Genomic DNA, 72,089 nt, shown 5'->3' on the forward strand with positions numbered 1-72,089 from the left:
ATCTCCTTATTACACTCACCCCTACTTTAGTGGGAACAATGAGTCTGCGTCTTTGATGCACACAGGAATAAACGCAGATCATCCTCTGGCTGCAGCCTTGACCGGCACTTCCTTTGATCAGAGTCAATGCGGAAAACCCGCACTCACACAGGTAGGTGGAGGTGAAGGGAGTGAGCACTTTAACAGCCTTTTTGGCGAGGTGGGGGAACTCGGTCTCCACAGACAGGCAAAAGTGTGCAAATGTCACTTTACTCGTCTTTTTCTCGTTATTATTTTTTCTCACGCTGCGCCTCCCCTGAAGCTCTCTGGCGCCCCCCAGGGGAGGCGCGCCTCACACTTTGAAAACCGCTGATCTAGAGGACAGATATGTATGGATCAGGCAGGGAAAGGCCTTCAAATGTCTTTGTTTACAGGAAATTGACTCAAATTCAGCAAATTAACAATTACCAGGGTTTATTCCCTCAATTGTTTGTTCCGTAAAAAAAACACAGGTTTTCATCAGTTCAATCAGGTTTACCCTCACTTGTTTTACCGCTCCTAAAGATTGGGCCTAATTTAGTCATAAAGTCAGCTCTGGTTGGGCCTGTGAAATATCATGATCAACCAAGCACAAAAGGTTTGAACTTTGTGTGACCACTTGCTTGCATTAAATATTCAAGCGAAGGTAAAATTAGAAGTTACAAAACAAGGCAACATCTAAGCTATGTTTGTTCTAAGTAGGAACAGGCTGCAAACTTTACAATCTTTTTTTGTTCCTGGTCCGTGGGTGTCCAAAGGCATCCTTTAATCTTCAGTCAGTCAATTTTAGATTTCTGCTTTGTATGTCTCATCAATCTCTCAACTTTTCCTACTCATCCTCAACTCTTTTTTTCTCTGCTTCAGAGGGTGTTTTCACATCTTTGTTGCTTGTTTCTCTGTTGCAGACGGCACAGTGTTTGATCCACTGGGTGGCCTGCATGTATACTGCTCCAACTTTCTTGTGAAAGTCAAGCACACTCTGACATGAATAATTAAACATCTGGGGAGAGACCGGTTCTTCTCTTTTACAGAACCCGACATCCCGACAGTAAGCCTGTTTGTCTGAGCGCTAAAGCTTTACTGAATCTGTTTGTGAATGTGTTCTCTGATGTTCCTCCACTTGTTCCCTCTTGAGATCAGCCGAAGATTAATGACTGGTTACAAACAAAAAACTTTGAGGAAATTAAGATTTTCTAAGCCATTGCAGTAACCTTCAAAGTACCCATGCCCACTGGCAACTATCGCCTGACACTCTACAGTACCTCTCACTCATTCCTCCACCTTTCACCTTTTCTCATCCGATGGGATTGGGAAAAGGGCAAGAGGAGTCTGGCTGTGATATGAAATGTTCTGATTGCGGTTTGGACTCCTGCGTCCTTAAGGAAATTGAATTGACTGGCGGTTATATGTCTCAATACAGTGAGCCCAGTGACCTCCCCCACCTCACTCTTATCAGCCGAGCCCCAGACGCCGCCTAGCTGTGCCCGCTCACATCGGCCAATGTGGGCAGCTACAGTGGGGACACAGCAATTTGAAATGTATGCCCCTAAGGACAGAGATGCTGTATTAGAAATCCAACATATCTCCGTGTCGGGAAACGCATGCTCTGGAGACTCTAGAAGAGCTATTGCCCATTTTGTTCCCCTCTTCTCCACACTAGTGTTCACTCAATTATACGTACCCACTACTTCTTTGCCATTGAAATTCCTCTCCCTTCCAGCTCTCCTCTTATCCTTTCACAAACATGACTGCCGACCCTCTCATCTGCTGCCTCTGCTGATATTCCACCCTCCTCTTTCTTTGTCATCCAGCACTTTTGTTTCACTTTCTCCTACTTGCCTAGAGCTCCGTTTATTCCATTTTTTAAGTCTGCTCTTCCTCATAATTTCCCCCATCGCTCTCCTATGCTGGATCATAAACACTGAGCACATAATTGCTCCCTGTGGCCCCTCGATTTTCAAGTAATTGCTATAATGATGCTTGCTGGTTTGCTAATGTCCCTCTACTTCCGTCTATGCCCAAGGTCATTTCTGATACATATAAAAGAAGGCAAGTTAAACCAACAATCAAATAGTTCCCACAATGCGCACAGGGAGAAACCACGAGTTCACCTGCTCTCCCCACATCATGTATTTGTTCATTTGACTGTTGGAAGTCAGTTGTTTTGATAGTGTTGATGATTGGTTTGATGATAGTCCATTTTGCTGCTGTGTCATGGAGACAACACATTATAACAGTAGTCTGTCGCTTTTATTTCGTTTTTGCAGTGTCTATACCTTACAGTACCAGTGGGACCTCCTGTCTTTTTGTGTGTGTGTGTGTGTGTGTGTGTGTGTGTGTGTGTGTGTGTGTGTGTGTGTGTGTGTGTGTGTGTGTGTGTGTGTGTGTGTGTGTGTGTGTGTGTGTGTGTGTGTGTGTGTGTGTGTGTGTGTGTGTGTGTGTGTGTGTGTGTGTGTGTCACCCTCAGCAGTTCTCAGTGGTTTGACAGCGTTGCTCCTCAGAGACTGCAGCATTTTGGCTGCTGTGTGACATCACTTGTTGCTGTCACTGCAACAACTTGATCATGCCATCTCAGGGTGTAGCTGTGCATGGAATGCTTGACGGATGAGTTTTGGGCTTGTGAGGGAGGTGGGGCAGCAGGATGATATGGGAACCTGGTCCCCCCGTGTCCCGGGGATGCTCAGGGTGATGGACGACCGTGTGAATGTCTGTGACTGCAGAGCGAGGTGGCCTGCCTCTGGGGTGGGGGGGGGGGGGGGGAGAGCCAGAGTGCGCTGTGCCCTCCATCTCCCTGCTGTGATGAATGTAAAATTGATAATGACTCATTAATATGCGTAGATAGAGGGAAAACCCATTGACTACCTCAGCAGATACTGCCACTTGTTTTGGGGAAATTAATTTAATACCTGGATCAGTAAAGCACCATGATCACAGCCCTAGCCCTAATTTGCATATTAATGTACCATGCGGCCTGAAATGTTTATGGATGGGTGGGGCAACTGTTTTTAATTACCTTTACTTTGTATTACTCTCAAGGTGACAGGGGTGGGTCCCTGTCGCGTCGCAGTGGAGGCTAGAAAAGGCTGCATTTCTCCGACGGGAACTTCTGCCTTTTTATTAAAAATACATTTTGTGTCTCTGCTCACCCAGGAGAGAAGTGGTGGGATTTTTTTTGCAAGTTGAAGAAAAATAATCACACCAAAACGAATGCACCCTCATGGCTTTTCTTTTTTTAGTGCTTTCACTTTGAGGCTTTTGTGGTTGCTCTAATAAATGTATACCTAAACGTGTATTAAATTCCCAGCCTCAATATGTTTTAAATTAATGCATGTATAAGGTATGGTGAACACCTTTTATGAATGTGTGTGGGCATGATGAAGATGTATGGGAAGTTTAAAACAGAATACATTACAGTTTATTCTATAGGCATGAATTATACAACAGCTTTAAGAAAGGAATGTGATCTCGCACTTGTCTCAACCTAGAGCAAGAATCTGCACATCTGTAGGCGGAGGGGGAGAGAGGGAGAGAGGAAATGAGAGAAGAACAATAGATGTGTGATAGAAAGATGGTTTATTTGATGCTACCTGAGCTACCATCAAAAGAACCTAAGGAGGGGTGCAAAAAGTTCTCATTGATTTATCACAAATGTTATAACAGTAGTACTACTACTTCTACATTGAAGATACAGTATGAAATACACAATTTAATCAAACTGTTGCCTAGGTTTCTATTCGGAGCGTTGCGCCAATGATATTACAAACTAGCAGATGAATATTGCATAAACTACCAAGCAGATGTAACATACCGTGTTGAATAAATTGAGGAACCACTGATATCCTTACTGAGGAAGATATACTCAAGACAAAATGTTATAACTCTGTACACCCACACATTAGATGACATTGTAATGTATAGACTGTAACTTAATCTTCAACCACAGGGAGCTAGTTTTGATTTATGATGTAAATTAAAACTAATCTTTAGCTTCATAAAGGCCCTTCTAGAGATGGAGAACTAGCATCCTCAGTAAACATTGACTTTGTGTTGCATTGGAGAGCTGTTTTCAGTGTTTATTGTATCGCTCCCTATCGGTAAACCATACATCAAATACATAAGAAAAGTGCACATGGTACATTTACTGCATTTTCTTTTTTATGATTTGTTACACCTATGGTATTCCCAGTAAGAATTACCGCCATATGAAATGAAAGGGTAACCCTAGATTATGTTTATCCATTAGATAGTAAACAACCACAATTACATTTTCAGTGTCTTTTTATATACATATCTTTGTATTTTCACAGTGTTTACAGCTGTGGTGTCCGGTCAAATTTGAGAACACCAAAGCAAGGGTGGAGGAACTAATGCGACAGGAGGGTCATATAGTTGATACATGATTATTTCATTATCTAGTCCTGTACCTGTGCATCCTTCAACCTCAAGTTTGAGGCTATGTGCCAGGGGGGTTGTAAAAGCAGCAAGTTTATAGCCCCCTGCAGGTAATTGCTTCCCTTCAAGAATAATTCAAAACCATGGCTTGGATCAATTTTAACTGTTGAGACCATGAGAGAGCTTCAAAAGCTTTGTCTATTAGTTTGGTCAACCTTATCTTTGCTCTCTTTGCCGAGGTCACATGTTCCCTTTGACCCTTATTGACGGCGGGCATGCTTCCAAATTGGGACAGAGCCAGAATCAATGACACATCCGCTGAAAATGCATTCATCGCATTCATAGTTAATCATTTCTGCATTTGTTTCAACAGTTCCTCAAACAATGTGTTGTTTCTACAACATTTTCACAGATTATGGTTGAGATCTTAACATCTTGAGACAAGAGAGTCCCTAGAAAAAAATAATTCAAATAAAGAAGGTCAGAGGGACCCCAAAGCAGTGGTCAAGTGATGAACAGGGAACAAATGAGCACTGTGCTGTGATTTCTGCATTGAATGAATAATTTTCAAAAGAACAAAAGAGAGAAAAACATGAATTGTGGTTTTATTTGTAGCTTCTGCCAGTTTTTGTTTTTCGATGCTATGGTTGTACAGATCATCCCCTGAAAATAATGCAGACAATGCTCTCCTGTAACATTTGAGTTCATGTATGTGGAATCCGATCGTTTGTGAAGTTATTCTCAAGGTCTGTAGACAGCTCCTTTTTGAATGTGTTGTTTTAGTCTACACCTAGTTGTAAATAAATCAATGATAGTCGTAAAGAATAATAAAGAAAAGCAGAACATCGATTATAAGTTAATAATACCAGTAATTATAATTATAATATAATTAAAACCTGTAGCGGTGTCCTTGTAGATCTTACTTACTGTGTTTAAGTATGCACTGTACCTGTTTTTGGTGAGTACTTTTTTATCTCTTTTGAAAACATTATTTCGTAGCAGAATAGAGAGAGGCAAGAGGAAAGAGGGAAGGGAACTTCTTCTGAGTGCACCCTCATCTCTTTTGATCTTCTGGGGGAGAGAACAGCATCTTGTCTCACTGACGTACAGTAGAGGATGCCTGTGATCTGACAGTCTTCTCACCTAACATGGATTTTACTTTGTCTGTCACTCTATCCTTCTCCATCACAGCCCCTTACTTCCCTTGCCTGAACTTTCTAATATAGAGTGGTGCATTTGAAGTCTCCTATATTCTATTGCAGCCCATGATCCGACCTGCATTTCATATTCTGGGAGTGTTCCCTGCCTGAAAACAGGAACTATTTTTATAAACACCTCCATCATGTTCTGCAAAGTTTAAATATATCTACCTGAAATCCATGATAAATACAAACAAACTGGAGCCATGATTGAAAATTGCAGATAAATCTGTTCTGAACAAAATGAAGGTGTGCTTTGTCCAGGATGACAAATACTGCCTAGCATAAAAGCCGATGTAAGATAAAAAGGAAAACATATCAAGTGATTATTTTTGTTTATTTATAATAGCTTTAGGTCTGTGCTGCAAAAAGTATTGATTTGTGCTTTTGGGAGTCACTCCAGTGTTCTAAAGGAAACCTCATGCACGCTGACAACCGAACGTGTCAAAGTCTACAGACATGTGCATCAATTTTAGATGCCTCACCCCACTCCTGCCATTACAGTGATTGATGGCCAGAATAAAGAAATAGTGGATGACATGTATTTGGGAGCTATACAAGACATTAAACAGACATTTTAGTGTTATCCTATGGTTTACAAGAAACACATGAGTGTCTCTTTTGTCTCGAGATGCTCTGAAAGTTCCAGGTTGACAAGACAATGATTGTATTACTCTTTTATTGAGTCTGTGCTCATTTCATCTTTTATCTGCTGGTATCAATCTGTCAAAGTCAAACACAGAAATGTACTCAATAAGGTGGTTAATGTCTGTAGCAAAATAACTGGCACGGCTAAGAAAACTCTGCAGGATCTTTACAACAAGTGGTATAAACGTTATCAGAATAAAATAAAAATGTATTTTGTCTGATTGTTCCATCTGTTACATACTTGTTTACTGTGTATGTTTGTTTTTTTTAATTGTTTTTATTGGTCTTTGGTGTTTTATGTATGCATCCCACTGCTGCAAAACCAATTGCCTCGCCGGGGACAAATTGTTATTGATTGACTGACGCTGTGCTTAAATAGTCCAACAGCTTGTAAACAGAGTCAGTTCATCCAAAGAAACTATGAAAAGAGCTGCTGTGGATCTTGCAGTGGGAGAATTGATACACTGGAAGTTATACACACGGTACGTATCTCTGAGGAGTTAGTATGTATGGGACATTAAGGCTCTCAGCCCAGCATTAGGCCTGGGTCACACCAACCTTAAAAACAATGAGCTAGCTTACCCTTTTTCACCTGGAATGTTTCTCATTTCTCGAATTCCCCTCCTCGACTCCTATCCTCGAGTCCTATCCCAAACCACGCCCTACACCCTAATCCCTACACACTCCCCCTCCGTGACGGAGTGAACTCCGTGGAGTGACACTCGCAGCTCAACGAGGCTCCCTCCTGTCAGATGGAGGGAGTAAATACAGCGGCAAGCTTTGGGACAAACTCCCCTCTCTCCGGAAGAAACAGGAAATGCCGTAACTGTATGTAACAACGGTTTCAAATCAGCATCTCTTGGACAAAAAATGTAAATTAATAACTAAAATAAGACTCCAAACATCTTTAATTGTGTTACTTTTTTGTAAAGCTCTTTTAGTTTTAAACCTGATTTTTATAAGCATCTTAGTTTTTGCAACAGTCTGTAAATATACACAACTTTATAATAAACTGCACACATTTACCTTTTTCTAGACTAAACACAGGTATGATCCTAAGTTAAAAAAATATATGAGGTTATCATGAGGTTGTTAACATCGCAGTTTATCAGTGGATGTTTGCTGGAACTGTTTGTAAACAGCGTGTTTCCTGACGGACACACACAGCGTTGAGACCGGTCAGGTAGAGACCGGTCTCAAGTCAGCACCGATGCGGACTCGCTGTTTGAGGACTTGATAGCCCCCTCCCCCTCCACACCGCTCCACACTCGTTGGTTTGGAACAGCACTTAATGTGGCGGACCCTCCGCGCAAACGCGCAAACGGAGGGGTAGTGTGTAGGGGTATGGGGTGTTTCTCAATCGCGAGTAAAGCTGCTTCCGAGCCACTATTTCAAGCATATGACGTCATTGAGTGCCGCCGAAGTACTGTTCCAATCTCCAGTATACTTGGAAATCTAGCGAGCCCGGCGTACTCCGTTTGGACAAATATCGAGTGTGCACATGAGTAGACTTCGCGGCCTTAAAATCCCCACAATGCTTTGCGCACGGACCAATTTCCCCAAATCTGTGGCGGAAGATGTAAGGCGGGGCCTCTCATATGACGCACACCTGCACACTTGCTAGCGTGTTCCTCTCTTTGTTTTCCGAATGCCAGGAAGTATTCTTGACTCGCTTCTGAAGCAAGATGCTCGGCAGAGATGTGCTACCAAGCAAGCGTACTCGCGATTGAGAAACACCCAGGGTGTCCTTCAACATGGCGCGCTGAAATCCATTTCCGGGTCACTACCGGAGGATCGAGGATTCGAGGAGTCGAGGAGGGGAAATTAGAGAAATTAGAAACCTTCCTGGTCCTTTGCAAGTCAACACAATTAAAGCTGGTTTAAATGGCAATGTGAATTTCCAAATTAGTATTCATAAAGTTTCACAGGGCCCACAAAAGCCTGTGTCATTGTAGCTACAGTTGCCGAGGCTGATTGACACACGCTGTAGCTGTGATTATCATTTTAACCATGGGATAACATCACTTTGCAGTTGCTGTAGTTATTTCTGTAGCCAGTCTTTGTTCCTATGATGACTGTATGGCCTAGATACATTAGTTTATACTGGATAGGACATGGGGTTGTTTGTGTGCAGTGAAAGTGGTGGATGAGCGTTGTATTGAAGCTTCTCTAGCTCTGAACATCAACCAAACATCTGTCATATCGGATTAAGTAACCTCAGGTTCAGCTCCATCTGGCTTTACGATGCTTTCTTGACTAATGTTATGTAATAGGGGAAGCTAAAGTAGTCACATTACAGCTACATTAGCCATAATATCCATAGTAGAAGATTGCACCACAAATGCAGCAATGACCACAGCCACAACCACCACAGCCAGGCAGAGCAGCCAACACACTAACTGCTCCTCAGGATCAGGTAGCATGTAAGATGTATTGCGATTTAGCGCAAACAATGTTCAAACAAAAAAATCCCACTCTGACCCTTTTGGGGCTGCTTGGGATTAAGGCCCTGTCCACACAGACACGAAATGGGTTGTATCTGCTACAGTTCTCTATCGTATGGACGGTTCGTTCACACGAGGCCGTAACGGAACCGGGGAAACGGAGCCCTCAAACGGTAATGGGTCCCAAGGTGGGTAGGTCTGCGGACGGAACACTCTGGGGGGCCAAACGGCTCCGTGTGTACGCCCTATACGCCATAGCCCCGCCTCTCCCCACCTCTCCTGCTCACCCCTGCGTCACCCGCGTCATTGTTGATGTGTTTCGCCAACAACAACAACAACAACAGTGTTCCGAGTGTTTCGAGCCAGGTCCCGGTATCTCGCAGGACAGTGCACCCTACAGGAGACTCCAGCAGACCCCCCCGCACGGTTCCCTCGTCCCTTGGAAGAGGCGGAGAGGTAGGTGTTTTTCATCTGCGGGTGGACTACCGGGGAGAACGTCCTGCTCGGGAGCCAGTTAGAGTTAGTGGCAGTGGGTGCGGTGCACCTGCCTTTTACAGCAGGAGCACACGCTCGCCTCAGGGAGGGAGAAAAAGAGAAACAGAGGCTGCCGAAACAGCCAGAGCCCTGCCTCTCCCCACCTCTGCTGCTCACTGCCACTGACCATGCTACAGATGTTAGTGCAAAATCTACAGCTCCTCTACCACAACCATCAGCAACAAGTGGACATGGAGAACTACATGAACTACATGTTGCTAAATCCACCGTGGAGAATAAACAGAAGGGCAACCATGGCAACCATGCTCGGGGGTTCTTCTCCGCTGCTTTTGGTGTATTTTGTGGCGGAAGTACAGCGCCACTTACAGGCCCGGCATATGTACTACAGCGTCTCCATCGGGTCGAGCAGTCTTGTGTGGACGGACACGTTTATTGAGCCGACGGAAGACTTTTTTGAGATCGAATTCGGTTCGTTCTCCGTTTCGTCTCCGTGTAGATGCAGCCTTACCCCTAGATTCCACCGGGTCCGTCTGCGTCGCGTTACGGCCGCGTTACGGCCGCGTTACGGCTGTGCTGCGGTGTTCGCAAAGATCGTGGCCACTCTAGTCAATGTGTGCTATTCCACCAGACGCACCGCGTTACGGCTCAGAAGCGTCCCAGAAGCGTCTCGGCGCTGGGCTCCGCTCAAAATAGGATTCAAATCTATTTTTCGCGCGACGCGAGGCGTTGCAGAGGCGCCGGGCAGGAAGTGGACCGGTCAGAGCATCCAGTCAATCCCCAAAATAAACTAATTTTGCAGACCCTATCCCTCCGTAGTCTTTCAAGTAGAAATGCCAGCGTTCTCCTCCGGTTTACAGGCACTGTGTAAATTATATATATAGAATAATTATGATGATGAATGCATTTTTTTACCACTAAAATACAGCAACACATCGTTGATTCATGTCGTTTATAACTGGAATATTACAATTATTACGCAGACGGACCCGGTGGAATCGAGGGGTTACTCTGCTGCCAGAATCAAATTCTCTGTTGGGGAATCAAATAGTTGACCTTGGGATACATCTCTACGATAAGCAGAACAGAACATTATTGCCCTTGTCTCACAAAATCTATTTCACATTGTATATTTTCCTCAAATTACACTCTAAAATGGTAGGGACAAGACTGATGTTATTACACATTCACATTCACCATACAACCCATACAGTACAAATCACAGACGATCAACTTCAGTTTTGCTGAGCCGAGCAGCTGCTACTCTTCACCTTTCTCAGATCAGTTAGCCCACTGTTGTCCTGAATTAGAGAGTGGATGTCCCACGTGTTTTCATCTGTTGTTGGTGCTTGTATGGAAAGGCAGGGAGCATTCAGAAAAAGAAATTCCTTTAAACGTAATTGCTAACTTTATGCAAAAGGTGCAATTAACGCACCATGAAATAGGACAAAGAACAAATCACCATGGTAGGTTTGGAGTTAGTGCGATTGATGCCAAGCTTGCTCTTTTTGTAAATGAATCCATTTACTTTGCAAAAAGGTGTGAGTCATTTGAGCATTAAGGGCTGAAAGGAATGTCAGTTCAAAAGGATTGCAAATGCTCACTCTTTTTTTGATTATACGTTGTCAGATTTTAATCACCAACTGACCTGTTGATTGACAAGATATTTATTACATTCTCGTCTTCTGTGATGATTTTCAGGCATTCAAATAAAACGTTTCCTCTCTTAAATGACTAATGTGAAAAATACATACCGTAGTACTTCATTGGTTTGACAGTGTGCTATAAGATTTCACTTAGAATTTAAGCTAATGCAAAACATCTATCATCCTCATTTCTATTAGTCTAGTTGTTCTCCCTTGAATAGTTTAAAACCTGTTAAAGGTTTTTTAGTCATCATTAAAATCGGTTCAGAGGAAGGGTGTGACAGGCCCAGAATTGTTTTATGATTGGTTGTTAGTGTTTTGTGAGCAGGACCATTGACTGCATCCAAATGATTTTTCCGGTCAAACCTTTCAATATCTTTTCCAATACAACTCCCCATCACAAACTGTATCTCATGAAAACATATTTAATGATCTACACCAATGAGCCTTGTTTTCTTATATCTAGTACTTACTTAATGAACAACTATATAATATGAAATACAGTAAAAACAACCCTTTCTCATTAACACATTGCAGTATTGTAACGATATACTGTACAGTATATATAAACCCGATTAGTAGACATGACAGGTGATCTTGCTTTTGTTTTTGGCTGTTTTTAGCCTTACGGGGTTACAATAAAAAATGTCATATTTTAAAATGTGCTGTGATGTATAATACATTTGGATTCACAATGCAATTTCTCATTAGAAATCTTTATTCTGTCAACTTCCAATGCATAGATTTCTGCACAGCTTATAACACCCTGCAGCATGGGAAGTTATTTTCAGTATATATTGACTCAATGCACTTATTTGACTCTTGTTGCCCATATCTGCTTGCGGCTGTACTGTGTCGCTTGTACATAAGTATCCTGACCCCTGCTCTTACCAGAGTGAAACGGTCATTTATTTCCTCCGGCAGCATCTTACTGTTATTACTGAAAGGGAAGAGAGATCTAGGATAGCCTGCAGATGAATGTTTGTGGTAATCCTTAACGGCCTCAGCGAGGTTTGCGATGTCAGGACTTCAGGGTTATAAAACTGAATCACCCATGGATGCAACTCAGAACGATTCTACATTACTGTCCTTCCCAGATAGTACGTAATGTTATTAGGCATGTGAGTGCTGAATCATTGAAAGCTCAAAACACAATTAAAGTGATAATTAATGGAGCATGGTTCTCGGAGGAGTCAAGTGGAGTAAAATTACTTCCTCTCTTATCCGGATTTCCATCTCCACAGCCCGACACCTTCGCATCCATTTTGAGCTCAGACGTGAATATAAAATGTGCGGTAGTTATGTTTAGTCATGAGAAAACTAAATGTCAAAGCACTGTTCAGAGTGTTTTTGTGTCACCTCAGGGGGAAGGGAGTTGAGAAAAAAGTTTGTTCATTGAGAATCTGGAAGAGAGGAGGTGATGCTCCAAGCGTTGCTTAGGGTGAGATTAATGAAGAAACTGAAAAAGGGGGGGTGCAGTATAGGAAATGGTGAATAATTCAACATATGAAACAAAAGGGGGACCAACTGTGAGCCTTGCTGTCTTTGTTGTAACTAAGATATGGAGTGAAGAGGCAGAACGTGAATTTACCCTGCATGTATGGAACAATGGATTCAAAGAGAAGCATCTTAGCTCCACAGATTTTAATTCCAAAAAAACAAACCTTTTGTCCAGAGACTGGCTGCATGATTAAAGTGGGAACTGCATTTGCTTCTTAATTTCCAAGTTTCTGTCTTTATATCTGTATATGGCCTTATTCAGATAATTTGTGTGTGAGGATGCATGCTTTAAGCCACTTTAGTACATCAAGCTGCCAGTGCCGCTCTATGTTCTTCTTTTTTATTTCTTCTCTTGAGTATCGAGATGTCTGTAGGTTATTAGTTGCTTATTATTCAGCTCAGCTTCAACTTTAAATTTAAAAGTGGTTCTTTTGTTTTCCCTAAGGACTTGTACAACTACTGTATGCTTGAAGGAAATGTTCCAGTGAAGTCACAGCTGACCCCTACACAAATGAAACATAAGGAAAAAAGGCTGAGGGGCTTTAAGGTGAGCAAGTTGCAATTTCTTCCAAGTTTGACCAAGCATGACAAACAGCTGTGCTCTAAACCTTTACTTCACCTTTTTATACTTTGCAATACAGACTTATCTTGTGTGCTACACCATGCTTTCTGCCAGGAACAACTATTCTCTGCTATTATGGGCAACTCAAAAGATGTCCGGACGTCTTGGCAACAATTGTAATCTCTGTGTGTGTGTGTGTGTGTGTGTGTGTGTGTGTGTGTGTGTGTGTGTGTGTGTGTGTGTGTGTGTGTGTGTGTGTGTGTGTGTGTGTGTGTGTGTGTGTGTGTGTGCGTGTGTGTGTGTGTGTGTGTGTGTGTGTGTGTGTGTGTGTGTGTGTGTGTGGGGGGACTCCAGATGCCAAACTAATTTGTGCATTATTATATTCTCCTTTGCATCAAAGACATTAAACCTCCTCTTCCATTGTTTTACATTTTACAAATTAATCTGTTTATAATGTGCGATGTGAATATTTGTCTTTCTGCGCCACTGAGAACTCTCATGTGATTTTGTCAACAGATTATTGGTTTTAGAGAAGGATGTTTTGACAGATCCGTTACAACTTTCATATTCCAAATGTTTCTGTCAAAGTGTTTTCCTAAATCACTTTGCTCATTTAGTTCAGTTTAGGGATTTCAATAACTGAAGTGTTCCGCTCAGTGAAAGTGTAAAGCTTGTAGCTTTAAACTAAAGGAGAATAACTAACACCAGTGTGATTTCTGTGAGAGTATGACCGTCCTGGCCAAAGTTACAGGGGGTTGCCAAATCCGGCATCAATAATGCCAGCTCTGCCAGATTTAGTAGCACTTCTTTAATTTTTCACCTGAGAAAATTGCTCTTACATCTTCACTTTTTCCTGTTCCATGGGGTTAAACATAAATCAAGTGTTACAGTAAACCAATAACTTATAATTGCTATCTTCCATTGGCAATCTTTAGTTGCGTCAGATTGAGTTTCAAGCAACACTGTTTATTTGTTCACTTAAGTGACAGTGCTGAGATTAAATATAATATATTAGTTATTAAATGGGATATTAACCAATTTGCCTTTTGGTCAATGTCTCGATATAACATTTACAGTTGCTACGCAAAATTTCAAGAATTTTGAATTTGAATTTTCATGTGTGAATCTAAGCTTTGAGGGAATTACACTGTGTGAATCAGCTTAGTGATTTTAAGCCCCCCGAATCACAACTTTCGCCATTTTCTATCCACTTTTTCCCTTACCCCCAGGATGATCTTGAGCAAAGAAGACATGCAAGTGTTGCTGCTCCACAGCAAGGGTTGTACACTGACAAGTTGGCCTTAACAGGAGATGATCCATCCTGACACAGATATGAGGATTTGAGAACTCAAATGAGGCCACCCATAATAATTTGATGCTGTTCGTCAGGCTCCTGATCTTTATTGCTGTTATCACTTACTGGCCCTTGGGTCTGAGTGTTAGTTGGCATACCAGGACACTCACTGGTGCTCACAAAGTACTGCAGGCAATGGTTAAACTTCTGTCCCGCAGCAAACACTTTCATTCATTGATTGTTGATTGTAGTCAACAATTATTTTGGGTTTTTATTTTCACACTTCCTGGCATTGTTTTTCTGTTTCTTTCCCAGAAACATAGGATTTTAAAAGTGAAATGAACTAAGTAAAAAAGGGGCAATCAGTTTTGTTCTGCTATAAGTTAAAATGGATATAAAAATACCTCCAGTTTGTGTCAATTGTGGAGTCCATTTAGTTGCAGGTCTTAAGTGAGTAAAATATGGAAGTGAATAGATCCTTTATCCTTTCATATTCCACACATGAATGCGTCTTTCTAGTCTGCTGACTTTATTTTTCAGTTTGTTTGATCATAGAGATTGCATTATCTGTGTGCACTCAATTTTCCTTCCCTGCTCTCTGTTAAGGGAAAAAGTCTATTGCCTGCAAAGTGCAGGTCCATTTTAATCAATCAAGCCTAACATTAAAAACCTCTTTGAAAACCCTCAGCTCGAGACTTTATTCAAAGACAAACACTTCTTTTAACAATAAGTAACCTTCCGCCCATAATAGTATATATATAGGCTTTGCTATATAAGTGGGCAGTGCGATCTCCTCTTATTTTTTCATCTAGGCAGGGTGAGAGCAGAGAGAGGATGCTGGGTATGATTTCATCTCAGGACAGCAAAAGAAACCACTATCATATGCTTATTTAAGTCTGCAGTTTACTAATCATTTGACGGTTTTATTGGCAACTGATTACATCTGTATTTACATTTTTTGAATCAATCATCTGCCAGTTTTCTGCCTCTACAGTTTACTTCATGCTGCACTCCTTCTAGCTGATACTGTAAGACGTTTTGTTGTGTTCTGTATTGTGCTCTAAATGTCAGCCACTCCTGTGTATTAACCCATCAGGGTTTTCTTCAGCACAGTACTTTATTGATAGAAAGGTCATCCAGAATAAATGGGATCACCATGGTTACGCAGAGCGAAAAAGGGGAACCTCCGATTTGAGGTGTGTCCACCGTTGGCTCTGCAAAGAATGGATGCACCCTTACAAGTCTTATAACTGTGAGGAAAAGAATATAAAAGCACAGTGGGTTGTTGTCTTTTTGGCCAAAGTGCCCTCTCTACAGCACAGTGGGGCTTCAGAATGTATTTTCAGTTTCAAATAATAACAGAGATGAAATGAAATGTTTGTAGTTTGAGTCCCACTGTACTGATTGCCCATCTGTTCAAACATTTCTCTGCAGAAAGCCCCTCAGGGGAGTGGAGCGACTAACACAATTATAACAGATTGGAGCATGACATGCAACAGTTACGTAAGCCTCATATCGCAACTCAAATGTAAATGCTCCAAGTTTCCTTTTACATTTCAACTCTACTTCCTGTGTGTGCTCACTGACCGTCCACAGTCACATTTACAATTGACATATAAGTTGTGGCTACAGCAGTTCAATTTAATATTGTTTATTTACATATATGGAAGTTGGAGAGAATTGGATAACACATTTTCAAGTATATGATTTGATGTAAGAGATTAGAGATAACATAATGATGCTGCCACTTCATTTTTTAATGATTCAGCTGTGGTAATAAAAGTCGCTTGGTTTAGTGAGAAACCAATAAAATGTTAAGTATTTAAGAAATCATGCTGAAAAACAGCTTGGATTTATTCCAAACACTATTTAATTGATATCAGCTATGTTTGACTGAAAAACAAGTTATAAATACTAAGATACCAAAGAAATAAGAGAAACATTTAGTCATAAAATAAAATAGAACACCTACAGTAGTACCCACTTTAGGAAAACACGCAAATCCAAATTTGGATCCACGTTTTAACAACCACAACATAAAGAGCTTCTTCTTTGTTGTTCACCCCTCCAAGATGCAGGGAAGGTCAACTTGGAATGAAAGTGATAATGAAATACAAAGTCATAAATGGTAAAGATTTATATTTATTTCTCATCACAAATAAAAAGAACCATGCTTACTCATCACAGAAATAAAAATAAGAGAAGCGATCAGTCTTTGAATCTTTACCGGCCTGCTGCCGGAGTGTTTTTTTAAGAATGTGAATAATAGCACTCTATGAAGATTGAAATTCTTTAAAAAAAATCCAAGCCTATGCCCATACACTGAAGCCACTAACCCCCACCACCCACAACCCATTACCCACCTCCACCCGGCTCATTTCCCCTCCCCAGAACAAAGATCACAGCATTGTTTGAAGCGGTCTTTCTCAGGGCTCTCAGTCCCCAGAAGTCTTAATAACCTGGAATAGTGTGACATTGTAGAGCACCTGGTGTCCGTTGTTCCAGGTGTACAGGACCCTCTCCCTGGGGTTGTAGTCCATCATGGAGATGTGGGAGTATTGATTGTGGAAGGGGATGTCTGTGTACTCGTAGCTTGACGTGTTGGTGTAGTAGGCAAAGTAGATCTTGGCACCAGCCAGGTGAGAGTTGGTGACGTAAAGTGTACCGCAGATCATGAAAGACTCTCCAGCACTGCGCTTGGGAAAGCCCGTGTCCCAGGTCTGCAGCACCTCCAGACTCATGGGCTCCAGGCGGCTGATGACAATGTTCCCAGCATTGGGGATGGTGGTGTATACAGCCCACAGGCCATTCTCATCCGCCATCAGGTCGATGTCAGATGAGCCGCCCCAGGAGTAAGGAAAGGTGTTGTTGTAGCCGGCTCCACTCAGGCTGCGCTGCACCAAAACACTCCGAGATCGGAAGTGGTACTTGATGATGATGTTGCTCTGGTACTTGTTGTAATATAGCGAGCCGTTGTAGACCACGTGACCAGTGCCGGCCCAGGGGTGAGGCAGTAAGTGCTGCACAAAGTTCTGGCCCTTCATGAAATCATTCATTGTGCGGTATTCCAGGACACGCCGCCCCTTGTAGTAACCATCCATGGACCACACCTGCGGAGAGAAGAACAATGAATCCCATTGGCATGAGGGGATAGAAACAAGTTCATTTTTATAAGTCTATCAATAAATAATAATCAGCAATTATTTTGATAATCAATTAATAGTTATTTATAATGCAAAAATGGCAAAATATGATGTTTTCAGTATCCAAAATATGGAGATTTCCTTTTTTTTCTCTATTTTTAGCTGAATATTTTTGGGTGTTGGACTGAAAAATACATTTAAACCTTTACATTTCACAAACTGGGGTGGACATTGCTAAGTATTTTCTAACATTGTATGGACCAAACTATTTATCGATTTACCTCGAAAATCATTGGCAGATTAATTGATCACAAAATAATCATAAAATGAAGCCCTTATAAACTAAAGGAGAAACTGAACATATTTAGAGGTTACAGGAGAATATTGTTATAGCCGGCAAACCTCTTTGCAAGAGCACTGTGAGCAATGTTTTATTATAGCCGATGGCGGAGCCCGGAGCAAAGTAAGCGTGCTGTGTGTATGTGGGGCGGAGCGTGAGTGTGTGCCTTCATGATCACACTGTACTCGAATGTGTTGTTATTGATCTCTCCCACGTTTGCAAGTGAAGACGTTGCCTGTGCTTTGCAATCTACCACTGCTTGTGCTCCCTGGCCTTTCCAGTCCACATTCACAGAAAATCAATCCATTTAGCAGCTCTAACTTTTTCCTCAAGCACTCTCAGCGGATCTCTCCACTGACATGGCCCCTCTCTGGCTGCATATCCCATCTCATTCCCTCAATGCTTCCGCCGGGACACAGTTCAGCTTTTAATTGATTCAATTAAACTGCACTTGGCTTGGATATTTATTTTCTTCTTAATGTATCAAGGAGAGCTTTGTTAGGATGTAGCTCTTGCTCCTCTGATTCCCCACCAATTGTTTGTCAGCTCTTTCTTTTTGTTTGCTGCTCTTGCCTGCTTCCCAGGTGGAGAATAGGCACTTTTCTTCAACAACAATTCCAGTGGGGGGGGGAAGTAGTGTATTGGAGAAGTCGGGGGAGGTGAGGTACAGCATCTGAATTATGGAGAAGGAGGGATTATGGAGCATTAGGCATTGTTTCTCCTTTGCCTGCTGAATGAGTCCCCAGAGCTGAGCCAGGCAAACACTGTAGCACATTTAGACCATGCTTTTGTTTTGGCTCCTCAATGATGTTTCCCCTAATGCGATTATCATGATTGGTGTGAGTGTTGATGTGATATTGTTGATGTATCTGGCTATTAATACAATCAGTGATTCATTTTAAGAGTTTAATGTGATCTCAGCAAGCAAGGTGATCACAGACAGAGATCACAGCATTCAGTCACAGAAATTGACCTTCTCTGTTGGCAATATCTATTTAGCCTGTTATGATTCAGAGTGGGGATGAAAAAGGCCATCTTCATCTCTCCTCTCAAACTTCATCAGTTTCAATTCTCCCCTATAAATGGCTAATAATCCACTCTTTGACTTCGCCACAACTCAAAAGGCCACATAATTTCTCTTCATTTTCTCCCTCACTTGTGTCCTTGTCAATCTGCTACTAACCATGTATTTGCCTAAATTAAACCATGTGTCATCTCTAATCAGCGGATGCCATTCCTACATCATCTGGGTCCAGAGCATCTCAGCACACTCCTGGTAATTACCTATGGTGATTTAGAAATATTTTGCCCAAACAACTTATTCATTTCTCTGCTGATGATGAAGTGATTAATCAGCCAGAAATGCAGTGACAGTGGTAGACAGGGAGAAAGAAAAGGGATGCTATCAATCAGGGACTCAGGTTCATATCCCCATTTCTCATTCTGACTCTTCTCCTCCAGAGCTTACGAGATGTCCTATTCAGGCAAAACAGTCAATCAGTCACTGAAGAAGCAGCTGACAGAGTTTTTGGAGAATGACTTTGATTCTACTTCATTCTCTGTGTTTGTTGATGTGAGTTGCAGGAATTAAAGGGTTCTAGTTCTGGGGTGACTCAGGTGAGCGTAGAAACAGTGGGACTTACCCTGTTGTCTGAGCTGGGGATCATAGTATCAGTCATCCAGGAGCCGAACCTTGAGCCAGACGCACGTACGGTGATGGGATTACTGACACCGGTCAGCTTCCCACAGCCTGGAGGTCAAATCAGAGAAAGAGGTAAGATGCTTGGATTGTATGACTTAGTATTACTTTCTCTGCATTTGTTTACCCAGTTTTGTGAGGCACTAAAAAGTAATTAAAAGTTTCATGAATCATATCACGCATGAACTCATTTCTCTGTGCAGACGCTTAAAGCCATTGGTAGACAATAACAAAACACTATTGACCTAAAGGCTACACTTTAATTGCAGTTTTTCCTGTTAAGTCATCAATTTATATATATGGGACTTTGTAAAATCATCAGTTCAAGCTAACACAATACAAGAAAACACTCAATTATTAATTCAGGCTTTCTAGGCCATTTTTTCTTAATTTATGCAAACATTGGGAACATCATGGAGAGTGGAATTATTGCCAGTACACAACAAACTTTGACCATTTCGTATTTTAATTTGAACATTCATGCCTTTCTTCGTTGCTGTTGTGCAACCTCTAATTGTTTAAGTGCTACGATATTTCAGAATAAATTGAAGTAAACTACCCACCCAAGCACCCACTTTTATTTGCAAATATCTTATACCTAGTTTCTGCATGCAGGAGTGGAGCCTGGTCTCCAGCAGCAGGACTCTCTGGCGCAGCTCCTCATAATCATAGGCCCCCATCTCCTCCTGGATGGCCATCAGCACCAAGGACAGATTCCTCACCTCCTCCCGGAGATGCAGGATCATCTTTGCATCCATCTTGTACTGGTCCAGCACTGGCAGCAGGGGAAGCAGCTGGGACACCTTGTCTTTTAACTCCTAGGACAGTAATCACAGAGAAAGATAAATGGAACAGCAACAAAGGGTGGAGAAGATTAAACCCTGGGGAATACAGGATGGGGGATGAAGTTGACAATACAAGACAATACAGGGGATTGTGTGCAGGATAGGCTAGCTAGCCCTTCAATCTTCAGGTGTTGCTTCTGGTTCATAAATCATCGCTCAATCAGGAGTTCATATTGTCGCTTGGTGCTGGTTCATCTGTTTGGCTTCTTAGCGCCTGGATTCATCATGAGATTTATATTGGAACTGCAGCTGGGATTTCATGAATACCAGACATTTCTGGAACATACAAGGACATTCTATTTTTTTGTATTTCTTTGGCTGTGTCTTACACCACCGTCTACATAATTGACTCTCTTTATATTTATGCTCTTTATAATTAAACACTTTCTCTGTTGCTGGCTTTTTTCTGTATTGATCATGCTTCCACCCACTTGTTTAACTTGTATGGGATTCTGTTTATGATCTCTAAAGCATACGTAGACTTAATTCCATTTTCAATCCTTTGTGTGGATAAGAAAACTGAATGTATTCAGTATTTTCAATAAGGCCAAATGTATATCTGTTTCCTGTCTCAGCTGGTTCTGATTATCACCTACATTCAGTGGTGATGTTGGGTTTAAACTTGGTCTGTGACTCATGTGTTTAGAAGCAACAGGATCAATGTGTCTTTAGGTAGGAGTGCAGGAAGCAGCAAGAGAGGCAGGCTGCCTGCGCAGAAGTTAGAAGGCTCAAGAGAGAAATAGGTGTATCAATAAAGTGTAGCCATCACAGGAGGGGCTGTTTCCTCCTTGTTAAGGTTTATCGTAAATCTGGTGATGGAGCAGCTCTCAGCCCCGTGGCGCCACATCATAAATCTCATTTTCCCCTTTTCAAGCCACGGAAATTCAGTCTCGTTAATCTCCCACGCTCTGCCATTGGCAACTTTGAGCTGCGCGCATTCATCAGCAAACCTGCTCTGGTCAAATCCTGCTTTTTCAAATACTTCTTCCCCTCTTTATTGGATTGCGGATTTGCATTCAGACAAGTCTTCGAATATAACGCTTACTGCTATGCATATTTTAGTCATCTCAGGCTTTAGAGGAGAATTGGCAAATTTCATAAACATCTTCATTGCCTCTATTGTACTTGCTTTCATAAAAAACACTAAAAGAAAAATACCGCCTGTCGCTGAAGCATGGTCTCAAGTGTGCAGTAAAGCACACTTAGCATTTATCAGAGCATCTTTTAATCAAACTATTTTATGGTCCATCTAATATCTGTAAGGGTGTGAGAAATGTGCCGAAAGCCTGGGCAAGACACCATGGTGACAGGAAGACAAAAAGGCCTGTTGATAATGGTAGCTGAGCCTTAGCTTGTAGAGAGATAACGCATAAATGTGAATATATGTGTTTGTTATCTCAGAGCAGACACCAGAATGTTAAGTATATAGAGGAAGAGACACTGAGAAAGCAGAGAGAGGAAATAGTGTAAATGTAAAAGGAAAATACAGAGAAAAAACCCTTTTCTTCCAGGTCCACAAGCTTACTTATTTAGGGGTATATGAATTATTCTCTGCACGTGACTCGAATAATGTTTTGGAATTTTATTTTTGTACCTATGTGTCAGTCTATCGAGAGTCACAAAATCTGATTGCCTTTGAAGAGTGATTCGAGAGATTGCCATGCATCTGGTAAAGTTTGTGTGCACATTGAGAGCAATACAACATCTCATAGCATCTTGAGAACACTACACACATGGTGTAAAGGAGACAGCCAATTACCTGAAAACCCTTTGGATTGAGACTGCGGGGATTGTCAGAGGCCACCTTCAGCTTTCCATCCAGCACTTTCATTAGGCTCTCGGTGTTCCTTACATACTGTAGATCTCTGTACGTCCGCAGGTCCAGCACCTCCATTGACTGGCTAATGTTCTGAACCTGTTACACACACAAACACACAGACAAACAAACACCAACAAACATTAAACAATGACTTTGGTAAGTGTAATTAAATAAGGATTTTTTCACTAACCCTCATTAGACTTGCAGCTCTAGCTTGCAATTACAGCTGAACTGATAAGTCAATGTTAGTTGATCATCTAATGTAGTCATTGATTACTATTTTAAATAATGTTCTAAAATAAGAGTAATTCCTTTGTCTTATATTACAGCAAATTACATTTCTTTAGGTTTTTGTGGATTGTTTGTTGGACAAAACTAAACCTGACTGGAAACTGAGATGAAAACATTTGTTTGCAACAAGCCAACAGTCTGCAGTCCAAATAATACATTTAAAAATAACGAGTAAAATAATGTATATTGCTATAATGAGGGAACACTCTTAACTTTTCATTCAGAGTAAAATGACATTCCATGAATGAGTCTTTGCAGCTTATCATACTACTTTATGTTGGAGTCTGACTGGAACCTCCATGACTTACTGGGTTCTCTCTTCAATGTATTTACAGTTTCCGTCTGGGTAACAGTAACGTAAAAACAACCAATATAATCAATGATCACTTATTTATGGTAAGCCAGGTCCAATGGTAAGCATTATTGTTTCTCGTCATAGTTAAAAAATAAAAAGAAGAAGGTTGCCCAAATAAATCACTGAATGCACCCCCCGGCGAGCTGACAGGATGTTGTTTACAGGTGCATGCTGGGTTTAGTTTAATGTTATGCTAATTTGTGGCCGATCCTCCAGGTGACTCCACTGACGGACTTTTACCTACAGGGTGCTGTGTGAGGACTGTCTGTTGTTTTTGACAGTATTTCCCTGTCATGTTGTGAATGCAAAGCTTTATGCAACTGAACGTTTTTTTGAAATAATTGAAGATCGCAGCGAAGCAAGAGAGACTGTGTGGACTCGCTATGTGTTTGAATTGTTAGGAATCAACAAGCGAGTAAATTGAACCTGGAGCGGATTAAAGAGGAAACCGCGATGCACAGAACTAGCAGAGAACCGTTCAGAAACGTGAGTACAACAATACAATATCTTAATGAAACTTCCTCTGCTTTGCCTGAAAACGTAGCGTTGTGTGTGCGCGCATCGTTGTGCAGAAACCGTGCATGCGCTCTGTTTGTGGCTGCAGTGATTGAAGTGTTAATGTTGTTTACATGTCTGTGTTATCTGCTTTGGCTATGCTTTATTCTGCTGCTAACGCTTTAAGATGTGGCAGGCTGTTTCCTTTATGTGGCTTACTAATGATTCCACCCGCCGTGGTGTCGAACGACTCTTTATGGATTTATAGTTCAATTGTCTTGACTTTTGTCCTGATTTCTGGAGAATGCCAGTAAGGCTATAAAGAAAAGGGCTGCTGTATGCACATACTTGCATACTTGGTTTGTGCTTTAATGCGACATTTCATTTCATTTTTCAATCTTTATTTCGAACAGATTAAAAGAAAAATAACAAATAAAAAATAACAAATGTGAAAAACAGAATACCGTATTGTTAAAATACAGTATTTATCCACATTCATGATAATATTTATATATTCAACAAAAAAGTCTTCATATTAATAATAATAATTTAAAAAAATCATATGTGTCCGAAAGGCAGTAGGAGGAAGCAAATGCTTATTAATTCCCACCCCTTACTTGATCAATGATTGTCCTTTAAATCATTATGCAAGTTATTCCTACTTACATTTACATTTATATATACATATACAATCATTTCTCATCTTCAGTCACCTCTCTTCATTCTCATAGTTTTCCAAAAAAGTGTTTCTGTACATCCTTTTAAACTGAATTATGCTTGTGCTTTGTTTTAACTCCTGCTCCAAACCATTCCATAAAATCACCCCACAGATTGTTATACTCATACTTCTCAGAGTTGTTCTGACCTTGAGTTGTTTAAAATGTAGATTTCAAATTATACATTATGGTGTGTGATGTTTAATAGTGTTTACTTGGACATGCATTGTAACTTGTTTTGCTAACCACTGCTCCTCCTTTTAAACAAATATAACACTAACGTTTACTCACCTACTTTTTTAAAGTAAAAATCCTTAATAACCTATAGGCCTACTTTTACTTGTGTATTCCTGAAAACTCTGAAATGCTCACAGAGGTTGTTTCAGTCACCAAACTGCCAACCCCCCCAAGTTGTTTTCATAACTTCCCCCAGTGAAGGTTGGAACGTTTTTCCAAAAATGTATTCCCCTAAAGGGTTCCAATGCTATTAGTCATCTGTATATTTCAATTCATTTGAGAGCAAATGTACTATCTCCTTGACCTTGCTATAGATGTACTAGTTTGCTTTCCTCCTCATATTTGCATTGAACTGTACATTAAAAGTGTGGTCTCTGCACTAGTTTGAAGAAATGGATGAGTGTGGTAATACAACCTTACCACAGTATGTACATGAACAATGCAAGTAGAGAGTTAAGTTAAAGGACAGCTGTAAGTCATTTGAAACACACAAGGATATAAAAAACAAAAATAAACAGGTGGCATAATTAGCAAATGCAAATAAGAGACTAAAGACAAGACTAAACAAGATGAAAAGTGATCTTGAAAAAGCAGCAGAGCTTAATCAAGAAAACGCATAAAGAAGCACAACACATTAATCAATTATTAAAAAAAGCTACCTAATTAGGATATCAATATCCAATCTCTCCATGCTATCCAAACAGAAGGGTAGCAGGCTTTGTTCACTAACATTATGATGATGTACCCAAGTTAAATAAACACCATATTCATGGGGGTGCAAACATGCTGTCAAGTAGGTGTTTATTGAAGCTCAGTTTTCACTTTTGCACTATGTTTAATTTTTACTAAGTACTCCACATGCTCACGCTTTGATAACCCACTTTCGTGCTGCATAACCAACCTACTGTTTCATACACCCCCTCATATCCTGCACGTTGCACTGAACTGGCCAGAAATCCTCTGACAAATGTTTGAGGGCTTTGTGGTGCATATAGGCAACACATGCGCACATATGTCTAACTACCCACACAAACACACACCCACAAGCACCTCTGAAACTCAAAGCACACTGATAAAGTGAGAAGATATTTATTCAAATCACTTCTCACAACAATAAACAGTCCAAACTCTCAAAGGTCACTCAGCTCGACTTAAAGTCTGTTTACCACCAAATGTCTTGCTTGCCTACACCTTGACACCTTTTGTACTCCCAAATCATCACATGCTTCGTGAACTGACCAGTGAATAGTTGGTGTGACTTTGTTTTTCTTCACCAATTTAAAAACTAGTTTGACAGCACTACAGATGGGGGAACGAGAAACAGTTAAGTGTTGCACCAGCCTGAAACCTTAACAGTGTCCTCCTGCTCTGTGGTGACAGTTGGGAGTGCTCCATCCTCTGAGCTGTCATAAGTGATCCACACTCAAGCACCCACACCTCATACTTCCCAGAATCCAATCATTTGCAGGTGTTTATTGTTAATGACTCAGTCTGTACCAAATCCTGAAGTGTTGTATGGGAGGCTGTGGCTCAGTGGATAGAGTGCTGGACTTCAAAACAGGGGGTAGCAAGTTCGAGTCCCACTGCAGTCAGCATGTCGTTGTGTCCCTGGGCAAGACACTTCACCCCAAATTGCTCCTGTGGGGATTGTCCACAGTATTGAGTATGTAAGTCGCTTTGAATAATAGCGTCTAACAAGTAATGTGTAACGTAATTGTGTGTATGCCTACCTGACTGGGCCCTCCTATATCATTTGATCTCATCTTAACTCACTTGAACCGAGAGGTCCAAGTCTGGGCTGAGGTGTCCTAGAGTCTGTGCAATGAGCCTTCTCTCCCCACCGTCCTTCAGGGCTTACTCTGCCCTGGATGGTATTTTGTCTGCCTTTGCAGAAAGCTGAATAGAGGCTTTTCCAGAAGGCTGCTTTACATTCTTTGAACAGAGGGCGGTTTTGACATTGTTAGTGCAACCTTGGCTTTCTCTGTCAGGGGGAGCCTTTGTGGATCTGGTCGGCTCAAATAAATCCCACACATGCTCGGGGTTCAAATGAGGATCTCTTAGTGCGCATAGTGCTATTATGTGCACACACACACACACACACACACACACACACACACACACACACACACACACACACACACACACACACACACACACACACACACACACACACACACACACACACACACACACACACACACACACACACACACACACACACACACACACACACACACACACATATATATTCTTGTTACTTGTGGTTTCGCTAGAGTGCATCTAAAATAGCGCTGACCACAGGTGTCCTCATTAGGCTGGTCTGTGCACTGTATTTGATGGGAGAGCTTGGCTCTGACTACTGGTGTGTCACAAGCACTGTGCATACCCATGCTGTTTAATTCAATCCAATACATCAATACATATAATGTTTGCAAATCTGAGAGGCAGTTATTTCACTCTGTGGTCATTTGATAAGCCTTTTTGTGTAATGTTTTCAGAATGGAACATGAACAACTTTACTCTCATTGTATAAATCTACACCCTCACATATGTTCACCTTTATTTTATGTCTTTAACCATCCAAAAGTTATGCTAATATCTGCATAAAGGCTCACCAGACATACTTTAAACAAGATCATGTTGCAGTCACAGCTCTCACACCTTCACATTACTCTACAGCAGGGCTCTCCAACACGTCGATCAACTGAAAAGCTGCCCGCGAGCTACCAGTAGCTCGCGGGCAGCTTTTCAGTTGCTCGCCGCTCGATTATCGATTATAGCATTTTTCGGCCGCGGCTGGACAATAACGTTTTTTTATTTTAGAATTTGTTCTGTCACACGAATATCAAATTGGTCGGTGACGCAGAGATCAAGGAACAGACGTGACAGCGGCACAGCGACACCACACACGGAGCAGTCTGCTTTCTCCACCAACACCAGTCCAGAACTAACAGCAGAATGACCCGCTCCGCTCTGAATCAGGCCCTGTCGCTGCGGCTCAGAGACACACAGGGAGGGATTTGTGTTTTTTGAAAAACACTCGTTATCGTCATGTCAGGCCCCCTCCCTGAAAATAATGAGTGACAAGCTGATAGTGACCCGATAGAAACTTTATTATTCACTTAATCACTGATTGAGATATGATGAAGCTAACCTAATCTCATACATTCATGGGATTTATGTAACAGTAAGACAGAGAATGTAAGTGTGCACCCACATGCACTATTTTTGTTTTTATAATGATGTTGTAAATACTCCTGTTGTCTGCTGTGTTCAGACTCAAGTCATGTGTGTGATGCCACATTCAAGACATTCAGTGTCTTTTTTTTAACAGAAGACCGTTGCTAGAAGCTGCAGCTAGACTGCAGAAGCATTCGTATTTTGTTTTTGAGGATGGAACAATTTCATACACACTCACACAGATATAGGGAGGCTAGACCTATACAATTGATTTATAATTTAATGTCAAGACGAAGAAGAAGAAGAAAAAGATGGCTGAACTGTTCAGGTCAATCCTGTGGAGACGGAGATGGAGATTATAAATCTCCAAAATAATGTTCAGTTTAAGTCTCAGCAAAACTCACAACATTTCTGGAGCCTTGTAGACCCAGAAAACTATAAGAACATTCACCAAGCAGCACTGAAAATGTCTGCTTTATTTGGCTCTACTTTGTGAAGCAGCTTTTTCTGACATGAATGAAATCTAAATACAGAACAAGAATGACTGAAGAACATATAAATGACTCTATTAGAGTGAACCTAAGTGGGTACACTCCAGGATACACCTCTATGGTGGACTCCATGCAGCGCCATTCATCTCACCAACTGTGAAAAATAGTGAATGCACTTATTTTACACATGTGCCATAAGATGCTTGTAAGGTGGTGATTAAGGAGACTTATGTGAATGTTCAGTGATGTACTTACTATGTGGGCCATAATAATATGTGAGAAATGTTCGTTTTCTTGGAACTTGATGTGAAGTTAAGATTTTTGATAAGCTTTAGGTATTGCAATTTCACACGTGTACAAAAGTATAGCTTAATTCAACTGATGAGGGCTATGTGAATAAATGTAAGCGATGTGATGCAAGTAGCTCTTGGCCACTTTCATTTTTTCAAAGTAGCTCTCAGATGAAGAAAGGTTGGAGACCCCTGCTCTACAGACTTGTATTTAACCTGCATTCAATCTACAAACTCAGTTGCTTTAGCTATATAAGCAGCACTAACAATGCTGCAAAGTATATACATAGATATCCATCATTAAATGCATACTGTATGTACTGTATTTGGATTCTGCATACTTAAAAATAAGGATGGGGGATATTTACATGCAGAAATGTATTCTTTCCACATGAACATACATAGTATAGTATAAAACTATTCCTGTAAAGACATATATGGTGCATCTATACATTCACATATGTAGGTAAAGACAGCTACTTTCTCTGAAAAGCTTTATCTAGTGTGTCTGTTTCTCAGAAAGAATATGCTTTCTCTGTTGAAATATGCTTCTTTCAAAGGTGTGATGAGTGTGGGTTTTGTCTGTATGAACCTGTTTTTGAAACAGCAGCCGGCAGAGACTGTCAGGGGAAAAGGCAAACTTAAATGAGAAGAAATGCAATATGTGAATTCAGGTGTCTCTTCATTGATCCATCAGGACCTCGGGGCCTATTCAGCGTTTCAATTTACCTCCATCTCTCCTCAAAAGACTACATCAATGTCAGCCCCTCCTGTCTCCCCCGCTCTTTTTTTACCTTTCGGCTCTCAGGCTTTTACTCACTCTGCGGATCAACGCTTATTCACCCATTCACTGGCTTAGAGCATCTGCAAAAAACAACTTTGCTGTCAACAAGCTGCCATGGCCTCTCCAGCAGGGGAAAGCTGTCAAACATTATTTCTCTAATAATTATTTGTGAATTTAGGAGACAAGTAGATAAGAATGGAAAGAAGCCATCCTGCAGCAATCCTCTCCTGCGTGTCTACTCTCACCACTGGTGTGTTTGTGTGCTTGCGCGTACACATTGTAGGTCAATAATACTGCATGCAAATAAAACATAGATTTATTGTCTGGTTGCTGGAACAGTATAGTGTGATTGCGGGTTTTGCATGTGTCAAAGTTTAGTATGACATTACATTTATTTGCTTGACATATAGGACACACGTTTTCATAAAAAGATGTATTGACATGTTTCTCACTAAGAGGAAGACTGAGCAGAATGAGCATAACTCTAAGTAAACAGATTTAGTGTGTGCAACATTAACTGTGTAACTACGCAGACAAAGCATTTGCTATCTTCGCTGATTGGTTAAACTGTTCATTTATTTTAGGAATTAAGAAAACATTAAGAGGCTTACTGAATCTAATTCAGGGGCAAGTTTGGAACATGTATGTTACTAAGGCAATTTATACTCAACATGTGATTAAAAAAACAAGAGTCTAACAAACAGATATTCATCTTCGTGTCTGATCAACTGTGGGGTAAAGTTAGTGTCTATATTCACTTCAGCAGCCTGTATACGTGACAGACGGCGCCAGACACGACGCGCTGCAGCGTGTCTGTGTGGGTAACACTTGTGTCTCAAAGTGAGTGTGTTATTGACAGCTGTCACCTTCTCCATGAGCTGGCGAAGTTGCCTGCTGCGTGGGTCTCGGTTACACATGTTCTGTGCCGGTGCGACCACGGTACAGATACACTTCCCATCTGCGTCCTGCGCCGAGCTGTAGATCTGCCAGCCCTCCTCTGGGCTCGGGTACAGAGCCTGCAGAAACACAGAGACATATCTTAGACCAAGAGAATAAACGTGTTGCTTCTCTCTGCTGTTTTTTATCCTGTTTATGTTACAAATGGTTAAAAAATGTCCCTGGAATCTTTTGAAAAAAGGGTTATGGGTCATTTTGCACAATGTCTATAAAAAAAAAGCACATCAAATGAAAAACAACGTCTTATGGCATGTTTTGGTTAAATGTATGCCTATTATATTGAATGATCCCAATGCTTTCACTCAGCAGCGCACTCTTCCATCACATGTACAGATAATTTGCCAGAATTCCATTAAATAATAATCAAATAAAATGACTACCCGCCATGCACAGTGCATTCTCTTATCATCTGTGCAGCCCACACTGCAATGCCAGCCAAGGGACTACATGCTATGCAAGTTATGATTATTCTAAGTGGAAATATGTTTTTGTTTTGAATGACGTTTCAGTGAAACAGCACAGAGTAGCCTAAAGCAAACTTACTGCACTGTCCTTGCTAACTAGCTGTTTCCATGTGGGATGTAGCTTGATTAAACATGCTATTTGAGGAGTTTTAATTCATCTAATTCAAGTCATTCTTTATTGTGAAACATTTATTTTTTAATGAGTTGTTTGCTTAAACGGCAAGTTTGCACAAAGCCCATATTGTTGTTTTCAAGTACCATTCCCCTTTATTTATCTCACCACATGGCCCGTTGCCAATTAGTATTTGACAAATGAATGGATTTATTTGTCCATGTCTGTTTAGGTCCTAAAGCAACCATTTAACCAGATCCTAAACTTTAGGATCTGGTTAAAGGGTTGCTTCTGACTGAATATGACATGTTAAGTGAACCCTAAGCAGATAACCCCTATATTTCCATTATATTCTAGTTATTTCCTGTTCATTCCCGTACTTTCTGTTACTGTTATTCCCATATAAAGTTTCCAACTTAAATCTTCATTACGTACCAAGCAGGCTTGGTATTTTCAAAATACATGAGGGCAGACTAGATATTTTTCTTCCAGCATTTATCAACAGTAATCTGAAAAGTGTTACACCCTCATAAACAATTTCTAAACTGAGACATGTATCTAATATTTGAAAGTGTTGTTGAAAACTCTTTAATACTTTCCATATCCTGATTAGTTGTGCCCATTCTGTCACCATACATTAGCTGCAAAGTCATAATTTCTCCATGGCATTCGCCTACTCTCTTGCAACCCTGTCAAAAGTGACTCTTCCCCAAAGGCAATTAATAGCAATTGATCCATCCAACTACTCAAAATCTATGCAGTCTAATTTTAGGATTAACTGGGGAGGAACAGAGGGAAAGCGAAGCCAGAGATTGACAGAGGTGGTGCTCTCAGCAGTAAAGAAAGGAGGAGAGAGAGATGGAGGAAGGAGGAGAGAGGAGTCAGAGGGAAACAATAGGCAGAAATGGGTGCAGATTAAGATAAGACGAGAACATTTGTGGAAAATACACAAAGGGATGAAAAACACAACGCCATGACAGAGATGGAGTAAGAGCTTGACGGGGTGGAAAATGGGGGTTTTAAAGAAGAGAGGAAGAGGGAGGGATCAGACCAGGCTGTGTGAAAGCAGGGCATCTAATACGTTTGGACACCGAGAGGAAATGGAGCTGTTCGAGATCGATAATGCAGCCCGTAACCAGTGGAGGAGGGTCCAAACTGAAAGGATGGATTTCTCTCTCTGACTAATCCAATCAAAAGTAGTGCCGTAGCACATGTGCACACAGTTTACACAAAGGCCCGGACCGTTCCTTTCATTCACGTTGCACCTACACACACTCGGCACATAAAGCAAAATATAATGAGAGAAGAAGCAGCCATTTTAGTGATACAATTAAAGACCCATCCGCATAAGTGGCAGAAAAAGGCTGGAAATAAGATCTTGTGGCTCGACCCGGTGCCGCTTTCTTCTGACTCTCATCTTCTTTGGTCGGGGGATCAGATTAAAATGTCTTGGGGGACAAGGGGACTGTGTGATTGGAGTGTAAAGTAGCAACCACCCTGCAAGCCAATGTGCTCACTGTCACATCTTGTCACTCCTGCAAATCCCTCGGCACCCCACCCCCCTCTCTCCCTCCCCTCCCCTGTTCTTCCTCCAGTTCCTCACACTCTCAGATTGAGTGCATTTTAAATCTGACTTTGATCAAATACATTATGGCCAATAGACTATACCTGAGTGACTTCAATGTTGCAATATCAACCATGACAATGACACAAGACACTCTTTTCATATTTGACCTGTTTCATTATATATAAGGGTAGATTAAGTCGACTCATACATTTTTTTAAATGAATACATCTAAGTTTAATTAAACTAAGTAGCGAGTAATATACTATGAGCTTGTTTGTAAGTTAATGTGCAACCAGTTCCTGAAGTGACTTGCACAGTGTTTTTTTCTGTCAGTCAGCACCTTTTTTTTATCATTAGTCTTCCTTTTTTGAGGCAATCCAGTTTCTGGCTGTAAAATGGAGAGACAATAGTCTAACATTGGCGGAGTTGAAGCTAAAAAAAGACAAAATAAGGCAGTCTCAATAGCAGAGCCTCCTCCAATTTCTTTCAACCATAACTGACTGTCTATTTCATTCTGCCATTGCCCGAGGGGGAGATTCTTTCCTTTGTCTGCTTCTCTGCCCGCATCTCAGTCACTGTCAGGACGTCAGATTTATTGCAACATGTGTGCATGAGTTTGTGAGTGCAAGTATTTCTGTGAGCCTGCCTAGGTGTATCGGTATATTATCTGCATGCACACAGAATAACAGCACATACAGTACATGTGAATTGTTCCACATGTGGTATTTTCTACATGAAAAATGTTGATGATGCATGCATTTGAAACTGCAGCTACACTACTGATTAAACCCCGAAAGGGATTCTGTGCATATCTGAGCAGCTGTATGCATGATTACTGCAGCAGAGCACTTTGACTGCTACGATACTTTGGACGTGTGGTAGATACAGTATAGCGAATCTTGAGGCCATACCATTTTACACCATCTACTCATTACAGTTGATCGCCTGCTGTGTTAACAAGTGGAGGTTAGTTAGCCTCAAACAGCAGAATCCACTTGTCTTACTCACTCTGAGGGGTATGTGCAGCCTCCTGCATTCAATACAATTACCTCATATCCAAACATGTGGGCGCTGCCTGTCTGCCTACGCACTAGAAATTCACTTTTGGTTCAGAAGGATTGTGGCGAATGGATGCAGAAGAGGGCATCAATATTTCATATTCCTATCAGCCTGAAAGGGAGCCACAGTTGGTGTCTAACATATTTTGTTATGATATCTTACGTAGTGGGCTGTAATAAGCAAGTTCTAAATTCAACAAAGTGATATTTGAGGCATGTCAGCTCCATTATCCTAATACTTTCTTAATTTTCCAACATGTTTAAGCTCACGCTGTGCTCCTCATGTGCTTTTTCCCCAAGCCAGGGAGCTTTCACAGCATCCCATCTTCTCCTCTCTTCATTAATGTTTCATAAATGCTGGGCTGAAATTAAAAGCTTATTTGAAGCCGTTCCAATTTCATTACCACCCACCTATCCATTCTGCACTAACTTTCCCATTCTCATCACATTGGCAGTTTAGATTGCGGGGGGAAAGAGGTTATTTTTAAATGCAAATGTGCTTTGTCCCTATATACTTTGTGCCTGAGCTGTTGCGATGCGATCTATATACCATACGAAACTGATCTCTCGGGATGCATGTCGTGAACGGATATGTTTTGGAACTCCAGTTAATTTATTTATATATGATCAGTCCCCCAAAGATTGGGTCAATGCCATTGGTTAATTAAACACCCTGCAGCCCCATGCAGCCTATAAGAAACGTCATTAGTGGTGGAAATCCAACCTCTCCAATAACTAGTGGTTTACAGAATATTATTCAGGGTATACATAGTCAAATAAATGAATGATGTTTGCATACTGTGCAGGTCAGAGTGTAAAAGTTTAAGAAAGTAGTGATCACATAACCTGTGCTATCATCATTAGCTATTAGTTATCTTAGGGAGCTTCAGGTCTGAGAGATAATCCTCTCTTCCCAGACACAGACAGTGGTTATAGTAGGGACTAGGGAGGAGGTGTTGAGTTCCCTGTCTTAGAAATTCACCCATTAGACATCAGGGATGAAACAGAATATGTAAGTGCCAGATTTGAAGCTTTCACGGTCATGGGCTGCCATGCGAAAGCCCATTAAGGAGAAAGACAGCAGTCATTGAAAACAACAGGAAACCGCAGAGGGCAAGAGAGATGAAAAATCAATTAGGCTTGCTTACTCAAGTTAAAATTGCACTCTAAGATTAGTGTCCTTCCCCTTTTGTGCCACCCACGGGTTCCCTCTGATCCCATGACATCACAACTGGCAGCCTGGGCCTATGAAGTCTCGTCATCCATTGCTGCTATGTCTTCCATCTACAACCTGCCATTCTCCCAATAGAAAAACAATTTAATTGGAAGTTACTGATATGGTGATAGGCGGAAAATGAAGTGGTTTGAGAAAGGCTGACAAGGGAAAGAGAGATGGTTCTAATTTCCTCTAGCTTAGTTAAAACGCTGCCCAGTCATAATTCAGAATGACAACTTCAGTTGAATCCCTGCTGAGAAAGGGGAAGAGGAGATGAGAGGCTGTGGCCATTACTAAGCTAAAATCAAGTTACCCAATGCAACTCCAACCTTTCTCCTCTGCTTCCTGTTCGCAGCATGTACAAAGGACCAGTTTCCAATGAGATAATGTGTCCTTTACAACCTTAATGAAAACTAACAAGCCACATTGTGCTTTTACCTAAGTGTTCCTTCAGTGCAAAGTTGCTCAGACCCTTGCATTGCAGTGATTAACAAAGTTCAGAGGGATTATCCAATTAGACATTGGAGCTGCTGGTATCACTGTCGAGAGTTGCAGGATGGACTTCCTCTGGCGTTTCATTAAATGAACCCTGGAGCTTGCTGCTGTTAAGCCAGAGCTAAATGAGGTCATAAATCTTCAGCTCTCTACTTTATGAGCATGACGGGAAGTCTATTATAACTTTCATAAACAGCAGGCAGAAAGGGGCAAACAGGCAGGAGCAGGGATATGAGATAGATCGTGCTGCTATGCTGTGAACTCAACCTGCCATCCTCTCTGAGGAAGTGCAACGTCACAGGATGTACAGTAGTGTAAGAAGAGTATAGGGCTGAGATAAAGTGGTATAGAGAAAAGCATTTTGAGATACAGTAAGGGCGTAAGGAGAGATAGTAAGGATAAAGAATGCTACACACATAATCTTTCTCTTCCGTTTCCATCCCACAATGCCAACTTTGTTTATCCTTGTTCTGCATCTTCACTTTCTTTCCCTCTGCAGAGTCACATTCTGTGCCAGGCATTCACTTCTTCTAAACGCTTGTCCCCAGCACAGTAGAAACATCTGTCCCTGCTACACAGAGCAATCTATGGCCAAACAATCTGATCTCATTTTTCAAATTGGCTGGATATTGCTGTAATCGACCGTGTACAAATAAACATGCAAATACACCCCCCCCGCTCTTCAAATGAACAATCAGTCAATCCTCAATGCACAGGCCAGCTGCTGGCCTTTACAACAAAACCCAATGAAGACTCCGAGTCAAGTCCCTAGTCTGTCCTGCACCCAAGGAAAACCGATTACCACAATCAGTGCAGCATGGTTGCCAGTCAATAATATGACTCATAAACTCATCAAGCCCCTCTCCCTGCTGCCTTATTTTCCTCCCTGCTGCCTCGTACTCTCTCCCACTCCATCACTCCCGTGCCTGCCACCCCTCCTGCCTGGTGTCCTGCTTGCTTTCCATCTGCAGCTCACTCATTCTAATCGGGATCACACTTAGATGACAGTAGGGTTGGCAGATCCGTCAAGTGCTTTTTGAAGTTGGGGGGTTAAGTTTGAGCTCTGTTGGAGAAGTAGGAGAATATTACACTCACCAATGTTCAGCACATAGGAGCTACACACGTTATACTTTTTGGAGCAGGCTGCCTGTGCCGTGCCAGTAGCCCCGGTGCAAAACATTTGGCATCCAGTCTGCTGTTAGACGGCTACCAGATAGCTGTAGCTGATAGCTGGTGTTAAATTGAGGAGGGGTGAGAGAGAGTGTGAGGAAAAACTGTATAAACTGTTAGAACACAGTCAGTGGTTCAATGGAGGAAAATGTGGCTTGCAGAAGAGTGTGAATTGTGAAATCATCAAATAGCTTTTGAAGGGCAAAGCACGAGTCAGGCATAAGTTCAGTTGACTTGAAATTACACTGTCATAATAGAAAATGAACCATGTCTAAGGCCTGATAATGAGCCCATCTATAAAGTCTGTGATCAATACTGCGTTGTACACAGGCTACAACGCAGCTCATGTATCAAAACAATTTAAGAATGATTATTAGATTGTCTTTCACTGAGAATCTGTCTCTCCACACCACATCACATTGACTAAGTAGTAGAGGACACCTGTCTGGGTCTGACCTCAAATAAAGTTTGGTTGAAGGCTGTACAATGAACATAAAAGAAAAGTGTGCAAATAAAATTCTGCAGCAGTGTTTAATCTTAAATCCATGGCCAAGAATCGATTTTAACAGTCTGCTTTATTGGATTGCACAGTGGATGTGATAAAGTTTACATTCCTACATAGTGACAGACAGAGGCTGGGTGACCCCAATCATATTGTGAGCATGGCGGTTTGTTCACTGCCATTTGTTGTTTTCTGCTCCCTTTTGATGCTGGGAATATTTGATCTCACTCTTCTGCCTCACAGCTTTCTTATTTTAGATATCAAAGGGAGAGTCAACACACACTCACGCACACACACAAAAGAGGTGTTATGGGTATGCAACCACATTATGTATGACATTGGCAGCTGGTGACTCAAAATATTGGGGAGGGCAGGAGGAAAACCAGCTCACAGCACGATGTTATTTTACACTACTTATCTTATTCTTTCCTTAAATTAAACCCAAAAAGGCTTTTTTCTTTTTTAGGCATCTTGTACATGTGAACAGATACAGTACACACATTTTATTTCCTTGAAATAATAAACCATAATGCGCCGGTAATCCTTTCCTAAGCACAGAAAGAATCAGTAAACAGGTACACCTTGAGTTGTTATTACTTAAAAGCAGATATGATCTATCTTAACGTATTTTCTACTCTGACTTTAACATGTAGAGTACACCAAGGTTCAATTCTCGGATCAGTTTTGTTATTATATTATTATTATTATATAATTTATCAGTGGTTAACTTGATAGCAAGTATGATGTCTCTCTGACTATGCTAAACTATGTGATGCATTCCCCCAGGTATTTGCAAATAAAATTAAAGTTCTTATTTTTGTTGATTTTCATGTGGCAAAACAAATGTAGCAATGCCATGGCAACTGTATCCCAAATGTCAGGTGTTACCTTGCCTTGATTTCAGCTTTGAAAAGCATAATGAAAGAGCATGCTGGTTTCCTTATTCAACAACAACAACAACAACAACTGCCAATTGTATTAATAGATTCATATTAATTTCTTAGTATACCATTTAAAAAAAATAAGTGTGCGTGCACAAGGTCTACAAAAGTGACTTTTGGGCTTGACCATCTTGTGCAGGAACACACATTCTATGTAAATGTTAGAGCTCTTGGGTCTCCTCTGCTCATTAAAGAACATAGTTTTGCACTCTCCAGATGTGTACAAGCATCCAGGCAGGGTTGTGCTCAGTGCCTTCTCAGAAAGGACAGAGAAACTCAGTCAGCTGTGTTCTTGAATAAGCTGGTTAGAAGACGAGCGCAGAAAGCAAGTGAAGCAGACTATGGAAATAGCTCTGAGCTTGGAGAATAGTGGAAGCAGCGTGCACTGGTGCCAGGGTGGAGACTGGCAGCAGTGCACGCAATGGCCACTGGCGCACTAGCATCACAGTGTCACAAGACCGTGGCTAGATTGTTTTTGATTAGAGCTCTAAACATTGTGTGAGTCACGACTGCTTCTAAGATCATCACAGGCAAATGTCTCATTAATAGTGATGGGACTTTGAGGCGAGGCTTTACATTAAAGTTTTATTCCCTGCCATTGTTTTATTCCTGTCTCAAAGGGGAGACATTTCCCATCACAGCAGACTGGTATACTGTAATATTTTCTGGCACAATCAAACTGGCTCATCAGTTGTAATAAAACATTGATGGAATTATCTTAGATGGCAGCCTTTCTCCTTTTCTCTTGTGAATGAGTTGCCTGAAAGAAAATAGCCACTCACAACTATTTATAATAATCTGTTGTTTCCAGTCTTTTGAAATGCAAATTACAAGGCTCCCAGACATGAGTTTACTGAAGAAGAACCTTGCAACATATTCTATTTCTCTTGACCCTAAGCAGGATAAGCAAGTATACAAAAAACAGTGGATAGCTTAATCAGGCCATAGCCCCGGGGAAAGGTGGGTGTTCAATAGGATTATAGAGTTTAGTGCTGTAAATAATTCAAACATGCCTTGCGTTCTGACATTATGATTTAACTTTGATGATTTACTGAGATTTACCTGCTCAAATATGAGCCTGATGTAGGAAAGATACAACACAATTTGGAAGCAAAAATGCTTTTATCTAGATGCTTGACATTTTCACAAGGGTATACTGTGAGTTTATCTCCAAGAAGACATCAACCTGACACCTCACTGCAATAATAGGGAGACATAATAATACTTTTAAATTATATAACTCTTCTTTAAACAGATGGAATGTCCCCCCTGAGACACACATTCCAACACTTCCTTTGGGTTCATATTTGGACATAAAAACACACCCACATACACAGCAATTCATGTACACATGCAGACACACACATTTACCCAGATGGTTGCAAATCTCTTGGGATGTTACATTTCATTCAATCATTTCAACAGACCAAAGTATTTGCTTAAAGGGTAAGGTTACCACAAATAACACACTCGGGATAGAGGCGAAGGCAATCAGTTACCTATGAATTCATCAATTATTAGTCTACTTGATATATTTAATGTCTGTCTTGCCTCCTATTAGCAAACTGTCAGAAAAAAAAACTTAGCGTGTAAACAAAATTAAATATAAAACCTTAAACTAACAAACAGTTTTCTAACGAAACACATCAGATGCCCTTGTTATACTGTACCTGTATGACCTCTCTAAATGCCAGAATGTTTAACATGAGGAGAGGAGGATTTAGGGACAAACAGCAGAGGAGAAATAAGACGTTAAACTGTAACATTGTCTCAACCTCCCTGTCTCCCCCATCACCTCTGAATCTGAACATCTTTCCCACCCTGGAGGTGAGTGACAGATGGGATCAGCCTGAACATCACTCAGAACAGCTCTCTACCTCCCGTCACCCCGCCAAAGACATATGATTTACCACGACCGTCCGCCCTGCGCCTCCGCCTCTCACTCCTCACTCACTCACTAGCCCACAATCCTGCATCATTATACTTAACATGACTCACACACCAACATGTACATCTTTCACGTTTGGCTGAAACATTGCTCGCACATGCATGTCGACTTCCATCATCTTGCTCTTATTAAAACATCATAACACTTGTGACAGTCCCACACCCATCACTCCTCCCAGAAACCCCTCTACTGTTTCTTTAGTTAAACATGAGGCACACTCTAACTCTCATCTTAGTATCTTTCAATTTTTTCAATATCACCCGGAGTCTTCTGCTGTCACTCTCTTTTTACCTTACATTCACAATAAAAACATTAATGGACAAATATAGTGCACACAGACACTTGCAAAAAATGAAAGTAAGTCATACGCACACTGACAATCCTCTCCGAAGTGCCCCCTCTGGAGATGGTGGTCCCGTTGAGTCCAACCAGAGAGGGCAGAGTTTGAGACATCCAGTTGGTCACCATAGCCATGGTGCTGAGCACCGCCCCGATCTTTAGCATGGGAACGCTCATGTTTGCTCCCTGTGGGGCCCCGGCGCTAACAGCCCTGCAGCCAGCCCTACCCTGCCCTGCCCTGGACCTCGGCTCCAGTCAAACCCCTCTCTGCTCCAGACAGTCCAGGCAGGAAGCAGCCAGTCAGTGTCTGCCTTCCAGAGCTGGTGAAGCACAGTTACCAGACCCACAGCCAGAGACTGGTTAGAGGAGAGCAGCTCACATCCAACAGCATCACCCTGGAATCTTTCCCCTCAGAGTGACTGCCTCAGCCTCACCCCCTCCCTCTCTCTCACTTCCTCACTCTCCCCTTATCTCTCCCTCCCTCTCCGTTCCACTCTCTACCTCAAGATGCAGAGCTGCGCATTGGCTGCCTCTCTGTCTCAACCCCTCCCGATCAGCCTATGCTCTGTTCTTGCCAGCCCTGTTTTGCATGCATGCATCTATTCTTTTCTGTTTCTCTGACATTTGGCTGTGCTTTCATGATTCAAATCTCAGTGTGTGTGCACTTCCACATTTCTGTGTGCTGTGTGGAGATCAGATAGAGACTGATGTGAGAGGGCTGATCTCTGCTCTGTTATGTGGCATGTGTGTGCCAAAGGCATGATCTCAGGGTTGAGTATAGACTGCCCTCATCAAACTAACTTCACTGATTGGACGACTGGTTATAAAAATAAGGAAGTCGATAGATTTAAGGTTTTCCAGGGACGTGAGGGGAGACATTCAGAAAAGTATGAATGGTATGAGAGATCTAGGTGCCTCTGCCTACGGCTGCTTCTGACAGCTCATCCGTCATTCTGCTTCATGACATGATATCACCCTGTAGCCTCCACTTCTACAGTATCCTACCATCTCCACTCTGCCTGGGGCGTAACCATATCACCATCTTAACTTACATGTCTTCTCGACATTCACTGCCTGAAACTCTAAAACTACAGAATAAGTGCAAGAGTTCAAATGTGGATAATGATTGAATTGACATAATGACGGATAACGTTAAAGTTTACAAAACAACTTGTATCCAAAACTGATAATACATTTGTTTTCTTACCTGGCTGCTACCACATGCTTTCCTTCAATAATGGGGGATTACAAGTTATTTTCAAGTGGTGCAGGTAAACAATTGTTGTATTGCTGTAATCCAAATGGCTTAAGCTCTTAGCACAATCACAACAGTGTCAGATAGCATAGCAATTGCTTTACTGCCTATTGGATGTTGTATCACCTAAGGGGCTTAGCCTCTATCTTGATTGGAGATCATTTCAGGACAGACCTCAGACGTGTGTAGATCAACTCTTTGGATGTAGGGTATGTATTGGATCCGGAGATTGTCTCAAATTACTACTTGAAGCTTGAAGCATCTCCTTGCCGCATTTTCCTGCAATATTCTGGGCCACTGGCGGTGTCATTTTATGACCTAAACAACCATGAATAATGATGACAGAGTGGCCCACTCAGACAAAACGGCCAGGTCATCTTCCTTTCTGTTGGCTTCCTGGTCTGCTGACTTATTCAGTTTGTCAGCAATGGATGGGCTCCCTTCCCCGAGCAGTCACATCGGGTGAGTGATATTGCTTCCGCTGTGTCGGACATACTGTGAAGTGATATGAGAAGAGACAGCTTTCTCAGCCCCATCCAACAATAATGAATCCCTCCTCAGTTCACCTGCTGGCTCCCACATGTGTCTGCGCCTCTATTTTTGTAGCAAGACTGACCCTGTGTGGCTACCGGTGGGATTGCAGCCCATCATCGCCCATCATCGCTGTTGTGCAATAGTGAAACTGGTAGACAGGTAGTTGTCACTTTATGTGAACGTGTCAAGGATATGTGAGGCAGCGCGTGGCATTTCGGTTTAGAATCACTCTGTTCCATGTCTCACAGAGATTTTAGAGAAAGGTACAATGCATTAAAGTGTCTCAAACACACTGCTGCCTTCAGGGGCATGCGGGAAATAGACTGAAGCCACGTACATTTCACATATCATCTGATTACATCACAGATGATTTAGTTTGTATCTAAATAGTTTGTCTATTATATGTCTACAGGCAAATTACTATAACTAATCCAAACAATGTGCTAATAACATTTATTATAAACTATATTTACATATTTAAGGGAATATGCTTGCAACTATTGTGAGAGATGAAGAAAGCTATGTTTGTAATCTACCGTACTTAATATTTACTTCAATGTACCGTCTAAAGAGAATGCAGTAATGGTGACATTCACTGGGTGGCAGCAAAGACTTAAACATCGATGGACGTCCTTTACCTTTGTTTCTTTATTAAATAACCAAGCTCCTGCTTCTGTCCTGGTACAAAGTAAGAGCGGTGACTGAAAAGAAAAGCATTATGATGGTGCTTATTGGGGCATCATCTTCAATTACGTGAAAATCTTTCACCCCATGTACGACTATGGCCATTGTGCAAGAAGTAGGATATTTCAAAGCAGGTAGAAGTACATGGCCACATCCTAAATGTTCCTCCATTGGCCCCAATTATGACGACCATATACAGTATGTTCTGAGTAATGCCTTATGGAATAAACACTAAATAGGCACACATTGCCCTAAACTAGTAAGGACCCAGTTTGACATAATAAATTCCCTTGCCCATGCCTAATGTTCAAAATGATAATGATCAATATCAAAGGTAGTTTTTTTGTTTCCTCAAATTAGACATGTGCCGTCGACTGTGCTTTTATTACTAGTTGGTGACTCAGAAGTTTCATCTCTAAGGAACATTTGTCTCCCAGATCTCTTTATTCTCTCTTTTCATCAGCTTGCATTGTGATTTTATAATAGCAGTCTAGACACTATTATTTGAATTCTGATGACAATGCTTTTCCCTTTTTAATTTGTCTTTCTTTCATTTGTGCCAAAAACATACTGTATGTGAATGCTGCGCCTGCTAAATGTAAATGAACTGAAACCATCGAGGCTGCCATCAGACTCCTGCAAATCATATCTTCTATCACAGGTTTTTCATATCCTTTTCTTCTATTTCAGGGTCTTTTTATTCAAAGCCATTGTTAATAACTTACTCACATTACTTGTGTAAGATTGAGCGCACCTGAACTCTTTCAAACTTAAGATTCTTGTCACAGAGTGCGGGTCAGATGCCATCTTTTGTAAAGTGATGGCCCAAATAAAGGAAGGCAATAATGAGTGTCATGAGGACAATCTGCCATACCGCAAATAAATCCATGCTCTGCCAATCAACTATCTAATCATGGAGTCTGTTGGCAGAACAAGCTTTCATTAAATATTAGCTAGAGAGGAAGTCAGCCTTTTAACCTGTAATAATGTAATTCTTTTTGATTAATTTTCACTGCCATTCCTCACAATTTCCACCATAATAATTGTCCAGACTCATTTTCGCTGCTTATTATCTTCAATTCTCTGCTCTCCTTTGTTCTCCTTCTCATGAATTTTATTTAGCCTTTAACTCCTCTCACTCTCTGCCTCTCTTTGTTGTCTCTCTTGGCCCCTCCGGCAGTAATACAAATGGCATCGCATCATGTGTTTCTCCTTTACCCTGCATGTGTCTTAGCTCCTACTATTTCTTTCTGGAGCTGATGCACATTCAGTGGTGTTCATAGCTGTCCTGTTGCATGCGTGGACTCAGATTTGCACTTCATACTGTAGAAACAAACCCTGTGGAACATCTGCATGCACACATATTGTGCAACATTTTGGTGCCTCCACAGAGACATGCAAACATGGCTTTGTGCTTAATAATAAACATCTAAAAAAAAAAATCACTCTGCTCTTAGCCTGAGGGCTTGCTCTATAAAGGGCATTTTTAATCAGTTCAAACTGTGAAAATGGCCACCGACTGCACAAATGGCAGCATTTGTGCACACCCATGGATGGCAGTAGAGTGCTATAAAGCCTGAGGTCATAGGGAAAAACTCTGGGTGAGATAACAACAAAACTGTGGAGCAGAAAGCACCAAACACTACAAAAACACAGCGGAAACACAGGAACAAATTACACCTCAGCTAATTACACAGACCTCCTTACCATTGATGCAGAGCCCTTTTGACTGAGGCCACACACAAGCCCCCGCCTGAGCTCTGAGAGATGCTGGAGTCATCCTGCTCTAAGAATACTGGCTATTTTTCTGAGTCATAATTCATTAATTAGATGATGGACATGGAGGCCCACTGCCTTCCTAATATATTAAGATCAAAATCAGCTCAAACAAAGTGTGACCTCATTACCATGGAAACTATTTAAATGGCATAAATAGGCTGTACCCCAGGGTCTAGGCAGGCAGACACAGTGGTGTGCAGTGTTTAATCTATTAACAGCTCCTGTGGGCCTTTGATTAAGGAAACTCATCTGGGCTTTTACATTTTATAGTAGCGACTGAGACCACAGGAGGATTATAGAGCACACATGCATCGACCCCTGCATGCATAAAGTGCAGGGAACACATCAAATCGAGTAGAATATGTTCAATAATTCAAGCAGAGAGAGTTCACCACAAATAAAGTAGGGACTCTGTCCCACTCTGACCACAGAGAAATGTGACATAATATGATTAATGGCATCATAAATATGGCTTGCATGAAGACCTTACATGGGAGTCGGTAACCTTTCATGTTCAACTTGCTTCAGCACTGTTTGACAAGATCAGGCACAATAATCTCGTAAAGACAATAAGTGTGTCCATTACTGTGTGTATGTGCTTACGTATGCATGCATCAGATTTGTTTGTATGCGTCAATGCCTCTCTTTGTTTGTGTCCACTTGCATGAGCCACAATTTCTCTCCACTGAGCTGTGAAATGTCGACAATACCCTCTAATGGTGGTTGCCTCAGTGTTGTCGAGAGACCTGGTAGAGCTGTAACATGCACGCAGTATAAAGTAAATCGGTCACTCCTGTAGGCAAGTAACAAAACAGAGGCTCAGCCCGATGGTGTTTAACTAGAATAATGTTAGCAGGAGAGATTCTGTCCTTCCAGTTGGAACACACGAGAAAGAAAATCAATATTGTAAGTGTGTCTGCCTGGCCGTATCGACTGTAACACACCTTCAATATCCTGTGGCCAGTCTATCCATTGTCTTTACAGTAGAGCCTATCTAATGAACCCACAGTGAAGAGAAAGGAGACGCATTCATAATATATTACAAGGCAAGACTGCAGATCTGAGATTGACTCATAGCAGGCCTCTTCACCATGCTGCATGCATGCTGCATCCTGCATGCTGTTCTCGGTTTGTTTCTGAAAACAGTCTCCAAGTACCAGTAAAGTTAAATAATTTGTACAGAACTATATATGTTCGACGGAGTATAGCTGTTCTTTTGTTTTGTTTTTAGTTTGAAGCAAATATTTTAACCCAGAACAACATGTCTCTTTTTACTTGAAATCTAACAGCCACTCAAACTGCCTTTCAACCCATTGTGTGCAACATTTATAATCACAAGTTCAATGATGAAAATTATGATTTGTGTTAAGGCAAGCCCAGAGAACACTTCCAAAGGATATTTGAAATGTTCATTTGTGGGCAAAAATGATTTATGACCCACCAGAGGAACAGCTACAATTGAACAGGCTGAATTGCAAACAAATATACATGTTCTTGTTTTATTTGATCAAGCCAACATTGAACTGGAGAAACCTAGTTTAGTGTTCTTGGAAGCGTGAATATATTGCTGGAACATGCATTTCAATTTTATTCATAGACGGAGTGATTGCTCCTGATTGCTCCCTTGATTACTATCTCCACAGTCCATGGGGGCTTATATGCATTATTATTGGTAAGGTATTTGGTATGTCTGAACAGTAAATGGTTGAATGTCAGATGGCTCAATCAGGGACAAGCAGGGAGTCACATTCTGCTTGATGCTTGCCAAAGAAAAGGCCTGATCAAATAACAACTACATGTAGCAATCAGCTGTCACGCACTCTGCAGCGCAGCATGGCTGTATCCACTGTTCTGTTCCTTCTCATGCCAACAGGACCAGCTGAATAAGACTCAGAGCAGCATTTCCTGTGCCCAAGTTGAATAGCCCACACACAAAGACACACTCGCCCATATGCACATGTATACAGATATGCATTCACACACGCGATTACTATGATCATTTTCTGGCTACATGACCTGATTACAAAGCTCCTCCAAACCAATCCTGTTTTGAATCCAACAGCTACTCCATTCTGACCTTTTTTTATCCCACCCGCTAATCAAACATTCTCACTGCTGCATAGGGAAAGATATTTCTATAAATGGAGTAATTACTAACAACAATTTGAGAAGCTAAAGCCTTGCATAAAGGTATAGCTATAGGGACTCTCATGAATATATAATCAGACGCAGGGCGACAAACATTGTGCCATGTCAATTAAAGACAACAAAATACCTTTCCTTTCATGCCATCGGAGTGGAATAGGCTTTCAGTAGAGGTGACGTCACACCAGTCCTGCATGTCATATGGGTATAATATTTGGGAAATGGTCATTTGACCAAAATTAGATTCTGATTTAGAAATGTAAAAAAAAAACATATGTACAGCATATGTGTTTGTTTGTGTGAAACCTGTCGAGATAGTCACCTGTGACCTGTATTGCTTACTTTTAGTCTTCTACTGGAAAAAGGACCACAAAGAGGAATATATTTTTTTTACTGTATTGTCCTATCCTCTGCATTTGTTTCAATGACTCTGCATTTGTCAGAGTGTATGATATGTTTTATTTATGTTTTTGCCATGTCAAATAAATCAAACCAAATCAAGCTTAATCTCAAGAAAGCCTGCTCCAGTAGATGAGACTGACCCCCATGGCCACTGAACTTTTGGTGCAGTCACAATAACCCCCAAGGATAATTGTTTATTTATTATTTCTTCCAGATGGTAACTTCTGCTAAACGGTCTGACCAATTTTCTTCAGATAGCTATTACTGCAAATATTTACAAAGCTGCATAGGACCTCTATATAGATGTATTACTGTTATTGCAGGGAGCTGCCGAAGTCTAATGTCACTCCTTTGTCTCATTACTGCAATGGCAAAGTGCTTTGTTGCTTCAATGACATATTTATCTATACCCACATAAGAGCTGAGATCTGATCTTAGATGTTGTGCAACTAGCCCCTTGTTAGATGAGTAAGAGATGAACAGGGGACAAAGGGTCTGTCTGCGTTTTCTCATTTGGTCTACGTCTGAGTCATTGTTTACAAATGTCACCCAGTCACAGAGTAAAGGTATCGCCATGATTGGCTAACCACTGTGGTAGGTTACACAAAAGGAAAATAAGCATAGATAAAAAAGGGTAATAGACAAGACTGTGATGTTAAGGAGAGGCAGAAAAGAGAGGGAGCGGCCATTGAAGAAACCGATAAAGAGAGAAATGGATGGGTGATGCATTTTAAACTCCCTTAGGTGATGAATTTACATCTTGTCTGTTTTCTGCCACGTCTGCAACAGTGAAACTAACAGGACCAGAGAGGAGTGGTGCGATCCTGCCAATTACAGTCTGCTTGACTGAGGTTTTGCAGCAGCCAATTCTGAAATAAAATGTTAGAGTAGTGCTCTGCGCTGTAGATTGTCAGGATCAAACAATGACCAGAACCCATCAGCTATAGCTGTATATTAGTAATGAAGAGACAGCCCTGCAGTCTTGTGTCCAGCTCCTTTGTCAGAGCCCACACTAGAGCCTCATTTGTGTCCTTTGTCTTCAGGTCATTACTGCTCAAAGAAGCTATAACATTTAATTAAGGGCATATTATTAGTCCAGCACAGGCACAGTGTGCAGTGGAGAGAAATCCAAAAACAGCCCCTAACTGAATATTACATTTAAAGCCATATGGGCTTATGGGCAAAACTGGTTAGGAGAAACCTCTAGATAAACAAATTAGCTTGTCACTGTGTGCTTTTATGGAGTTTTGCCTTGCCGGTGGAAAGAATAGAGATACTTATTAGTATGAATAAACTGTCTTGTGTTCCTTGTGCCTCCCCCCAACAACGTGACTACGATTCCAACCATGTAATCTGCACAAATCTTGGAAGTGTTGTTGAAATCCACTGATCCACTGATCCGCTCAGTGATTAAACAAACAAACAGACAGGAAAATATCAACAAACTTGAGAAAACAAGTGTACAGAGCCGAAATGAAAGGACCATATGTTGAAAATTATAAAAGGGTAATATTCTGTGGAGTTAGCCCAGTGTGAGATGAGATGTATTCTGAGTGGGAAGATATTGGTGGGAGGCCCTAATGGTCATAGAGGCTGGTGCTTCACCACAGGGGTTACATTGGATCATCAGGCTGGATCATTCAGTAACAGATGCAGCGTTCAGATGGTACAAAGCAATAAACTGTATGTCGAATGTGGTGACACGTCCTGCATAACCAACTCAATTGAGTCTCATCCTGAAATGTGAATTACATTGTGGGGAGTGTGTGCTTGAGAATGTGTGAGTGTATGATTGTTATAAAGATACAAACTGATGCTGGATAGATTTCCACAAACGGTGTGTGCAGGATTCCAGTTGATGCAGGATGTTGTGCAGCATGCTCTTTATTCTGAGCACGACACAGATCTATGGAGCCTAATAATGATATTTGTGAGTGCAGCCTGGGAGATATGATATCAGAAAAGGCCATCCCTGGCATTAATATTCCATGCAGCACAAGGAGGGAAAGAGAGAGATTATTTTTCCCTTAAGGAGACAAATCCTCTTCTAATCGTTAACATAAATATTTTCATTTGGTGTCTTTAAGACATGGCAGTCAGCGACTTCTCTGCTAATTCCTTTTGGGACATATCATTATTGATTATTGCCTGGTTGCCTGTGGTAAAACCTCTAATACTTTGAGATTAGAATGATAGAAATACCTCGTAATAATGAGCTGGATAGGGTAACTCATTTCTGCAACCCACAGATTTAATCCCTAATTTAAAGTGTATTGACACCAATACAAGGGTTCCCTCTCATTTGAAAATGCAAACATATTGAGGACTCCGTTGCATTCAAATATAATCTGACAATTTGTATTTCCTTGTTGATCTCAATTTAGTTGAACTTTCCAGAATCATCATTATACCCTGACTTAATCCACAATTTAAACAATCCCACTGTTCACATCAAATAGTCTTTCCATGATCCGCAGCTGCCATTAGACCTCTGTTGGATAAGACCAACAGAGATGTAAGCATGGCAGCTGCAGATATTGATAAAGAACATACAGTACCAAGTCGAAAAATGCCCCTAAAAAGTGAGAAGTATTCCTCTCAAGATCCCTGCTTGCTGTTACTTACACTGAGAGGACTAATAGAAGAGAGCCTGAGAGGGCCACTATCCTGAGGCACTAAGGCTTAAGAGAGAAACCTCTTCTGAATACCTATTCATCACATCACCATTAGTGTGGCTGAAGCACTCAGCTGCTGCTCGGAAAGTTATAACGTGGATTACTGCATTAGATCCCTTATAGTGTGACATGATAGGACAGAGCTGTTGCCTGAGCTCAGCCGTGCAACCTGCTTTCTTTCCTCACCTTGTAGGATGCAAAAATATACTTCTTGCCACACATCTGCTTGAACACAAACTAAACAGTAGATAAACAAGTGCAGACTCTAATCATCATGAGAGCAGGTTTTTATCAGAGCATGACGTTGCTCCCCCGCCTCCCCACAGAAATGCCACTCTACGTTATTTTGGTCTCCCGTCTTGTCTGTCGACACTTCATCTTTTCTTCTCCTTCCTGCTGCTTCCTGTGTCTCTCTTGCCCGAGCGACAGGATGCACATGCCATTGTTTTGTCACGGTCACTGCCGTATTGATTAAGCGATGTGGAGATAATTAAAGGCGATCTGCAAGGAGTGTCAGTGCCAGTGAGCGGAAAAAAAAATCATAGTGACGGAGCGATAGGCCTCTAATTATTATTCTCCTTTTGGTTAGGATGGGAGAGATAATAACCCTGCAGGCACATTCGGCAGGCACAGTCGGAAGGCACTCTGTCTATTTTCCCCCTCTATCCCCGCCTGCAATCTCCAATTTTCATTTCCAGCAACTCCACTCTTTCTTTTCCGCTCTCTATCTCTCTCTCTTACTCTTTTTTTCTCTATCTCTCTCTCTTTCGTTCCTGCCATCTCACTTTACAACCATGCTATCCTGCTCAGCTACTCCAGTGGGCACTTATTCAAACCCAGTCCACATCCTCTCACTTTTTACTAACCCTGATCACCACAGCATCTGCAGTTAACAGCATCTGTCTATGTGTGTGTTATACAGGTATATGTGTGTGTGTGTGTGTGTGTGTGTGTGTGTGTGTGTGTGTGTGTGTGTTACTAAATGATATGTACCTTATATAGTGTTTAATTATTAGTTAATGCACATTATTGCTTTTATATACAGCACCATTTTTTTCTTAGCTTTAATTAATGCTGTACATTAACATAATTTGAATGCACATACAGTATGCAAACCCATTGCCAAACGTATTACTGAGGGACTGGAGCTTTTATTTAGAGTCAAGCAGAAATACATGTTGTTCTTTGTAAGGGCTGTCTTTGTTCGTCTGAGGCTGTCGGTTATTGAGAAAAAAAATGTGAAAAATGTTGCGGACTGAGAACTCTGGGCAAGCTCAAGGCCATTGTTTAAAAATAATGTTTTGTTTATATACTCTGTAAATAATCATAAGGGCATGACGAGCAGTGGATTCATTGCCCTGCTGGAAAACCAAGGGCTCACGAGAAAAGTTCCTTCCCATTAGTATGCTCATCTCAATGCGGTCCTTCTGATCTATGATGGATGAGTGGAAAAATGTGCGTGTTACATAATTTCTCCCCAATTTTGTGTGATCCATCAAATCTACATCAAATATATTTCGGTTGATGTCATCAGTTCTACACATATCCATGATATTATTTAATATAATACATACTGAGTTCTCTAGTTGTGACTTCTACTTCCAGATGTGGTGTTCAGATCCAGTGTTACACATTCAAGTGTCTGTGTGTGTTCTGAAGACTTGGACAAATCCCTGGAGGGGGAGGGGGGGGGGGGGGGGGGGTTCAGAATCAGGCGGCATAATAATGTAAGCTGGTGTTCCTTCCGCTGGAGCATCTTGTTATCTGCTCTCTCCTACATGTAGTGTCTTTATCAAAGGACCTCTCTACCTATGGCACCGTGGGGCTGCAGAGAGCTCTGCCAGCCTGCTTGATATGCAGCAGTGTCTGGTGGCTGCTGGGCTCCCACGCCTCCCTGACTGGAGCCTTTAAGCCTTGGCGCAGTCAGAGAGAGCCTCCCTCATCAATGGCCCTACTGAGTGGCTGTGACAGTGCCACGTGGAAAACACATCGATTAAATGGTTCCTCTTTCCACCCGCTTCTGCTGCGGCGTAGAGCTCTCATCCTTCATTCCCCAAAATGAAACCCCAGCAATTGAGTTAGCTTTCAGCATGGGAGGCAATGCTGTCACACTCACACATGGCAATGCAGAGTGGATCATGTGAAATAGGAGGAGAGGGAGACAAAGTGGAGAAAAACAGATACAAGAGATAGAGGTATAGAAAAGAGGCGTAGTACAGTCTGAGTAGTTCAACTAAAAGATTTACTCTTACCTCACCTCTGAGTCCATGTCAGCTGATTCTACAGCTCCCCAAAACATGAACGTGTTAATTAACTTGGGCTATTGAAAAGAAAACTATGCCGACTATAATAAACCAAACCTTTTTTTTTTAATATAAAACAAGATTTCCCAGGAGTGTGGTAGGTTGTCCGGGCATGTGATCGAGCAGGTGGAGGCAGAATCTATATCGGGTGTTTGATAATGCATAACACTCTCTGATATGGGATGTGTGTTTTCCGATAAAAGCAAAGACATGTGAAGAGCACCGTTCATAGCAACTTGCCCAATCTGCTCAGTCTTATGAAAGCTTTTGTATCAGAGCGAAAGAGGAGCTCTAGGCGCAACAGCCATATTTATATTCCAATCTTCTACACAGAAACCCACATTGCCAGGCTCATAAAAGATTCATCGAGTAGGGGAAAGCAAGGTCGTACAGAAAACTGGTCAGAAGGTGCTATACTGCAATGCAAAAAAAGAGCAGATGGACGCAAAAAATAATCATTGGGTGAGTCCCACGGTGACAGTTACTTAGGTAACGTGTGTTGTTGCCCTTATTACTGGTGGCTGTGTGTCCGGCATTGACCAGATGATGAACCGTGTCTGTGCTCTAATTGGCATCTGTCACTCATACTATAACCTGCGACAGGCATAACTGGCACAGCCGTATTTATGATGGTGTCGATTCAATGCGTTGCTTTGCTCTCTGTCGGCTGTGGATCCCATTCCTGACATGTTTGTGAACTAGAGAGCAAAGGGGAGAGAGAAAAGGAGATGGTAACAATGTGTGTGAAAGAGAGCTGTGCGTGTGCATGTGCATGCGCACGTGCATGTGTGTGCTTGTTCTGGGTGTTGTCAGAGAAATGTCACTCTTGCTTAGAGTCACAGACATAAACCTCTGGGAGTCCTGCACCCTCGAGCACACTCACACAGAAGGAAAGAGAGAAAGTGGGGTAGAGATTGCGATATAGGGATGATATTCATCCCACCAGTCAAGCTGATCCTTCCATACTCTGTTGACAGCAACCATACAAATAACCTGCTATACATTTTATGGGGAAACTGAATATTTTGAGAAAATAGTTGTGCATCAGTCAATCATTGTGAAATTGTCTGGAAGAGAGAATTCGGGTCGGAAGGGCACATGTCCTCTACTTTTTCTTTCCTCCTGCATGTATAAAAGTAATCAGTCCCTGAGTGTACAGCTGGATGCTGGTAAGCTGCCAGGTTAACCCTGTCTGTATAAAGGAGAACTGTATCCAGTTCCCAAAAGACCTTTTTAATTACGAGCAGACCAGAGTCAGCCAGCTCAGTCCATGGGATGGCTTATGGTCATTTTACTAAAGCAGCCGCTGGGTTTTCAACAAGACAGAAAGCATCAACAGAGGTCATTTAGATCCCACAGAACCCCAGAGCATATGTAGTGGTCAGTCCGTAGCTCTGAATGAGTAGTTGGTCATTTAAAACATGGACTAAATACCAAGGGTACCAGACTTTTATCTCTGACTTTGACAATATGAGTTTGAAGCATGTGTCCCCTGGTTCTAAAGTACTTGCAATATTCATCTCCTTTCATGGTTTCAAAAATAAAGGCAGAGAGTAATCATAAAGGATCATGTGCTGTACGATTACAAATCCAAAGCGTGCAAGCCATTTAGTTTCCCTTTGTCAATTAGTTTTTTGTTGTGATTTTGTTAGTAAAGCATTGTAGGGTTGAGTAATAATGAGAAAATCATATATCAAATTAGAATTGCATAAAGACTTCTAGCAATGTTGTATGGTTGGCTATTGGTTCTTGGACAAAATGTTTACCCAATGAGATTTTTTATTAAAAAAATAGCAGTAATGAGAATAAAATGATTTAGTAAGTGAGACCAAGAATAGGACAGCCACAGCAGTCTGGAAAGTTCAGAAAATGACATCAGTTGAATATGATGCATCTTTTAAAGCCGGGAAAACACAACACTTATTACAATATACGAAATCCTGGGCAATAACCTAATCTGAAATCATGATATTGTTTTAATATCACTACATTTCTCTGATGTAGTATGAATATAAGATCACAGTTTGTTTCAGGTCAGATCGGTCAATGACCGGTCAATTTTCATGCAGAATTTACATTTCATATGTACCCATGATATGGAGAGGGGGATTCCAGCTGGAAAGGTAACGCCATACTGACACACCCTCTGTAGCTCAGGGGCCCGACCATGGCGGGGACACACTGTCAGTCTGAGAGTCAGGCCACTGACCTCACATGCTTCCCTACCCTGCCTCCCATCTGTTAACCAATTAGACTGCTGACCGCTACCTGCCTTTCGTGCCTCATCTAAGGCACCGCAGTAGCAAAATCAGTCACCCATTTCACCCACGGCCGCATTCGCAAAAAAGCTCACCGCCACCATCATCACACGCTAATATCACCCCTGTGTGAGTCATGAGCAGACCACATTTATAAAACTGACCCAGAAACAGGTACATCATCATTAAAAAGCTAAGCACTTAAACAGGCACACACACCTCACTGTCCATTAAAAAACACACATCCTAACCACCTCTTCTTTTATCAACACACCTGCTGTACCGGAAAGGTTACAGCATTTATTTGCTCTAAATCCTCACCACCAACACAACATGTTACATACGTATCCTAACTTTAAGCTAGCCATTTAGTAAAGAAGGTGTTACCTTAGTAATCATGTTGTTACCCTTTTAAGGACCAAATTATCAGAGGGCAGACAAGGCCTAACAATTATACAGTACACACACACACACACTCACACTCACACTCACACTCACACTCACACTCACACTCACACACACAGGCGCCTCTGATGATAAAGCAGTGGGCAACATGAAAGCACATCAAACATTAAGATGTGGGAGTGAACAGCGGACAGAACAAAGGCTCAATAGCTCTCTGTGCTCCAGCTTTTCTTAAGCAGCATCTCTTTATGACACAGATCTCTTTACAGTGGTAAGACTCGCACAATGTGGTATCATTATCGTGCACTGATTCCGGCTCTGCCCTAATCAGTCATGACACAAGCACATACTGTTCAATCTCTTCAAGCAGCACTGAATCAAACATAATGCAACCTCATTATATGTGGCTGATTATGAAGCACCTTTTCATATTTACAGCGAGTGCATGAAGGTGGATGCAGGAGTGGCTCATCAAACCCAACCTGCTCACTTACTCACCCACATTGTGCTCTACATTATTGTTAGTGACTGACAGGCAGCAAAAATGCGTCTGTTATACTTTTTTTACAGAGCAAACTACACTAAACTTACATATTATTGATATTAATGTGTGACTCATCTTATAGCCACACTAGTGTACTTGAATATTAACATTATTACATGATAAATGAAGCCTAATCTGCATGCAAAACGCGTCATTTCCTTGTTTTAGTTTTAAAGTTTGATCTGTGTGTTGCAGCTTGACCTTCCAAGGGCTTGTTCGTGGTCATGCAGTGTTAGTCATTTAGCAAACGCGGGTTCTGTCACAGCATAGCAAGGTGTTTTTTTATAGTTGAGTGTGTCTCCTTGTTGCTCACTGGCAGATTTACACCCCTGCTCTTGCTGATTTTCATTTGTTTAATTCTCTTGGTGGAGGTTAGGCTGCTGCTTGGCAGAACACATTCTGTCCAGCCTGCTACTGTACCTAGTGTCCTTCCTCCTGGGAAACATACACTCACATCTTTGTCATCCAGATTAATTCCTTCATATTTATCAAAGCTTTTAAGAGTTAGTCTTGCTGAAAAAATCTGTTTAAAAGATGTCTTGTTGGATATTATCCAACCAGATGTTTGTCCTGCCTGGCTCTGATTGAGCTGAGGTCTGAAGTTTTGTTGTCCTCACATGCAGAGACACTGTAAATAGTATTATTAGCATGTCACTTTTCCTATTTGTTCATGGAATGAGACCTAATATATGTGAGGTTTGTCAATAATACTGATACACAGTCTTCTCAAAATAGCAACATATAGCGGCCCCATAATTTGCGTCAATAAAACCATTTAAATCCAGTGACACTTACTGTATATCACAGCAATAAGTACTGTATCATTAATTAAACGTAAATAAACGTAATGTTTGTGTCTAAGGATGGTTTAGTGTTTAGTGATTTAGAAGAGCCCTCTCCTTTGCAGTACTTGCTTTTTAGCTTTAATTTGGCTGGGTGATTTTCTGGTCGAATCATCACACCAATCTGGAATGAGTAAACACAGCTTAATAAGGTCCTAAATAGTGGCCTGTTCAAACTGATTGTTTATCGTGATCCCTGGTGAGAGAAAGGATCAAGTATATTACTGAAACATGTTTCCAATTGCTCAGTGTTCTGACTCACTCTTTGAGAATGACAAGCAAGTTTTCTCCCCCATTGCATTTGATGTTTGTACAGCCACACTAAAGCAAGTGTTTATTTCAATCACTCTCAACCATGTTGGGAGTCTTCAAGACCAGACATCCTAAACCAATAACTGTATTCCTCTGGCACCCCCTTACGCAGTTGCTTTGCCTCCAAACCTGATTGTAAATCTTTCAAAAAACATTAAGCAATCTTACCGTAAACAGAAACTGGGCAGCTACAGAAAACAAACTCAAGAAATCTTGGGTCCCCTTGGAAAGTATGACCTCACATATCATTCAGGCTCCAGCAAGCTTTTTCAATCACTTTGTCCGTTGGACAGGAATATTAGTGCAACACACAGCTTTTTGATTTGGAAGCATTCTTTTGACTACAACACAATGTGATTTGTTTCATTCAAAGCCTTTGTTTTCAACAAAGCAGTTATATTTATTCTTGAGGTTTAAGGGCAGCTGTCACCAACCAAATTCAGTTACTTTGTATGTGATAAAAGTAATGTTTCACACTGAATTGTATTGTTAAATTCCTTTGTTTGTTGAAAACATGAACACAATATCCAGTCATCTCATTGTTCACGTTAGTCATCGGCCACATTAAATCCCATTTATATACACTAAATGGAGCAGGATAAATTAGGCTGTGCATCCATATTTGCTGTTCAATTTAAAATTTGAAACAATCAATAATAAGCTATTAAATCAGACAAAAGAAAATCTGAGTTTCACAGAAAAGTATGCTATTATCCTATCATTTCAAAGAAGAGTCAAAATGAGTTTTTTCATTCAATATTTGGAATGTATTTTTCTAAATAATATTAACTTTACATGGTTTAAACCTTGCAGAAAGATTTTGAGCACACAATTCTCAGATTTTCTGGTACTTAAAGAGAAGATATGTCGCGTTTAAGGTTTATTTAAGATCATCCAGTAAAGTTAGACATCCTAAATAGATTTTTTTTAATGTGTTATTATAGCCGGTTACAGTATACTATGTGTCTGTATAGTAAATCCATTACCTCCAAAATCATGAACACACATACACGCATATCAGTGTGTCCTGTCATACATGGCTTGATGTACAAGACATCTGTGGCAAGGTCAAGCAGGTGCCCATCTGTACACTGAGGGCCCCCAGGGCTTTATGGGTACTTAACAAACGTGTGCAGTGAACGAACAAGTGCATCTGTCTCATTAAAGCTCTCTTAATATTTCATACAGGCTTGTGCTGAGACTGTGACAGAAAATATGTGAATATCTCGACTCTGGTGGAAAGTAATGTTGGTGTCATTGCAGTGGATATGCACCAAGTCATCAATTCTTTATGTTTGACTTGCAATCTTCCGTGTCATATTTTCTTTCAGACCTTTAAATATTTAATGCAAACACTTACAACAAATTGTCCCCCAAGGCCAATTACAGTGTGCACCCATTGAAGAAGGGGTGAGTGATGATAGCAAGTCATCAGCTACATTGTCTGTGTCACTTTAGCAAGTATTTACCAGTGACATGTATGTCTCTTCATTTATTGAAGAACATCTAAAGTGCTGTGTGGATGCGTGTAGAATAGAACACGTTTTGTAATTGACACTTTGTTTGCTTAGTTAATACATTTGAGTTTTGGACTTTCAGGGAAGGTTAAATCAGTTATCATGCATGCAAAAACGTATAGGAGTTTAAAATGCACATCAACACATTTGAATTGTTTCATTTTGTCTTAATCGTGAGGCTAGGGATGTGTTCAATCTGATTGTTGAATTAGAGACCTGGGAACTGCTGTGCCTTGTTTCATACCACTCAGAATAAAATCAATTGGTTTTCATGTAATAGCCTACCATCTGTGATGTACATGTTATACTTTGAACCTGGCACACAGGTGTACAGCACATCCTGTAGACTTAAAACATACTGTAGCTTTTGTTAAAGGTCAACTGCAGTTCCAGCTTGCCCTGTAGACATGCCATATAAAACCCTAATGTATGCTGCATGCAACATATGGGCTTTACATGTTACAGCATATTTCCTCAGTCTGAAATGTAGAACATTTGAATGTATCTGCTGTATGGAGCTAAAGGTGCGAACCTGTGCCATCCAACATATCGGCACTTTTTGTGCACTCCTAAATAACAGGCACATTGTACCAGCAGACCTTGCACATGTGTAGGCTGCCATGCTGCTTGTATGCTGACCAGATGAACCCCTGCAAGTTCAAATGCTCTGCCTTGACTGAAAGCTTTTCTGGGTCAAATAATTTTCTGTCCTTCACTTCAATTTACAACGGTCACATCAAAGCTCGTCATTTTTAGCAAAGGGACGCAGCTTTCTCGAGTGTCATGCACAACACAGCACGCCACACAATCACGCAGACACCCGTCACACATCTCCAGGATCTACAACCGTTTGTTGGCTGCTATGGCACACTACTAATTACGCATGGCTTGTAGATCCTGTATACAAACTGTCAGTGTCGGTTCCTTTCAGTTTAATCAACGCGTGTGTGTGTCTCTCCAGGAGCCTTTGGACCTCTCTGTCATTGATGGAGAGGTGGACAGGAAGAGCTGTAATCAACGACCTCCAGGGCATCAAACGTATCAGTCAAATCATTACTCTTTTTCCGTTAAAATATTTCATCACCATGTTCCAGTCATCTAGTCCACTAAATACTACATATTGCTTCAAGATGCCATTCAGAAACTGAGTGAGACTTAAATTCCCGGAATAAAACGATAAGTGAGCCCAGCTGGATTCACATTAACTGCAGTTATGCTTGTTGTAAGTTTCTCTATGCTCCTTGCTTGTCATCAGCTCGTTAGGTTGCATACTGAACAATAGCAATTTTTCTATTAAATGCTGCAACATTCATTGTCCAGTCTTTGCACTGCACTGAATTGAAATTATGTTTCCAGTTTTGTAACAGTCTACTCGTAAGCCGTGTGTTCTTGCTTAAATGATACATGTTGGGAACTTTTAAACAATGCTTATTCATAGCGTGTAAGCGTTTAAGCCAGAGTCCTTACCTCACAGGGCATGACAGCTAACATCACAAGCAGGAACATGGCACTGAAGAGATGCATCCTAGTCGAAATGATAGCGTCCCAGCCGACACCAGCTCCCGCAGCTCTCCCTCCGTCCGTGTCCCTCACTGGGGCGGTTTCTTCAGATACAGAGGGCTTCCTTTAACGCTGTGTCGGCTGTGCGCCACCAACCTCATCCCCAGGACGCACGGCAGACCTCTCTGGCTCGGTGAAGCCACCAGTCGCGTGTCTTTCGTGGAGCATAGACTTTTTAGCAGCCCTCCCAATTTCCCTCGGTGGAGAAACTCCGCAGATAAATGTGTGGAGAGGAAGATCGGCGGTCCCCTCCCTCCTGCAAAATAACTGCGACTGAGCGAGACGGATCGGAGGAGAGTCGCAGAGGTTGGAAGGTGACTGCTGTGCTTGCAAGGTACCGACGCTAGGAGCAGCACGTCTATGTGCCGGGAGCACAGTGAAAGAAGTACCACTCTTTGACGCAGCCAAGCTTGGCCGTGCGCGTGTGTCTATATGTGTGTGTGAGAGAGAGACAGAGAGGAAGAAAGAGAGAGAGAGACCTGCTTGCACTGAGAGTATTATTGCTCAAGTGATTGAAATACATACAGAGAGATATAGATAGATAGATAGATAGATAGATTGATTGATAGATAGATAGATAGAAGCATTGCTTCCATTGATGATGCTGCATGCTTAACAAAATAGAGTGATAACTTTCTGCATTTAAAAGATCAGGGTGGTGACTGTCAAAGCGATACCATCAATTCAGTGATGACACATATCCAATTAGAACTGCCTGAAGAAATGTGTTTATTTATGGTTTACATTGTGCAAATCACCAATTATCCCGTTTTTATTCCAATTTTGTTATCCCATTGCCCCATATTTGTCGGTATATTGTAGCCCATTTACTGGTATAACATAGATAGATAGATAGAAGCATTGCTCAGTGATGATGCTGCGTGCTTAACAAAATGTTTCCACCAGAATGACAGATACCTCAAGAAAGAGCTGACATTTAGCATTGATAATGTCATCCTGCCTATAAGCCCAATGGTGAGTGATAACTTTCTGCATTTAAAGATCAGGATGGTGACTGTCAAAGCGATAATACCATCAATTCAGTGCTGACACATATCCAATTAGAAGATTCCAAAATAGAGGGACTCTCTGAGGTTTAGGTAAATGATAAAGATTATTCTGTCTCCGCTTACAATGGAGATAATGAATGTTGTTAGCCAACAGATAATTAAATGAAATAATAAGTCTTTCCCAGGCCAGGGGAGATTGTGAATGTGCACTGTTGTGGGTTTTTCAACAGTAGCTAATATGGTGTGAAAGGCATAAAAAGGTATCTCTTAAAGCAGTGGTGAACGTTATTATAGTTTATCACGTGGAGAACAGTTAAATATCCCACACACAGGGACATGTTTGGACTGGAAGGCTCTTGTTGCTTCTTCTCCAGATTTATCATCATTCGAACAGCCTGAACAAATGTGTTTATTTATGGTTTACATTGTACAAATCACCAATTATCCCTTTTTATTCCAATTTTGTTATCCCATTGTCCCATATTTGTCGATATATTGTAACCCATTTACTGATATAACTCTGTAAAATTTTATTATTTGAAAAAACAACATTGTCAGCATGGATTTTAGATCTGGCAATGTGCTGGCCTGTGCCGTCCAGCCCTTGCCTGTATGGTTCAGCAGACAGTTGACTTTCTTCACCCCTGCTGCTGCCCCTCAGTCGCATGGTGCACACCCCTCTATTTTCCCAGCAGGAAAAAACACAAGGAGGTGAAATGAGACTCTGTTGTGGGAGCAAGGGAGAGAGGGGGTGTATAAGGAAAGAAAGAAACAAACAAGATCACAGGAAATACAGTATTTCTGCCTTCCTCTGCTCTAGTTTTCATCAATGTTATTGTTTCTTCATTTAACTGTATACCATCCTGAATAATGTCTCTTCTTAGATACATACAGTACAGCATGAGGCTGGGAATTAACAGCCATGTCTGCCAGGTTGAGTAAAACTGATGTTGAATCATTGCATGGGGTCAGTTAGTGCCAGTGTTTTCAATGGTCATGCTGATGATAACTGTGCAAACAAACTCCTCCTTCCTCCTGGTTGCTCTCGACCATCTCCCCTACAGTCACAGTTTAGACCCATTTACACGCAAACGCAAACAAAACGCAAACGAACCGAATACGATATCAACAAAGTATTCCGTTCACACGAGACCGCTCGGGAGCGCTGGAGACGCTACATATGTCGGGCCTGTAAGTGGCGCTGTACTTCCGCACGAGACCGCTCGAAAGCGCTGAAGACGCTGTAGTACATATGCCGGGCCTGTAAGTGGCGCTGTACTTTCGCCACAAAATATACCAAAAGCAGCGAAGAAGACCCCCGAGCATGGTTGCCATGGTTGCCCTTCTGTTTATGCCCCGTGGTAGATTTAGCAACATGTAGTTCATGTAATTCTCCATGTCCACTTGTTGCTGATGGTTGTGGTAGAGGAGCTGTAGATTTTGCACTAACATCTGTAGCATGGTCGAGCTGTAGATTTTGCACTAACATCTGTAGCATGGTCAGTAGCAGTAGCAGTAGCTACTGACAGTAGCTACTGACCGTGAGCAGCAGAGGTGGGGAGGGGTGGGGCTATGGCTTCATCGTTATCAGGAAATTATCGTATAGGGCGTACACACGGAGCCGTTTGGCCCCCCAGAGCGTTCCGTTTGCAGATCTATCCACCTTGGGACCCGTTATCGTTTGCGGGGTCCGTTTCCGCGTTTCCGTTACGGCCTCGTTTGAACGAACGGGCTATACGAAAGAGAAAAGTAGCAGATACAACCATTTGCGTTCTCGTGTAAGCAGCACCTTAGAGGCCTGGGGCGTTGAGGGAGCTGGGGGAATGTTTCTGAAGTAAATGCAAATAAAGCATAATCCATTTGTCAAAGATGCAGCATTTTTCTCCTTTTATCCCTGATCAGTCCAAGAAGGCTAGAGAAAGGATGGAATAGGCCTTTAGGGCTGCTCTGTGTCTCTGTATTCTCTGGCAGGCTTTCTCTCTCTCTCTCTCCCTCTCTTTTATCCTGTCACCTCACATGTGACTGCACTGTTTCAGGCAGATGTGTCAGTAAAACCACAAATGTTCACGTTGTTCCGTTCTAGACCTTTTTCAGCTTCTCTGAACAGATCAACTCAATCTCTCTCTCTTTTCCACTCCTTGTCTTATCATGGTTACCCTCAGTGTTTATGTTTGTTATTGACTTACAGTTGTTTGATTGTATTTCATGCTTTATGATTTAATCTGGGATTTCTCTGTGTGTTTCTCTGTATGAGTGTGTTGCTCAAATATTTGAGGCGATGCAACACATCATGGCCTGAGGACTACATTTAACAACCACTAGCCTTTCTGTTCTTCTGAGCGTGAATTTTTTACTCTGACTGCCTACAGGCTTGTCTAAAAGTATACTTCTTTAGCATTTAAAACACAGCTGTTAAAATGGGACTATTTGTATTGAGCCACCGCTGCCAAGCCTATTATTATATAGATTTTCAATTTACAGGAGTTGTTTCTGTTCGAGTAATTGGAAAGCAAGAAGAGTTTTAAACACGCTGTGAGAATGAACAGTTGTAGAGCAGAGGCGGAGCAAGTGGAGCTTAGTTTTTGTTCATGTTATGTGAACATTAGACAGGGGAATAGGCCCAGTGAGTGACTAGATTGTAGATCATCACACAGACATACACAGACAGTCTAATTGGATTTTGTGAAGTTGGAGAACACAAGTTGCCCTATCCATCTAGCAAACATTGGAGTTTGTCCTATAACAGAGCGTGTGGTTGTTATTGATCTTCATAATGTTTCTGCTATTGCGGTTGCGGCAGAGTTATCATGTACAGTAGACCATATGCTTCCTGAAAGTATCCAGAATCCTGAATCTATATTGGGTAAGCAAATAAAATCATTTTAAGCAGTCTTTGGCTTAAATGTTAATACTCACTGATTAATTCGCAGACAGGCAATCTATCACACCCAAACACAGTTCACTACAACATCAACATGTCAATGAACACACAGATGGAGAAGTGTTAACACCGACACTTCTGCAAACATAACACGGATATCAAAGCCAACACAAAAGCTGCGTGCAAACATTTCACAACACCGCTTGTAGCTCTTATTTGAGACTCACACTTTCTAATGGTTCTCTAATCATCTCACACCTATTTAAAGAGCATGAAACACCTCATTCATCAGTAATGGTGCAAATTATTGGTTCAGATGGACTGCCAAAGCACATGCACCTGCTGAGTTTGTCTTTACACTTCACTGGGCCGGCTGTGGTTCAGGATGTAGCAGCTCATCCACTTATCGGAAGATCGGCATTCAATCCCCGGCTCCTTCAGTCCACATGTCGGAGTGTCCTCTGGCGAGATCCTGAACCCAGAATTGTGTGTGATAGGATGAATCTTGGCATTAAGTGGAGGGGCTTTGAGTGGACAGAAGACTAGAAAGACACTGTATCAATGCAATTCCATTTACCTGTCTTTCTTTTAGAAACTTTATCTACAAATTAAATTTCAGGATCAGGAAATATCTCAGGCACAACATTGCTCAATGTGGACATCAGTTTTTCACAGGATTTATCCAAAGCTGTTATTCTTTTTAATTTAAAATGTCCATTCTTAAACGTCTTTTCTGTCAGATCAGAATCATAGACAACTCGCTAAATCCCCCCTCTCCTTTTTTACAGATGAGGAAAAGCCGTATGCAATTTGATCTGGAAAAACACAGGACAAGTGATGGTGAGAACTTCAGGTCAGAGGTTAAGAGTGCTCTGTTTCCATAGCAATGCTCGCCCGAGTGCCCAGAGGGGAAGGTGTGAAATCCTCAATTGCTGCCTGAAGATGGATTCAAACATAGCTTTTCACACCCTCTGTTGGTCTGTCTCGCTTTACTACCTGCACGTCACCAAGGCAACCAGGGCAAGGACAACTCGGATTCAGTTGGGCTTTTTCCACGAGGAGGCCATGCCATGCTTCATGTCTGTGCCTTGCCATAATTCAGCAAACATCATCAATCTCCATCTAGATCAGGGGTGGGGAACCTCCGGCCTCCGGGCCGTATACGGCCCGTGAGACCATTTGATACGGCCCTCGAAGTAATTTATAAACACACGCAAAAAAAATAATTAAAGAAATCTAGACAGCAAAAGAATTAAAAAAGCGAGTGCCTGTTTTTCCTGGCCAAGGTCAGGGTCCTTGAACACAACACAAACCTAACGTGTCATCACGTGGTATATGTCTCGTCTGACAGGGGTGCAGTTATGCCGGAGAGCACCGAAACGCCGCTCCGCCACTTCAAAAATTGCAGTACCCATAAGGAGCCGTACACATGCCGCAGTTTTTGCGTGGCTGTGTCTTAGTTGTAAGCCCAGTGGCGATCTGTTTATCTGTCATAATGATCATACAGTCAATAACTTATTTGTTATTAGCATCTGGTTAGCTAGCTATGCTAACAAATTTAAGAAGCTTTTTCTACAACCAGTGAGGTAAAGGCACATCTTTATATGATCATTATAGTTATAAAAAAACAAGAGACTAAAGGAAAAACAGGTATAAAATACTATATGACAGTAAAAAAAAGTTGTTATTAATAAACAAGAATACAGTTTGAAAGGGGAGTGATTTGTAAAATATCCATAAAGAAAAAGGAAATCTGCTTACAGTTCTGTTTCATATGGGTGTTGAGAGATGTATCCATAGATCTCCTAATGTTGCTCTCAAAGTGCACCAGATTGATGCTTTTAACTTCAACATTTAAAAAAAAAATCTTCCGGGGGAGCATGCCCCCGGACCCCCCTAGAGGAGGTTAGGTCCCCCCACTTAAATCATGTTCACATGGATAGGATACTAAATACATTTGCACACATCTTGTGTCCATATCTTTCTGTTTTGGTGGTCATGCCACACCGTGCACGTGCATGCGCGAGTCATGGTAAAATATCTGGATTAAGAGGTTGCTTTTTCTTTGCACAGCATGAAAGAAAGTAGAAATGAATGGGCTGTGATTTTAGTATTTTTAAGCAGAGGTCAATAATTTGTACGGCCCTCGGAGGATGTTGTAAAAATGGAAATGGCCCTTGAGAGGAAAAAGGTTCCCCACCCCTGATCTAGAAGAACTGCACGGCAGTCTGCTCATGGTTCTGTACCAGAACAAAACAAAACGTTGCCCTCTATAGACAGACACATGAACACATGAGGGGAAGCTTGCAGGTACATATGGATGCTCTACCATGTGGTCCATGTTTTGAGTGAAGCCAACTGGCCTATTCATACATCCACAGTCACACCTGACCGTTGCTTTATCTCAGAACATCCCTTTCTTCTTCTCCTCACGCGCCTATCTGTGTATCCCTACTCGTCTGTTTCTCCCCGAATGAGCAGTACGATAAGATTCTCCCTGAGTGATTCTCCGTAGCCTGTGTTTGTGTTTAATTGGATGAAAACATGATGCATAATGCGGGTGGAAAGAAACATGAGAGAACCAAAGTCCATGTCGCCTGCGGCAATAGAAACCAGCAGCTATTTGCTGTTGACATTTTTCTCTACTGTTTTTTCTGCTCCATTGAAACAGCGGCGTCTTCATGTTTTTTCATCCACCTAGGGCTTTTATTTCCCCCCATTTCACAGTCTGTGATGTTAAGTTCCTGAGCAACACAATATTTCACTCTCCACTGTCACAAAAGTGAGTGTATGTGTGGGTGAGTACATGGGTTTGTGTGTGCACAGCATGTAGCGGTGGTAAAATCTCTGAAGTACTGCAGAAGGAGAGCTTTGATGTAGGTCTATCTAAAGAGTACTACCAGGTGTTCTCCATTTGGGACATGCTGAAGGTACTTTCATTGCAAATAACCTGCAGCATGCATCTTCACTTCCATCACACTGAAACACGACCACTAATGATAATAATAGTCCTGATGGAATTCAAGTCATTGTGTGCAAGTGAAATTATGAGCTTGAAAGTGAAAGGAAGCAAAACGCTTTATAAAATAAATGCATCTGAGCTGAAATTGCCCTCCGACCAGTACTACAGATGGCATGGAGAAAGGCAATAAAACACTCTTCAGAGGGGTGAGAGCTTTGTTGCTGCAGCTATCACATCTCATCCCTTTTACAATACTTTGTTAACACTCAGTTCTCACTGTGCTTTATCTCCAAGCAGCCATTTGGACTGACAGTTCCCAGCATAGCTCTGTCAGGTTGATATCCCCCAGCGCGAGTGCTTATTTCCAATGCATCCTTTGCTTTTATTATAACAGTTATATTTAAAAGATGAGACCATGACAGAGACCAAGTGAGAGAGGACGATATAAAGAGCGAGACACCAGGATAAAAGAATGGTTTTACATAATTAACCAGATAGAAGTGATTACAGCAGCTTATCCACAGAGGGCAACTGTGCGCATTCAGCCTCATTACCAAAGTAAAGACTCCAAACTGCGGCTGATGGCTTAATTACAGTCCCACAAATGCTTAAGAGTCATTACCGCAACTCACAAAACTTTTAGTGAACACAAATGTGGTCACCGGAGAAGGTGCTAGCTTTTTCATCTCATTCACTAAGTTGTCTCACTTGCCTCTGGATATTGCTCTGGCCAATTGCTTGTTTTTTGCCTCACTCCAAATTCTCACTTTGTGCGTCTTTCAGTCCTCTGTACTCAAGATCTTTATTTTCACATCCACAAAAATTGCAGAGTAGAAAAGTAATTGGCCTTTAAAATATTGGATGCAGTTAGATAGACAGGGGGTACAGTAAGTGCAACATTAATGAAATGCAACAGGATTTTAGTAGTAATAATAAAAGTAATCGCGTACATATATATGAAAACAACTGTTAAACACAGCAGTAAGTTAAAGTACTGAACACAAAGGAAGATGGGGAGAACTTTAGTACTGTACTGTCTGGTTATGTACTGTGGGGTTGGAGTCTGAAGTTATTCCTCCAGCTTCAGCTCTGCCAAGCCCCACAGAGGTAGCAGCAGAGTGTAGACTCAGCACTTCTTAGGAGTTAGAAATGTCTGAAGCCAGGCACAGGGGCTTTTTTTTCTTCTCCAGCCTTCTTCTGCATTATTGAACCTTGGGACTGCCTCTATCCAGAGACTGGACACAGCCGAGAGGCTCCATGCAGATGTGATGAATCAATATATTGCATTGGAACGGTTAGCAAGGAAAACGAGCAGGGACTCCGGCAGGATTGGATCAGATAAACTTCATTTTGCTTGCAACGCTTATCTTCCTGTTGCACACTTATATATGTTGACACAAACAGAAGTCCTAAGACACGTTTATTGTACACACATATACAAAACACACACACACAGGCTCCCTCCCCTGAAGGCCTTCATTAGATAAAAGGAAAACAGCTCTTTCCAGGGCTGCAGTGCAATTATTCAGTGTAGTCAAGCATGTCTCTGTGTGACAAAGCAAATTGCTTTTTCGGTTTGCTGTTCCTGATACAGATAGGGCTTTCAAAATCTGAGGGGAAGCCTCGCGCCACTGCTCCCGACGCTGCAAGAGATACCGGCAGTTATTTACCCCACTGTGTGTGTTCGTGTTTACAGATGACTTTACGCATGCCTGTGTGCTGTGTATGAGTGTGCAGACAGCAGTGCTTTGCTGTACATAGTGCTGTATGACAATCAATCAGCTTTACTTTATTGAATCTCAGTGGAGTCGGGCTTGATTGATGGAGCTGTAGTGTGATGTGGTGTGTTACGGTCCGTGTAGGAGAACTTGATGCCTTATGCACTACTTCCATAATTATCATGAACAGCATCTGCTTAAATGGTGATGTTTTCAGCTGCACCATGCTTCTGTTAATGTTTGCAAGCAGCTGCCTCTCAGTTTTATTTGTTTTGATGATCAGATGTTTTCATTTTAGAACCTTAAGTCATTCAACACAGATATGACAAGGGTGACATGTTCTACTGTGCCTAAACACTCTTGACAAAATGTATATGCAATCAGAGTGTTACGAGGCTCGTTGAAACTGCGGATCCTTGTAGTGATTGGTTGAGGTCATTTGCATGAAAACGACCCTGAGAAATACATGGCTGTTTTCTCAGGTCTGTCAGATGATTATCCTTCCCCTCATGTTAGGGTGAGTAAGAGAACAGTTTATGGCCGCTGACTCCTTATTTATCTTTTTCCTGCTTCCTCCAGTTGGGTCCCAATCAATATCCAGGGACTTGGAGCAGGAGACGTAGACAGAGGACAAGTCATCTGGAGAGAGGCAGAGGGAGGGAAAGTGCAAGGACAGAGCAGGGAGAGGAGATTTATTTGCGCTGCCTGTCGCTTTGTGGCCACACACAGGGAGACGAATGCTTATGGGAAGCTCCAGGAATCTCCTATGTGATTATGGAGCACGTCAATTGATTTTGTAATGATTTTCATCTTTGTACAATATCGATCAGCTGTAGGTTAGTCTGAAGTAATCCCAGTTTATAATAACACTTACAGCTAACTGGAATTCTAAAGGAGAGCAATGAAATGTTTTGTGAAAAATGAAATTGGTGTAAATTACAAGTATTTGGAAGCTTTATTTTTACATTTCTTTTTGAGACGTTACTTAGACATATTAGATCTAACATAACAACTACATTGAGGCCTATTTAGTGCCAATGTATCACTCTGGTGCTCATGGGGGATTGTGTCTATGAGAAAAGGAAGAGCTGGTTTTAACCCATTCTTGCTCTGAAGGAAATATTGTCATGTGCTTTCCTGCCACTACTGGACCCTTGGGCAACATTGCATGTTACCAGTAATCTAGCTTGTGGCTAGTCTGTCGCCATAGAAACATGTTGTTGTCATGCCGACAACCTAGCCAGTATGTAATGTGAAAAAACAAGGGGATCAGACCACAGACATGCTTACGAATTTGCTGCAGATAGGTAGGGTGGCTCCTTTGAAAATCAGTCACCTCTCAGGCTGTGAGTGCACAATGCTCAGACATCAAGGCTTTGGAAGATGCATTAGTATTAACATGCATGTTGAGTTGGTTCAGGATGAAAGGCATGGAGGGAGTGGGAAAGTGGGAACGAGGCACAGGTTGACACTTAAAAAAAGGTAAGAGAAAGGGATTTGGCTTGAAACTGGAAGTTGAAGAGAGGGATTTAAGGTTCCACAGAGCCTTTCCTGCTCACTACAAGCAGCCTGAAGAACCCTGCACGGACACTTCAAAAATACTCATGATTTATGCCCGTCAGTGCTGTCCATATGTGCCTTGAATATCTGATCAACTCCACTGATGTAGCTCTGCGTCTGCTTGAGGGAAGGATAGAGGGATGGGAGGAAGCACCAAAAGAGACTGATGAAAAATGAGGCATGGAGTGATACAAATAGAAAAGCAAAGGTTGAGATGAAAGAAAGAAAGAACAAAGAGACAGAGAGAAAAGAGGGACATTTGGTATATGAACATAGACTGACAATTGAATGGGAATTGCTTAAAAAAAGAGGCCAACAAATGGGGAGAGAGAGTGAACGAAGGACAGATAAAGGAAGAGTGAGGCTGAGCTGTGTTGGGCCCTGTGGAAGTCACTGACCACTCTAATTATCCTCTATTTTCTTCAAACAAGGCTCAGGCATTGTGAGTCGCTACCCTGGGATACAACCCGCTCCTCATTTTCTCTGAGATTCAATTCCACTCCATCCTCCCCTGTCTTTTACATATAAAACACTTTCTTCAATTATTCCTCTGACGTTCATATCTGTATTATTTGACGCCTTTGACTATTCAGAGCGACTGCTCATTTCGCCCCACTCTAGTGTGACTAGAATCAATCCCAGGCTCATTCCAAGATAGGCTGGATGTGTGTTTGTGTGCGCGCCCAGTGTGGATAGTTGTTTGTTGAGTATGATTGAAGACAAGACACAGAGCGAGATTGGAGAAACAGACAGACCAGCAGAGGGAGGGCGATAATTGTGTGTGTGTGTGTGTGTGTGTGTGTGTGTGTGTGTGTGTGTGTGTGTGTGTGTGTGTGTGTGTGTGTGTGTGTGTGTGTGTGTGTGTGTGTGTGTGTGTGTGTGTGTGTGTGTGTGTGTGTGTGTGTGTGTGTGTGTGTGTGTGTGTGTGTGTGTGTGTGTGTGTGTGTGTGTGTGTGTGTGTGTGTGTGTGTGTGTGTGTGTGTGTGTGTGTGTGTGTGTGTGTGTGTGGTGTGTGTGTGTGTGTGTGTGTGTGTGTGTGTGTGTGTGTGTGTGTGTGTGTGTGTGTGTGTGTGTGTGTGTGTGTGTGTGTGTGTGTGTGTGTGTGTGTGTGTGTGTGTGTGTGCCAAGCCAAGCCAAGCCAAGCCAAGGAAAGAAGAGAGTGTGTGTTTGGTGTAATGAAGGTGTTTCCAGCTCATGCTTGCCCTGCTCGCTCCCTTGTGTAGGACAGCATGGTTTGTTTGAGATCAAATGAGGCTACAATTACACGGTGGATGCTTTTCTCTCTCAATCGATCACAAACAAGGAGCATTCCATCAGAGGCTTTTAACTAAAGGTGCTGCTGCTTGCATTGCCATCTATAGCGTACTGGCTCATTGTCACTTTGCCTCGAATCCAACAAGAATTGGAAGTTGTCTTAAATAATGGTACAAAAGTGGTTTCCAAATTGATGCCGTCTGCCCAAATAGACGTTTAGCATCAAAGTGAACATAGAGTGATCAGTCTTTATTTGAGACCATTTCTCACCCCAAAAAAAGCATTAACTGGCGGTTGGAAGAGTCAACGTTTTCAGATTAAATCATGCTAATTTGCACATGAATATGTTTGCTACATCACCGCTTTCAGAGACAGTACTGTGTATTATTATCACCGTCATGAGATGTCTGCGGGTTGAAGCAATTAGAGTTGCTTGGTATTTGATGAACTAGAGCATTTTTGAAAAGTACATCTGTGTTTTGAGGTGTATTTCAGTTGAAGTTAGATAACATGATGGCAAATGAACTGTCTGGCACGAGTTAGACTAACTGTAGTTCACAAGTTTTCTTCACCATTATCTGATGTGACACCTGATTACAGACCGCCAACATGTCTCTGCTGCTTACCTATTATTACATGCTTTCCTGTCTCATCCCCTCTGGTGTATTTGCTTGAAATGACTCCCTGCTGACTTTAAAAAGCCTGTTGATGATTGTTTTAAGTTAACTGCCCAGTAAGCCTTCCTGCCAAGTCCTTTGTTAACGTTTAAGTCCAGTGTGTGTCCTGTTGCCAGTCACTGTAAGACATAGACAACACAACGAAACAGAGCAACATGAGCATCCTATTGAAGCTCCATTTAATCACCTGTGAGATGAAATTCAAGTAGTTAGTGTTATTTGAACCCTTGTTTTTGTTTTTGAATTGAGTTGTTTGTCAGGGGTACTTTAAAATGCGGCAATATAATGATTCAATGCATATTCATTCTGACTGTAATTTGGATATGCTTGTTGAGTTACAACTATCTTGGTCAACAAATCCAATAAAGTACATTTTAGAGGAAAGCACATTCAAATCAATACATGTCACAACACATTTGTATTCAAAACGGATCCTAATTTAGATGTTGTGCTGCTTTTTGCTACAAGTTATTCAGCAACTAAGATTGTGTTTAGTCCATTGATGATTGTAATAGCAGTGACAGACAACCAACAAGTACAGAACCAGTGCAAATATGCTCCAGCTACATACATACAGTATCTTTTGGACATGCCCCACTCTATGTGCATTTGTTTAGCAATCGTCAACTGATTAAAAAAAACACGAGTTTCAAAGAATGATACAGTTGTAGGTGAATGCAACCCCCACTGGCTTGCAGACGCTCTGTTACTCTATTTATGCATGTTTAAACTATTCCATTTCGAAGTGACAGAAAAGTTATGAAATCTACACTTCTAGTTAAAGTGTCTTGGTCACCTTGTGATTTCATTTCGATTTTTACATTTAAAGGTTGTTAAAAGTAAAGCGAGAAAGACAATAAAGGTTACAGACATTCTTAAAATGGAGTTTGAAACCATTTTAAAAGTGTTCGTGTTTCTTCTTTGGCTTAAGACTTTTTTCCTTTTGCACTTTGGGCCTCATTCAGAATTTACATCTGGCAGGTATTTCCATATTCAGTGAGGGGCTTGGCCCTGTGGGATGGTGTGAGCACATAGCTAATAGCCACACACATCTAATGCTGTCCGGGGGGAAAGCAGGATCGGCCTCAAAGCACAAGGGATCCAGATGAAGGAGATATTGTGTGTGTGTGTGTGTGTGTGTGTGTGTGTGTGTGTGTGTGTGT

General features: G+C 41.5%; 1 protein-coding gene across 2 annotated transcripts; it reads right to left on the reverse strand.

Annotated features, from left to right (window-relative positions):
* Nucleotides 1-16,321: 16,321 nt before the first annotated feature.
* On the reverse strand, nucleotides 16,322-59,209 carry olfm2a (olfactomedin 2a). Of its 2 annotated transcripts, none has more exons than XM_034143070.1 (6): nucleotides 39,683-39,826; nucleotides 29,747-29,896; nucleotides 21,982-22,137; nucleotides 19,976-20,195; nucleotides 19,322-19,428; nucleotides 16,322-17,305 (listed from the first exon to the last, which is right to left on the reverse strand). In XM_034143070.1, exons 1-6 carry the CDS (start codon nucleotides 39,824-39,826, stop codon nucleotides 16,631-16,633), a joined length of 1,452 nt encoding a protein of 483 aa, XP_033998961.1. In that variant the 3' UTR covers nucleotides 16,322-16,630. The 2 variants fall into 2 exon arrangements, with proteins under 2 accessions (XP_033998961.1, XP_033998962.1); XM_034143071.1 differs by lacking the exon at nucleotides 39,683-39,826 and adding an exon at nucleotides 58,772-59,209 and having other exon boundaries at nucleotides 16,631-17,305.
* Between the last annotated feature and the right edge of the window lie 12,880 nt (nucleotides 59,210-72,089).

The sequence above is a fragment of the Trematomus bernacchii genome, unplaced genomic scaffold (assembly GCF_902827165.1).
Source record: "Trematomus bernacchii unplaced genomic scaffold, fTreBer1.1, whole genome shotgun sequence".
NCBI lineage: Eukaryota > Metazoa > Chordata > Actinopteri > Perciformes > Nototheniidae > Trematomus > Trematomus bernacchii.

Excerpts from the sequence above, each read along its gene's own strand:
- olfm2a (XM_034143070.1), bottom strand. The coding sequence starts at position 39,826 with ATGAGCGTTCCCATGCTAAAGATCGGGGCGGTGCTCAGCACCATGGCT. Across the intron at positions 29,897-39,682 it reads CTTCGGAGAGGATTGTCAGT|GCTCTGTACCCGAGCCCAGA; the intron begins GTGCGTATGACT and ends GTGTTTCTGCAG. Across the intron at positions 22,138-29,746 it reads TTCGCCAGCTCATGGAGAAG|GTTCAGAACATTAGCCAGTC; the intron begins GTGACAGCTGTC and ends TGTGTGTAACAG.